The sequence below is a fragment of the Ursus maritimus genome, unplaced genomic scaffold (assembly GCF_017311325.1).
Source record: "Ursus maritimus isolate PB19 unplaced genomic scaffold, ASM1731132v1 scaffold_10, whole genome shotgun sequence".
NCBI lineage: Eukaryota > Metazoa > Chordata > Mammalia > Carnivora > Ursidae > Ursus > Ursus maritimus.
This window is the reverse complement of record NW_024423344.1, coordinates 76,566,228-76,637,773: the sequence shown is the minus strand read 5'-3', so window position 1 is coordinate 76,637,773 and position 71,546 is coordinate 76,566,228. Positions and strand designations below refer to the sequence as shown.

The following is a 71,546-nucleotide window of genomic DNA, read 5'->3' as shown; positions in this document are numbered from 1 at the left end:
ATTCATCATGGGGTCTGCTTCGGCCACGGGGAGCCCAGCGGCGAGCTGTCATCTTCCTCGAGATGCTTCCCCGGCCAATGTTACGAGAACTAGTTAACTGACGGCCTCCACCCACTGAGCGCCCCGCGTACCTGCCCCTACACCAGCTCCCAAGGAAGGAGTCTCTGGTGGTTTCTTCCTTAAATCAGCCCGAGGGCGAGAGGCGGACTTGGAATTCATTTCATGCGTGTTTATCACATTATGTCACACAAAAATTCTGGCAAAACACGAAAATAACATGTTTGTGATCTCCGTCATCTGAATGCGATGGGCCCGGGTAAAGCCACTCAAAGCAACTTATGCTTAGACAAGCAGGACGGCGTCTGCTCATGAAGCGTGAGCCCCCTTCCTGCTTACGACGTGCAGCCTGATTCCGGCCCTCCAGGGGAGGACGGTGAACGAAGACCGTTGTGTCCTGCCCGTTCAGGGCTGGCTCTGGAAGGGAGGTCGAGGTAGCCATCTCGGGAAGTGTGGCCCTTGGATGTGAGGGGCTGGTGCTGTCACCAGTGTCCCACGGCCTCGGCGCCTGGCCCTTCTGCAGGGCAGCTCCTGTCCCAGAGGGCAGCCGCTGTCTCCCCGACGGAGACACGCCGGCCGGTTCAGGGTGTGACCCGAGGGATGTGGGTGTTACCTGGTCTTCCTCCGCTCTGTGCTCACCGCCCTTGTCCCCTCGGTATTTGGGTGTGAGAAGCAACAATTGCCTCTCACGAGCTGAATCTGCTGCTTCCTCTAATGACCTTTCTTTCCTTGGCACCGACGAGCTGGCAGAACAAAGCAGGGCCACCGACAATTCTGTTTCTCTTCCCCCCTTGTGTCCTGTTCCTACGGAGGAGACAGGAAATGCACTGCCGGAAGCGGAGGCAAATAATTTCTTATAAGATTGGCTTATATTTTAAGTACAAGGGAGAACCCCCCTTTTCAACGGTGGAGACTTTGGAATTCATATTTGCCTTTGTCTGCATGTGTTTTGAGATAAGAAGTTTAATAGAGTTAGTTCTCTTACTTTGGGGTATAACGTACAGCATTTTCCTCCTATGCAATATGCAAATAAAATATTAATTACAAGCCCAAACTCAGGATGTTTGGGGGAACAATGTAAGAAACTGATTTAATGTAGCTCCCAAATTTCCCATTGGAATGTTCTAGGGAGCCTCATCGATGCCCTAACTCAGCAGCACAGATGCTGCCTGATTGAGGACGCCTTGTCACTATGAACTCAGTAACGAGCAAAACGGGGTATCTCAAGTGAGAGACACGTTCCCACTGAAAGCGCCTGGAGCGATCACCTGTGTCGGCAGCACGGTCGGCGGGAACCTCCCTGGTTCATGTCTGAGCTGCTCCCCTGAGAAACCGGACCTAACCACATTGATGCTCCCAGTCCGCATCAGGAACGCCAATTCTGTTCCTCCCGGGGTATGGTAAAGACCGCACCTCTACATCATAAAGCCATCAGCGCCTTTTGAATCATTGGGCTGGTTCGGAACACATTTATGAATGACTGAAGCCATGATTTGGGCATCACTGCACATGTTATTCATGGAGACTGGTCCCTTCGCTGGAACTCAGCCCAGCTTCCTGGGTGTCTCTGGCTGTAGGCTACACTGAGATATGGGTTTCTGATTGCTGCAGCTGATAATTATGCGAATCACGAACATCGAGTGACCACAGAGCACCTATCTAAAAAAGATTTACTGGCATATAAGAATAAAATTAATGGCACCCTTGACACGAGCAGAAGGCGTTACAGTTGGGGTCAGCACCCGGGATCCACAGGCAGCCGGGGAGACTCTGCCAAGTGGGGTTTGTGATCTGAGCCTGAGTGGAAAGGGTGCACTTTGGGGGACACGCCGGCTCAGAGGATGGGCACCCCTGGGAAAGCATCTCACACCAGCTGCGATGCCGGAGTCAGGTGTGGGCGTGATGAAAGCAGCAGTGCGGGCATTACGTGCGAGGTAACTCCCGGTGGGGATGAGCTCGCTCAGCCTCCCTGATGCTCCAGGCCGAGCTTCCCTCTTGGCGTGCCTGGTAAAGCTGAGGGACAGAGCTAGGCCCGCACACTGGGCATCCCAGTGTGCAGAGCGGGCCCTGGAGGGGCCGGACACTCAGGGGAGGAGGCTCGTGGCCGTTGGGTATGCCCGGTTTCTCTTTGGTGCACATTGCTGTGGGGAATGGAGAACTTTTTTTTCTCTGTGGCCTTTTATCAGGCTTGCATTGGCCATTGTAGGACAAAATACCTTCCACCGAAGGGCCACGAAGAAGCTTGGAATTCTCACTGAATGGAAGACATGGTAAAGCCTCAAAGACGGCTAATTGTTGTCAGGGAACTGAACGTAGATTAAAAAACAGAACGTACAGTATATTAGTTTATTTGTGCAGTATTTTTACATACAACTATTTCCCTTAAAATTGGTCTCAGAAATAGAAATTAGAGAAATAAAACCAGAAAGATCACAAGCCCCCCCCCCTTTTTTTAGAGCACGAGCCTTTAGGAGGCCGTCAGGTGTTCCGAGTCTCCCGTCTGGCTGCCTTGAGGAAGCACCATTGAGTGTATCTGTTCACACATGGGGGAGAGAGTTCTGGAAGGTGCAGGAGCGTGGCGGTGAGCTGCCCCAGTGGTGTCACTGAGAGACGCTCCTGGAGGCTCAGGGCTACACTCGTCCATCAGGAGCTCTTCACTGTTATCGAGGGGCCACCCTGGGTACCCCGTTCATAGGCTGCTAGGTTTGCTTCTTAGCCTTTCTGAGTCTGCAGGTGCCTGCTCCGTGCTCCTCTCACTCCACAGAGCCCTCCAGACTCCCCCTGCGTGCTTCTGGAGGGTTCTTCTCCCTCTTCCCACTGGAGCTCCCTCCTCACCTCGGTCTGTGCTGACCTGTGATGGCCCCAACCCTACCTCGTGGCATCTTCTGGCTTTAGAGCCTGTGGTTAGTTGCTTTATTCTCTTATTTCCACATCCAGACTCTCGAGGGAGGGATTCGGACTGGCCCAGCCGGTCTGTGCCAGGCAGCTGCTCCGACGGCTCGTCAGCCACGGACTCCGTCCCGCGGCTTCCACACGTCCCCGTGGGCGTGCTGTCAGCGGGAAAGGAGACAACCACAGGGCAGGCATGCTCGCTGGCATGTCCAGCTGGACAGGGGCCTCGAGGCAGGGCAAGTGGGCAGAGGAAAGAGGGAGCGGGGCTTCTGTGGGTTAGGGTTAGGGTGAGGTGAGAGGGGGCGAATCTGAGATGTGTTTCACCAGAGGACTCTGGTCATCTGCATGACCACCTGACCTCACCAAGGTCGAGATTTCACTGCTTGAGCTCGGTTTCAAACATGAGAAAACGGGGGCCCGGCAGCGAGCGAGGCTGTGCCTGACAGAGCAGCCCGCGGAGGGGCCGTGGCCACAGGCTGTGTGTCTGGAGGGACCGTGGCCCCGGGCTCTGTCCCCCTGGAGGGGCCGGGCTTGCTGCCTCCGGCTCCACAGACGAAACTGCAAGGATCACAGAGCCCAGTCCTGGCTTGGAAATGAACACTTCTGCGCGGCTCCGTAACGTCCCAGGACTGCACCCATACCCCCACCTGCCAAACCACTCAAACCCGCTCAGAAACCATCTCCTTTCTGTGCTCGTTTGTACCTGCTGAGCCTGGAACCAACAAACAGAAGCTGACAAAAGACTGGAAACGAAGTATTTTAGTAGTAGCCTCATTTGTTAGATTATCGTTAAATTATTTCCTCGTCTGCAAAATATTCTGGAATGACTTCGAGTCTTATTGGGCAAAGCCCTTGCGGTTTTCCCTTTAGGGTGGGAGGGTGAGAGGCATTTTGGCATCTCCCGCATTTACCGTGAGTTCGTCCGGGCGCAGCGAGAAGTGTGGTGGACACCGAACGGGAAGTCTGTGGGCTGGCTTCCCCGCGGCCCCGCGGATGGTGTGATACACTGACACCCTTCCCGGGTGAGGGCACTGCTCGCCCTGCTGTGGGACCCAGGGTGTGCCTGTGGTGGAGGTTTGGGACCCAGCGGCGTCTCGTCTCTGCTGTTGCCAGAGCGCATCTCCAACGCCAGATTTGGAGACGGGCATTGTACGAGCAGCTGCTATTTCTGGAGCTGGTTGATTTCAGCACTATGTTGTAACAGCAGGACATCTGAACGTGGACTCAGGACTCCTGAGGTCACCCCAAGCAGGGAAAGGATGGGGCTCAGATGGGCAGAAACAAGAGACTTCTGGTTCCTTGGAGAAATAGTCTATCAGTTATCACGTCTATCACTGCTATTATTTACTTACGCGTTCACAAATACTGTTATCAGCTGAGTGTCGGAAATCTGGCCGTATTTGTGGGTTTTATGGAAGGAAGTACTGAACTTTTTTAAAAAAATATTTTACTTATTTATTTGAGAGTGAGAGCAAGAGAGAATGAGAGAGAGCACAAGCAGAGGAAGGGGCAGAGGGAGAGGGAGAAGCAGACTCCCCATGAGCAGGGAGCCCAATCCCAGGACCCTGGGATCATGACCCAAGCCGAAGGCAGACTCTTCACCGACTGAGCCACCCAGGCGCCCCAAGGAAATATTTTTCTTTTTAAGATTTTATTTATTTATTTGACAGACAGAGAGACAGCCAGTGAGAGAGGGAACACAAGCAGGGGAAGTAGGAGAGGAAGAAGCAGGCTCCCAGCAGAGGAGCCTGATGTGGGGCTCGATCCCAGAACGCCGGGATCTTGCCCTGAGCCGAAGGCAGATGCTTAATGACTGAGCTACCCAGGCGCCCCAGGAAATATTAAAGTTAAATGCCAGTCATGGGGGTGGGGGCTGACAGCTAATTGGGGGTCTGGTGGCGCGGTGGGGCTGGCAGCCGGCACACCTCCTTGTGGGTTTGCTTCTCTGTGTCCGCAGTTCCCTCTGAGCTCAAGGAGGTCTGCTTTGACCCTGCGCAGGAGAATTAGCCACTCCCACCCCAATGACAATGACGTTTGGGCCCAAGGACACGCGAGACCCACTGCCTCCAACCGGCTCACCCAGAAGCTGGTGATTGGCTCCATTTCCCAGAGTTTCCAACAGCGGCGAGGCTCAGTTGCCTACAGCCCTGAAGGACACAGCAACACACCTTTACTGGCTCCTTCCCCTGCCCCCAAACGCCCCCTCTCCCTCTGCCCCACCAGAGCCGGAGCTCAATACCCCATCTGCTTCTAGGGAAACTCAGACTGAAAGTGGTCAAGGAAAGAACCTACGTCAGCCCATCGAGTGTCCACGGAACAACGGGAGCAGGACGGAGGGCACTGCGGGCTGCTGGCAGGGCACTGGGAACACCAGCCTGAGGCCGGAGGCCCCGCCTGGGCACAGTCAGGCTTTCCCAGAGCGAGAGGGGAACCGGCTCCTCCTGGACGAGGATAAGCTGGTGCTCCATCTGGCCTCTCCCCTGCTGGTGTGCCCAGGCCAGGACACAAGCATGGGCGTGGGGGACAAGGAAGGACTGTCTTCTCTTGGACTTTCTGGGTGAAGCATTCTCTGACCCCTGCTTCTCTCTGTAAGCGTCCCCAGAGCCCTGCTCACCGTAGGTCAGTTTCCTAGGGCTCCACAGTTTGTCATCTCCCGCTGCGGAGGCTGGAAGTCCGGGGTCAAGGTGGGGTGGTTCCTGCTGAGGTCTACGAGGAACAGGACGACTTCAGGCCTCTCTCCCTCGCTGCTTTCCCCATGTCTTCACACTGCCTTCTTCTCTGTGTGTCTCTGTTTCTAAAAATCCCTGTCCTAGGAACACAGTCACGTTGGATGACTTAATAACCTCTTGACTTCATTTCCTCTGTGAAGACTCTATCTCCCCTTAAGGTCACATTCTGGGTCCTGGGGGTTAGGGCTTCAGCATGTGAGCTCGAAGGGAGCACAGTGCAACCCCAAACTCTCCACTTGGAGCACTTCCCGCTGTCACTGCTCTTTGCTTCTCTCCCTCAGTGGACGGTGAGCTCCTTGAGCTGTCAGAGCCTGGGGTTTGTTCTTTGTGCCTTCAGCACAGCACTGGGAATCTTTTTTTTTTTTTAAGATTTTATTTATTTATTTGACAGAGAGAGACAGCCAGCGAGAGAGGGAACAGAAGCAGGGGGAGCGGGAGAGGAAGAAGCAGGCTCCCAGCAGAGGAGTCTGATGTGGGGCTCGATCCCAGAACGCCAGGATCACACCCTGAGCTGAAGGCAGATGCTTAACGACTGAGCCACCCAGGTGCCCCAGCACTGGGAATCTTTTAAACACTCAGAAAACATGTCGAAGTGAAGGAATCAATAAAAAGTAGCTGTTAAATGGATACTGTTGAATAAATGAACTGTTAGCAAATTTATACTAAGGTGCACATGACTGATGTCAGACCCTTTCTGAAAGCAGGTTTTTGTTTGAGTGAGGAGTTGTGTTCAGAAGAGAACAAGGACAAAGGTGGGAGGCAGGCAGCAAAGGTGGAATACCAGGAGAGAAAGGGGTGTCCCAGGACATTAAATACCGATTTTCAGATTTTCCTGGGGCTGGCCCTTTAAATCTTAACCTTGTAACAAAAACAATAAAATGACGTCTTCGCCTGGAACTGTACGTATAAGTGATTTAGGAACCGGGGTAGACACTCCTGATCGAGGCAAGTTGGAAGTATCGTTTCCTTCTTCCTGACTCCTGTAAGATGTTCTCTAAACGCTAGGCTATTAATGGCCCAGCACAGATTTCCTGGTGATGCTACTGTCCCCGTGACCTTTTCAGCTGGCATGTCACAGCTCCATCCCTTTCACTAGACGAGGTCCACGCAGGGCTGCTGCACTCGTGCATGAGTGAGCCTGCACAGGAAAAGAGGGAAGACAACCTGAAGGGTGACCCTTGACGTCAGAGCCCAGTACACACATGCTAACGACATACAAGTACACACAGCGTGTACACGTCTTCTGCATCTGTCCGAGCCTCCTCCTGCTTTGATGTGGTTCTTGGGGACGGTCCTCCTGGAGATCATTAACCCACAAGAGCTGATCTCACGGCTTCTCCTTCTCTCCCCTTCTATTATCTAATTACCTTCATGAGCTGGGAAAATGCATCAGTGCATTTCCTAGACTCGCAGAAATAAGAGTCATGCTTTCCACGAAGGGAGTATTATTTGGTGAATAGACTTACGCTGACACACGCACGCACACATACACACACACCCAAGCTCTATTTTGAAAGACGTTATAGAAACTAGAATGCCAACGGAAGATACATTCCTAGTGGTTGTCACTTCCCAGTTGAGCACATGGAAAGGAAGGCCATCTTTATGCCATCCTTGAGGGTTGTCCTTTGAAATGTGTTACCCTATGTCTCGGGTAGGGCAAAGCAGTCACAGGCAGGTACTGGGTATGTCTGACAGAAGCCGAACCAGCAGATAGTGAGGCCGTATGAAATTTAAAACTACCACTCCATGTATGTTGCTGGATCTCAGGGGAGTGGTCCACAAATATTTCCTAAGCATTTCTAGGGTCCCTGTGGGGAGAATCCATGCTGCAATCTGAGAGGAGAAGGAGGCTTGTGGCCGTGTGTTCCGCGGCTGGTACACTGCAAACACCTGGTAAGTGTCTGAGGATGAAAGGCAAACCCATAGCCTGCCTCATCTGCAGCCCAAGCTCCTGGGGGCTGGGCAGAACCACCCTGCCATACTAGTGGGACTAACAAAGCATCCCCTTTCGATGAAGTCATGGGAAGCTGAGTGTGTAGAAGGAATAGCCTGGGTTCAACCAGCTGTCATCGCCCCCCAGGCCCCCAACTTCTTTCTGGCTTCAGCAAATGAGCAAGTATTCCCTGAGCCCCTCCTGTACATGGTGGGACCCCTTAGCATGCACTGGCCATGGAAACCCATGCTGGCCACCACCAGTTAATGTTGCCCAGTAAACCAGCATCTTGTTTCACGAGTGTACAGAGAAATCTCATCCCTGAGGTTTTCTCTTTCTGGACCGCAGCTGAGAGCAGGACCGTGAAAGCATGACAAAGTCCTCCAAGGGAGAAGGTGGGCTTTCTTCCATCACTCCATGCTCCGCGGTCCTTGCTGCTCAACACAGACCGCAAGGCGCAATGTGGAGAAGCACTTGACTCCATCCAGAAATCCGATATTGTAAACAGTCTTATCAACATCGAATCACATTTAAAGATTAAGGGGAAAGTTTTGTTATGAGTCAACTCTCACATTTGTGGGTGTATCTGTAAATACGGTGCTTCCCCTTGCACGTTAATCTTTCTCACTCCCAGACTTCCCTGAAAGCTGACCAACTTGTGAGTACGGAAGAGAGGACACTCAAAGCCACAGTGCCTTTGAAATATAGCTGCCATCCGAGCGCGGGCTGGTCTGCAGGCAGAGCTGGCCAGGCATGCAAAGGAGACGTGCTGGGTTCGGTTCACACAGCGCAGAGCCAAACCCAAGAATCTAGCTCCAGAGCCTACGCTTTTAATCACTGCTTCATGCTGCCTTGCTTTTAGGAGACTCCCATGATTTCCTAAAAACTTCCGTAATTTGCTGGGCGAATGCAAGAGTGACTCTAAGGATTAGGTATGGGAGGTGCTCCAGGCAAATTAGTTACCTTCCAAATGGGGAGGAAAACCTACATCCAAAAGTGCATTAAGGAGTGCAAACAAATTGTGCTTAGAATCTCAGTGTAGGAAGCGATGGACCAGTCTGGTTATCGTCTGAGCTGTAGGCTGGCTGAGCTCTGTTCTGCCAGAGATAGCAGAGTGCATGGGAGATGAGGTGAAGGGCCGGTAATTCCCAGGGACCAGACGAAGGATTTCAGCTGCAGCAGGACAGAAAATGCCTAAGGTTTCAAAAACCGGAGCCAGGGAGGAAGATAAGGTGGAAGGCAGCCAGACAAAAATCAAAGAAGTGCAAAGCGGCCCTTGCAGCCCTTCGGCGAAGCCGGCTACGGATCTGCAGTGCGGCGCTGGGGAGGGGAGCTGGAGCGGCGTGCCCACGGGCGTGTGCTCTGGAGCTGGTTTTCCCAGCAGCTACGCGCATCTCCTTGGAGAAGAGCATCCGGGCAGTCACGAAACACCCCCTGCCGAGCCCACCTGTGGTTATCTGTGGTGGCCTCAGAGGGGACCGGGATCCCTTCTAGCTCAGAGGACAAGCCCCTTCCTCTGTCGTCTGCACTGTCTCAAACCTGGCTTTCACTCTCTCCTCCACCCACATCGGGCTGTACCTGGCTCTCAAACACATGCTTAATTTCTATTAGTCATTCTCTAGCAGGTGAGATATTTTCGGCAGGAATCGATCTTTATAAGAGGACTCAGTTTTAACCAGTTTGAGTCTAAGCAATTCTGAGTACCTCAAGCTTGGTCCTGAAGGGTAAGCTGGAGTGGGCTGAGAATCTGGGTCAACCCCAACCCAGTGCCCTGGAATGTGTGGGTGTCCCAGGGGACTGAAGGTGCAGCGAGCAGCCCGCACGTGCTCACCTCATGTTGGGGTGTGCTTGCTGCTCCCTGGTGGGCAGACGGAACTGGAGGTGGGGCTCAGCTGGGCAGGCCTGGGGGTGCCCAGGATGGAGCAGTGGCATATGCCAACCTTCTGGATAGTTCTGGCGGGACTGGAGAACATTGTCTGGGTTAGTTCAGCTGGGTGAGCCTAACGTGTTTCAACAACGGGAACCCACCTGGGGATCAGAAGCTGAGGTGCGGTGCCGAATGGGGTCAGATGCCTCGAAAGAGAGAAACTGAGGGCCCATAGTTTGGGTTAGCAGTGACCAGGAGGTGGTCTGTGAGAACTTCCTATTTCCTCCCCCAGGATTGGTTTTTATAAACGCCTAGCACACATTTCTGCGGGCATCCCAGAGTCCTTAACCTCCTTTGTGCCATGGATGCCCTTGACCTTGTGGTGATGAGTATAGATGCCCTTGCGAATCCTGCTTTTAAGTGCGTTATATAGGATACATAGGACTGTAAGTAACTCCTTTATATTAAAGGATAGTTCTATCCTCAGACACCATGGATCAGGTTAAAATCCCAGAAGGGTCACAGTGAGAGAAAGAGGCAGGTGTTCCTCACAGCTACCGGGAGCAGATGGTTATCTGTGCATCACAGATGGGAGAAGTGGGTCGCTTGTGAACACCTAGAACCCCAGCTGCGAGGGGTTTCAGCCAGGCCTCCAAGATGGATTTTCTGCCTCCAAAGAGCTCGTTTGTTCCTCCTTCTACCTCATGTCTCGTGTGAGGGGTGAGCTGGGGCTGGCGAGGGACCCCGGGTCAGGGCGTTCTGACGATCTGCTGACCCAGCGTTGGATGAAAGCTAGCATGACAGGGACCTGGCTGCCGGTGCGTCTGCGCCACTGCTGCTGGAGACGAGCCTCGGCACCCTGACGTTCGCGGCAGGTGCTTTGTTGGGGGGCTGCCCTGTGTACTGTGGGGTTGTAGGTAGCCTCCTGCTTTCTTCCCACTCGCTGCTGGGAGCACCTGGCTCAATCGCGATGACCAAGAGTGCCTCTAGGATGCTCGAACCTCTGCATCACCAGTGCCCGGAGGAGATGCTTCCCTCTGGCTTGGCCAGGTTGGGACTAGAATTCCAGGGCCTTCCAGGTGAACCTGGCCAGCCCCCCAGGGACAACACAACTTCCCGTCTCCAGAACAAGGTACAAGGGAAGCTTGGGGCCATAGGGCATGTGCCTGCTCCCCTGGACCCCCGAATGCAGTGTGACTTCATGCTAACTGTGCCAGGTTAATGTCGAGCTTGTGGTTCACGACAATTCCCAGGGGCAGACCCCTGTGTGCTTAGAGCTCACTTCTCTTCTGTCGGTCAGAACTTTCCACTCTGGTGTGCCAAACTGTGGGTGTGCTAAAAAAAGGCATGGTGGCATTTTTGTTTTGTTTTGTTTTGTTTTAAGTCATCAGGACCCAGGGTCTGCTACTCTCTGGCCCATCAGATGTGTTCGGTCCGTGTCTGTTGAACACTCGGTCAATGAGCTTATTGTCTTCTCTGGGCAACTTCATTCTGGGGCTTGGCCCACCCCTCTACCTTTAACTTTTCTTTGGAAACAATCTTTGTATTTTGGAAGAATTTCACATTTTCAGAAAAGTTGCAAAGACGGGACCGAGAGTCGCCCCACAACCCTAACCCTGTCCCCCACTGTGAAGCTCTTCATTGCCCTGGTGTGCTGGTCTACCGCGAGACTGGCTGTGGTACGTTAGCATTCACTAAGCTCTCAGCTTTACTTGGCTACCACCAGTTTTCCCATCAGCGCTCCATTTTCGTTCCAGGATCTTATCCAGGGTACCCCACTGCATGTCGTTGTCACGTCTGTCACCCAGTCTCCTCCGCTCAGGCACGGTTTCCCACTTTCCTTGTTTTTCATGACCTTGATGGTTAGGGGGAGTCCTAGCCAGGCGTCCTGTGGAATTCCCCCAATCTGTGATTGCGTGGTGCTTTTTGTCATGATTACACTGATGTTGAGGAGTTCAAATGCCCTTTAGAAGACATGCGATTCATTTGCCTTTTCTGCGTTTGTGTTATTTGCTAATAAAGGTTGAGACTTTTTCCTCTATGTTCTCTAAGTTGTTAACCAGGTGGAGACATTTGCCTCACCAGTCCCCTGCTTCCCAGGCTGGAAAGCATCTGAAGTCTTGACCACTCCCACACCTGCTCTCTGGGCTGGGCTGGACCCAGGGCGAGGACTGCTGACTAGCGCACCTGCCGGTGGCCTTGACGGGTGCTGGCCTTCTCCCCAGCACGGCTGCCTCTCACCTGACAGCTTCCAGGTGTGGGTGTTGCAGTGAATAAGGCAGAAGATGTGCTGCCTCTCATGATCTGGCCTTGGAAGTGTCAGAGCATTCCTCCCACGTGCTCTGTGGGATACGACTCACAGGCTGCTGGCTTCGGAGAAGAGTCCTCAGATTATGCCTGCTGAGGGGGCGTGGCACACACTGCGGAAGGACACGGGACAGGAGATACTGGGGGGCATTCTGGGAATCTGGTACAATCCACCACAAGTAGTCTTCCTGTTACACAGGGTTAGGACTGGTCCTGCGAAGCGACCCTGCTGGGGCCATTGTGAGAGCCTGTCTGCTGGGGTGCTCCCTTTCCTTCCTCCCGCCCTCCCACCCTTCCTCCCTTTCCCCCTTTCCCCCTTCCTTCCTTTCTTCCTCCTTCCCTCCCTCTGTCCCTCACTCCCTTTCCTCTGCCCTTCCTTCCTTCCCTCCCTTCCTTCCTTCCTCCCCCTCCTTCCTCCTTACTTCTTCCATCCTTCCTTCTTCCCTCCCTCTTTTTCTTTCTTTCTTTCTTTCTTTCTTTCTTTCTTTCTTTCTTTCTTTCTTTCTTTCTTTCTTTCTTTCTTCTGTTGGAGAACTCCTTTCTTGTGTTTTTCACTCTTTTTTGACTCAATGTTTCCACAGGAAAAAATTGATTTAAAAATTCATCCTATGGCATACAAGACTACCAATTCAGTTTCTGTTTCATAGGACTCTAAATAAATCATGCCAGGCCCTGCTGAGATTTATAAGAAAGTTTTTGAAAATGAGAGAGAGCAAAGCAAAAGCAAAGTCCTCGAAGGCATGTAACAATGCTGGGTCCGTGCTCAAAGAAAAGCACTGTAAACAGCTTTTTGTTTCAAAGAAAATTGCACGAATGTTCATGTAAAAATCAGAACAGAATGTTTTCATCTCAGGGAGAGAAGATATGGGGCCTATTATCCATTAGAATAGAAACTGCAGACAAGCCTTTTCTGTCTTGCAATTATGGGAGTAGGCTTCACCAGCAGTAATTCAAATTCTTCCCAGACCTCGAAGATCCCCATCTCTCTCTCCTCACCAACTCAATACTGCAGGAAATTCTAGGTATAATTCTCACCACAAATGAAGCAGGTTTAGGGCTTTCCCAAGGTTACTCAGGACAGGGTTTCACCTTCTGACTCTTACTGTCTCAGTTCAGAAGGAACAAAAACCGCTCCTCATATTCACCTGCAGATTTTCCCTGGAGGCTGCTAGACCCTCCTTCCAGAAAGTTTAGCTCTTTTTGGGAAAATTGGCTGCTGTGATGGTCCCCAAATGCCGTCCCCTGACCCCACCCCACGCCTACTCCTGCAAAAGTGCCCTGGAGGCTGCTAGGAGTTCCTTCGAGGCCGGTCTCCTCAGCCTGTCCCTCTGAGTCACCGCATCAACCTTAGAACCCGGGAAACGACGCGACCCCAAGGAGGCATGCTCACGTGCTGCTACGTCAATGCCGACACTTCCAGTCCCTCCTCCATCACATCCCGTGTAAAATGTGGGTGTGTAATCCTAATGTTTATGTAAAAACACATGCAGTTCTTTCTTTGGGACTGCCTCTCTATCTTCTTGAATTAAATGCTAAGTTTATTTCAACTTTTTAAATTCTTAATACTGAGAATGTTTAAGGATGACATGCTCTCCTGAGGGCAGCTTTTACTATGACTCCTTAATTTTCCTATGTGGTGGTCTCAGTGTTTTATTTTATTTATTTTTTAAGATTTATTTATTTATTTGACAGAGAGAGTGAGTGGGCGCGTGGGGGGAGGGGCAGAGAGAGAGAGAGAGAGAGAGAGAATCTCAAGCAGACTCTGTGCTGAGCGCGGGGCCTGATGCAGGGCTCGATCTCACAACCCTGAGATCACAACCTGAGCCCAAACCAAGAGTCAGATGTTTAACCCACTGAGCTACCCAGGTGCTCAGATTTATTTATTTATTTATTTATTTATTTATTTATTTATTTAAAAGATTTTGTTTATTTATTTGACAGAGAGAGAGAGAGAGAACAAGCAGAGGGAGAAGCAGGCTCTCCGCTGAGCAGGGAGCCTGACTCGGGACTTGATCCCAGGACCCCGGGATCATGACCTGGGCTGAAGGCAGCCAGTTAACTGAGCCACCCAGGTACCCCTCAATGTTTTATTCTTAAAATAATCTGCAACTGTAGCTTTTATTTCCTTTCGGCCTAAGTGCTACTTATTAGATTTTTATTTCTGACTCCTGTGTTTCAAGAAAGCAAGAAAATCACGAAAAGGAAACACAAAGCGTGGGAAAGCCATCACTCACTTCCGCATTGCTCAGAACAAAACATTGTTCCTGTTACATAATATCTTCCCAGAATCTTAAATAACTGTCCATGTGAGAGACATATACCTTCTTCGTAAGAGAAAGAAAAAGAAAGAGCTCCGTCAGGAAGAGCTACGTTCTCTCCCGATGGCTGCCCACGGGCCCGGTCCTGCCGCCCAGCCCCCAGGGCTCCCCAGCAGGAGTTAGGATGTATTATTCCATTCATGGATATATTTTTGTATTTCTTTATAAGAGTCCATCCCACTCTGCGTGGTGTATTCATTCCCCTATTGAGGCCTGTTTGAGCTGCTTCCTCGTTTTCCCTGTTGTTTCATTGCTAAGGCGAACCTCGCACACTCTGTCCTGTTGTGGGGGGGTGGTGTTTTCAGGAGCCCCGTGCACAGAAGCCAAGGAGCTCGACTGCTGGGTCCGCGCATTTCTGACTTGGGGCTGCCCACTGCTCTTCCAAGTCCCGCTAGCAATTCACCCTCAGAGGTTGGAGTTTTAAATGTAATCTTTGATGAACAGTATCTAGCTTGCAAATGTGCAGAGCATATGCATATGGTTACATTATATTCATCTTGCATTTCTAACAGATCTTAGCAGTTCCTGGTCTGATATTTTTGACGCATTAGGCTCATAGCCCTTTCCCTTCCCATCTGGATTATCCCTTTATCCATATTCACTAACCTCAGCCCCATTTCATATTTGTCTTATACATCCTCAAATCGTGTTGCTACGACACTGCTTTGCTTTTTTTAATTTGTATTTGCTTAATTTTTTGCATGATGTGCTTCTCCTACCCTCGGTATTGCACAGAATGTTATAAACTATTGTCTTCCAAGGTGTCTCTTGGCAAGAGAGAAATTCAAGGGTGATTTGATATTTGTTCCTTTCGAGGTGACGTGTGCGCGGCTTGCACTGCTGGTGGCAGTTTTCTTGCTGACTGCAGTAAGAATTCGACGTTTCCTGATGTTTTCTTCCTTTAATTTTTCTTTGACTGTGTATTTCAGTCAGTGTTTCCAAGTCATTTTCTTCAGTTGTGTTTCCCTCTCTGCTCGGCATACGCTAGTATTGTTGTTTTTCTTCACGATATTGCCTTTTTCTCCTGCATTCTGGAGTTTTTCAAGCTTGTTCCACGTTCCCGATTTATTTTCTACAGTATCAGTCCCACTAGCTGCTCTTCTCTGGGCCAATTTGCTTATTTTATTGCCTTTTTTGAATTTTTGAATTTTAATTTTCTCATCTGCTTCTCTTGTCTTGTAAGCCTTACTGATTTTTCCTTTGCTTCCTGGAGACCTTTGTCACATCCCATGCAGGTCATTAAACCATGTAGGAAGCGCTATTTGAGGTGCTGTATTAAGTCAGCGTTCAGAGGTTTTTCCCACCTCTGACACTTTGGGGGGCACCTGCATATCTTGTGCCTGTTGGGTTATTCCCATGTTGTCTGTGTAGATGCACATATCTGTCCTGGAGAGACCCATTAGGTGCCAAATGGTAGCATAGACTGAATGCCAGCCCCTCGGGGTCCGGGTTCCCCAAATGTTGAGAGACAGCTTCTGCATCGACTGTAGCTATGCCTGGAGCTCTCTGTTAGTGTTGGCTCAGTTTCTGCTAGGGTGGTCCGTAGAGAGGATTCTCAGTGCCTCAGTGAGCCCCTGGATACTCTGAACCCACAGGGTGCACACAGGTCCCCCTGGGCTTGGCTACCACGTGTCTCTCCTGCTTCCACGAATGTATTACTCATTGCAACTATACCGTCCAGAATTTTCTGTGTCATTCAGAGCTCACATTCCTTCCCAAATTAGGGTGTGTCTTCATTTTCCTTAATTTTACACAGACATGGGAAGATATGAAAAGTGATGGTGGTGTCATGTTGGTTTAGGGGGAGAGCTGTCCCTGCAGAGCAACCCCTGATTCTGCAAGAGGAATGACAGCCACGTTTTCTGTTCCCTGAGCAGGGAGGAGGGAGAAACATCTCCTTATTCCTGTCTGTCTGGAAGCTTGCCAGTTTGGGACAGGAAAGAGAACACGTGTAAGACGCTCATTTCAGTGTCTCCGGTGAACACGCTGTGGATACGGCGTTCTTCTGAGATACGTGTAATACATGTCATTATGCTCTGCCATCTTTAGCGTTGTCTTGGAAAGCTGTTTCAGAGTTTACTGGCTTAATAATGTGCGTCCTAGTAGATTATCTGGCAATCCCATCTCTCTGTTATAAGTGCTTTCCACCACACTTAGTGTTGTTGAATATGTTATCAAATGGCAGCAGTTCGAGGGAACAGTTACGTGAAGTCATCATGAAACACCTCTTCGTATAAGGAGTGCCCGGAAGTCAGAGAGGGGCTCAGTTGTGATTGGTGCTCAATAACGTGGGTGCGCTGAGGGACTGTGTTTGCGGGAGGAAGTGGGGGGGAGGAGGGAAAAAGGGAAGAGGAGGGGAAGGAGGAAGTGGGCCTGCAAAATAATTAGATTCCAAAATCTGCAAGATAATTAGAAACATGCATGAAATCAGTAGCAGAGCACTCCCTAACTGTAGATCAATGTAAGTGAAAGTCCGATTTTAAAAAGAAAATGCCACATTAAAATAAGTCAAGTATGTTTGGTTTTATGTACATATATGCTAATATTTTATGGTTAAGAACCATCGCCAGAATACAAATTTCTATCTGGACAGTTTTATTGATATTTTGTCATAAATTTAGAAGCATAGGGCATATATGCTTTTTATAAACGTCACAGCTTATAAAGTCACTGGAAAGCTGGCGGAAATCCACAGCTTTTCTGTATTTCCGTAATAATTCCCATGCTGTTTTTTTGTGTATCCCCTTCTTCTGCCAAAGCCTCCACAAAAACAATTCATTTATTTTGCATTAACTTCAGTCTTGCTCTGCAGTTACTTCACCCACAACCTTAAAAGTATGCAGCTCTGCTCACCAAGTATGTTTGCATGTTTCTGCTTTTTATGGCGTATCGCCTTGCTTCTACAGCTTTCAATTCCAGACTTAAGGGACACCAGAAAGGGTGCATTGAACTAGCCTTCGCCTGTGTACTTCATGGATGTTCTCTGGATATTAAATTTTGGAGAGACATCCTGCCCATACAGAAATTTTCTCTGATAGGTCATTGAAAAGTCTTCCTGATATTGAAATGTCCTTATAATTTTCCCTCCCGGAAAGTCATTTCCCCAGGTAAGTCATGACTTTGTGCCAATGAATCAGATGTACATTCTGGTGGGACCCTGTGTGGGATTCAGGAGCTCCATTTGATTTTTATGAAAGCGGCTTAATTTGGCCATTAGCCTGCCGTGCCCTGAAATTGTCATCAACCTGGAATCTTACTAAGGATGATGTCTCCGTAGGAGATCCTGTGACTTTTCACAAGAAACACGCTAAAATAACAGGGTTTTCTGCCTGCCAAAAAAATAATTACCTTTAAAGTTACAACGTGAACATTTTTGTCAGAAACGGTACTCACAGAGGAGCGCGAGCTGATAGCTTTTTACGTCAACCTGAGGATCTATGAGTAAGTCATGGCCCCAAGAGTGTTTGCAAGACATAGATCTCAATACCTTCCTAATTAACATCATTAGACAGAGATTAATTAGTTTACCATGGATTCACAGGGCACCTGGAACATGATTGTTCATTATAAAGGGGGAAAAAAATTCCACTACGGTTAGATGAAATGCTAATTCTGGAGTTTGTATAAGACCTGACAAAGCTTGAACAAGCTAATAATATTTTAACAAAGATTTTAATAACATGTTGATGAATAAGACCAACAGGAAAGCATTTTCAATTCCGGTATGACAGGCTCTTGTTCCTGGTACTGTAAATACGGGAGTCGTGGAGAGTCACTCACACTGTGGTGTGCTGGAATTATTTACTGTCTGAGATCACTAAAACTCATTCTGGATCACAGGTTAATGACCCAACGTTTTTTTTTCTAGAAGGAATGAGGTGTGTGTGCGTGTGTGCTAAGTATGTCAGTTGCTAATTCAGTTTCTCTGTTCATTAGGTCGGAGTCTATTTTCAGCAAATGATATCAATAACGTTGATAGAAAGGGCACACGGCCTTGCCCGTGACACCCGCATGTGAGCAGGCTGCCTGGGGCTTTCTGCGCCAAGCAGAGGAGTTCGGCTTCAGCAATGAGAAATGCATAATGACTTAAAACAACACAAGGGAGCCCACATATTAAGCACCAATAACCTAGAGAGACTCCGAGAAAGGAGGCTGTGGAAGAAGGCTTGTAGGATCACCAAGTTCAGAAAATCCAGCTGTATCATGGAAGGCCACCAAAGTCAGTCAGATACAGTCTAATTTTATGTTCTGTTCAAGGCTAACGACAGATAGTACCTCTCTGTGGAGACAGGGAAATATAACAAAGGGCAATTGTCAATGCTGGACTTTCCAAATAAAGCCTTTCCCATTCTTGAGAAATTTTAAGGAACATGGAAACTTTTAGAATGGCGTAATGGCTCACGAACCATGACATTCTTCCAAACCTTCCTTCTTCCCTAATTATTTGCAAGGCAAAATGTAGCTCCCAGGATAGGGAAATCTGAAATTGTAACACACTGAAACTGACATTCACCTTGAGCTCTGATGTGTCACAAGTTTTACTGGCATTATTTATTTCATCATTGAAACCTCCTGGCAACATACGAGTGACATTATTGTCTCTATGAAATGTGCTACCCCTTGAAAAAAGTACCAGGTCCAAACAGTTTCATTGGTAAATGCCTTCCAAACTTCAAGGATAGTGCCAGCGCTATTTAAACCATTACCAGGTTTTTATTTATTTATTTTTTATTTTTTATTTTTTTTAAAGATTTTATTTATTTATTCGACAGGACAGAGACAGCCAGTGAGAGAGGGAACACAAGCAGGGGGAGTGGGAGAGGAAGAAGCAGGCTCATAGCGGAGGAGCCTGATGTGGGGCTCGATCCCATAACGCTGGGATCACGCCCTGAGCCGAAGGCAGACACTTAACCGCTGTGCCACCCAGGCGCCCCGCATTACCAGGTTTTTAAAAGAGTTTTTTGGGGGGGTACTTGGGTGGCTCCATGGGTTGAGCATCTGCCTTTGGCTCAGGTCATGATCTCAGGGTTTTGGGACTGAGCACCGTGTTGGGCTCCTTGCTCAGTGGAGAGTCTGCTTCTCCCTCTTCCTCTGCCCCTTTCCCCCACTGGTGTGCTCTCTCTCTCTCCAATAAAATAAAATAAGATAAAATCTTTTTAAAAAAGTTTTTTTTTTATAAAGCCAACAATACTACAATATCAGCATGGGATGAAGATATCACCCTGGTACACACATGCACACACACACAACCTCAGACTAACCTAAATTCATAAATTTAGGTTGATTCATAAATATCAGCATGAAAACCCTACTTAAAATAATAGCAAACAGAATGAAGAAGGATGGAAAATACAATGCTCTGTGACCAAGTGTGATATGTCAGGAAATCAAAGAAAGTTCTCCGTTAAAATATAAATTATATCTATATCCAGGTGGGGAATAAGGAGGAGAGGGTGGGCGCGGGACACTTCCAATGCTCTAGCATTTAATTACTCAGCAATAACTCCCAAAGACGGAGCTCACATTTTGGGTTTAGCTCTTTAAATCTTTTGTTTAAAGAAACATATTTTTGTGTATTTTATATCGTATAAATATACAATACAATGAATGTTTCCATCTCAATAGTAAGAAGATAGTCAACCCCCCCCATACCAAATTTGCAGAAACACTTTACGAAAGGTGTATAGGTGACCGATAAGCACATGGAAAGAGGCTCAACATCACTGGCTACCCGGGAGATGCAAATTAAAACCACAAGAAGGGGCACCTGGGTGGCACAGTCGGTTAGGTGTCTGACCCTTGGTTTGGGCTCAGGTCCTGATCTCAGGCTCAGCACAGAGTATGCTTAAGACTCTCTTTCCCCATCCTTCCCCACGCTTTTAAGTACATAAGCAAATCTTAAAACAAAAAAACAACAAAAACCCCCACAAGGGGTACCGATGCACACGTCTCAGCACCTCTAAAACACAAGGGGTACCGATGCGCACGTCTCAGCACCTCTAAAATCCTAGTCTTCAGGCCTTTTGTGACCTATCCCTCCATTTACCACAGATAACCACTGATACGATGCCTGTCATCAACGATTAGCTTACATTTAATGAAATTTTATCAAATATACACTCTTTAACTCTTCGAGTCTGGTTTCTTTTGCTCACGAAGTGATTTTGAGGTCCACCCATGGTGTCACACTATCAGTAGTTTACTCCTCCTATTGGTACGGAGTGTCCCACTCTGTGGGTACATCTATGTTTGTCCTGCTGGTAGGTGTCTGGGTTGTTTCCAGTTCAGATCAAATACAAATGGAGTTGCTGTGAGCATTTGTGTGCAAGTATTTATGAGGGCATCTGTTTTTATTTCTGTTGGATAAATATCTGGGAACGGAATAGCTGGGTTGCATGATAGGTGTGCTTAAAACTTTTAAAGAAACTGTTAACACAGTTTTCCAAGGTGTGGGATTGAACTGAAGCCAACTGAAATGTTTTCACCAAACAAAATTCAACCCATCCTGAACTCAGCTAACAAGGCTTCCATCTCCAACACTAGTGAGGTTGTCTTTCCGAGGACACCAAAGACCTCTATGCTGCCAGCTTTCAAGTGTGGTCCTCAGGGGGCCTGGGGGGCTCAGTCAGTTAAGCATCCACTCCGACTCTTGGTTTCAGCTCACGTCATGATCTCAGGGTCGTGAGAGCAAGCCCTGCGTCAGGCTCCACACTCAGCAAGTAGTCTGCTTAAGATTCTTTTCCCCTCTGTCTCCTCCCCCTCAGCTCCTCTCCCCCCAGTTCAAATAAATAAATAAATAGATAGATAGATAGATGATAGATAGATAGATAGATAGATAGATAGATAGATAGATAGATAAAATCTTAAAAGGAAAAAGGTGGTCCTCACGCTTCATCTGACTCGACCCTTCAGGCGGTTCTGATGCAGCTGGGTCACACACTTTGCTTGGAGTGCTTTCTCTGCTTCCTCCCAAGACAACAAACTCTCTTGGGCTTTCTCTTGCTGTCCTGTTTATTCCACCTCCTCTTCTAAAGGTCCAAATGCAGAGTGCCGTAGGATTCAGTGCTTGGGGCTCTGGCCTCCCCATCTATGCACATGGTAAGTTTCTCACACATGCCTGTGGTTTTAAATGCAGTAGGTTCTCCAATCTGTCTGCCTCTCCTCCATCTCACTACCTATCTACCACCCCTCACTTCCCCTGTCCTCTTTCCTTCCTTCCTCTTCATTTTTTATCTTTGCTGCTGGTCTCCAGCCTTGACCTCTTAATTTCAGCTCCAGAGTCATATATCCAGGAACTTATTCCACTTTCATCCAGAGGTTATATCTAGGACTAGGCGGGTTTTCAAGGAAGAACTGTTGATTTCTCCCCCAACACTAGGCCCCCAAACCTATTCCAGTCTAGATCTTCCCCAATCTTAAAAACATCACAACTCCATTCACCAAGTTGCTGAAGTCAAAAAACTACAAGTTGGTATTGATTTCTCTTTCTCTCACACATCCTAAAGCTAAGTCACCAGCCAGCCTTTGGCTTTAATTTCAGAATACAGCAGGAGGAGGGACACTTCTCACAATCTCAACTCCGATCCCCTAGCTCCTGACATTGCCCACATCCAGAAGGGTCTCCCAAGCCTTCTTGTGCACTCCTGCTTCCCAGCTGTCCGTCCTCCACGTGATGGTGGTCAAACTGATGTCTCTACGATATAATCGGGTCACCCCACTCCCCTCTCAGCTGCCTGCTGTGGTTTGCACTGAGCACAGATTCTGGAAATCTCCACCGCCACGGAACGAGGTCCTGCATGACCTGCCTGCCTCTTCGACCTCATCTGGTCCTGGATGTGCCCTGAGCCTTGGTTTGTTCCCTGCTGGCTCTCCTCTTCCCCCTCAAGTAAACCATGCTTGTCTGGCTACTGGGATTTGCACGGGGCCTTCTCCTCTCCTGGAATGCTCCTTATTCAATCTTCTCATGAACGATTTTTGTTTTTCCTTAGACATCTGACCTCTTCAATAAAAACTTCCCTAGGTTGCCGCTCGGCTGTCCTTGAAGTCGTTCTGTCACATGAAGCGACACAACGCTTACCTGATTCTATATCGTCCATCTCTCGCTGGGACGCAGACCTGCCTGGCCACGGACCTCATCTGTGGTTTCAATCACATGGTCTAGGCTCTTGCCTACAAGTCACCTGAAAATCCTTGCACTTGATGCCACGCATGCTTGTTTCTCACTCGTGACCAGCCCACCGTGGTCCGGATGGCTTTTCAGCACCACGGTCCCGTATGCATGGATGCCGTGGCCAGGCTGGGAGATGGCCTCTCCCTTTCCATGGCACCCTCTGGAACACTCAGGCAGGACACTGGAAGAAACCAAACGGATAATTAGGCAGGGGATCTCAAATACTTGACTTAGAACTGACCCAAGATACTTCTTTTATACCTTAGTTCTGAAACATGCACTAGGGCCATGCCCACCTCCAGGGCATGTGGGTCTAGAGAAGGGGTGGAAGGGGGCAGACTCAGACCGGTCTGCTCCTCCTGCCTTACCGTTCATGCGGCCCCCAGCACGGGACCCTGGTGATGGGCGCTTGGCTGAGAGTAGAGCCTCAGCAGATGTTTGTTCAGGAGGATTAACTCTATTCAGAGCTTGTTTTTTTTTTGGCCATGGAGCCATGATCCTATGAAAACAAAATGCCCTGTGGCTATGCCTTTGGTCTGCCCCCCTCCCCACTTCCCGCTCCCTTTGTCAGACACGCAACTCTCTCCTACTTCACTTGCCCTCCGATTAGAAATGCGGTGTTCGGTGACTCATTACCACGGTAGTGTGAATTAGTTTAATATATCATCCTGCCAAGAAGAATTGATGTTACACACCGCGCTCCCAGTCTGGGAAGAGTATTTTTTGTAAGGGAGAGCGTCCCGGTGCTTTCAAACTACAGAGAGAGGCACCTGCCTGCTTCTAAAAGGACTGTTTTCTCCAACGCTTTTCATCTTGTTAGTTTTAATTGCTAATCATGGTACATACTGATACCGTGCAAATTATCTAAGAACCGCACAAGGGACTAAAGCTTAAAAAACCGCAAACCCAACAACCTTGCTTTTGAACGTTCCTTAATTTCTGTTGTCATCAGGCAGCCCTTGCCTGCGTGTGGAATGATGGACTCAGCATGTGGGGGCCCGAGAGACCGTCTGCTCTTCTCACAGCCCCCAGGGCAGGAGCAGATGTGCCGAAGGGGCAGCCCAGAGCCGCACAGCTCATTCGGAGGGCTCTGCATGAGAACCGCAAGCCCCACGTCTAGCCAAGAGCCAGAGTGTACAAAAAACAAGCCAACAAGAAACCATATAATTCTATGTGTGCCCATGAGTTGGTTCTGTAAAATTCTTGAAGACGGAATTAAAATCTTCTTAACTCAAATACGTCCATGTGAAAGCAGTGTCTTCTCATCAGGAAGAACGTAGCATTTAATTCATTATAATTGAGTGTGAATTTATAAAAAACAAAACAAAACAAACCTTTGAGTTCTCTGTGAAATTTCATCCTCTAGTTTTGGGGAGTTGACACAGAAACTCTGTCTCTGAGAGGGGCTAAGTGGGATGTGAAGTAAGCTTTCCGAGCAGTTTTGTGTATCTTTACGTCACACCCTCAGAGCTGATGTCATTTTTACCGTGTAGGAGCATTAAGTTCTGCCCGCTCTCAAGCAGGAATCATGGAACCTATGCTTCTGGAATGATTAACGGGGGAACTGAAAGACGAGAGGGAAAATCTGGTTACGTTTTCAGCGGCATTACATTCTTGATAGCGTTATCTGCTTAAGCGACACACGCCAGACAGAAGCAGTCGTGGGCACAGACTAAGGGCACATACCTGCCACCTGTAAACGCCAATCCCGCTGCCTCTCACCAGCTGTGAAGCCTTGACAAGCCGCCCTCTGGCTGCTTCCCCATCTGCAAAATAGGGTTGCTAGATAATGATACCTGACCTAGGGTTGTTGGGGGGCGATGTTGGAGCGCTGCTGGCCACTGATTAGTGCTCGGGAAGCCCGAGTTTTCTGTGCTCCCTGCCAGTCGCTCTGTGCCGCTCGCCACTCGTGAAGCCTTACCAGCAGGACATACCGTGTTCTGTGGCGGGAATGGAATGGCCATCCTCCCCATAGAAAGCATTGGGGACCCACGGAGATGCCCATGGAGGTGTCTCAGGCTTGAATTTCATGCACACAATTAGCTGGCTAATATTAACAGAGCACAGAGGTCGTGGGGGTCACCCCCCACCCAAGGCACGCATGAGGGTCTGTGTTCTTCCTCCAGAAACTCCGTCTTCGCATTCTGAGGCTCCACGAGCGCCCGGCCCATCCACAGGCTCATTCAGGAGAGAGGCTGTGCAGTCACCGCTCCGGTCCCCCGCGGTTTATCTGATGCCGGGGCCCTGTCCTTGGTGCATGGTGCTGCGGCTCACAGCCAGTGCCGAGAACGCCATCAGCGACACATTGGCCGCAGACATCAGTGTCTACGCGGATGAACACAGAGGCCTTCCCTCCACCAACAGAGCCCAAGTCCACGGAAGCGTTCCTTCCAAACCAAGGGGGTGAGCACGGCCCTGCATCGAAGTAAAACAAGATCAGACAGTTACTGGCTCCCGGTTTCCCCCAGGTGAAGACCCTTGGCCTCCTGGTCCTGGCATGATGGCCGGACCCATCCCGTTGGCAGGGCATTGTCCTTGATTCTGCCGACCTGGCCTCCAACCTGATGTATTCTCTGTTCTGCTGCTTGGAACACCCCATCTGAGGCATCCCCGGTTCCCGCCCCCACAGAACCCAGTGGGACTACACCTGTTGTGTGGAGCCATCGCCGTACCCTTGAGGCCCTCGGTGGGACCCACGCCCAGGCTCGACGCTCTCCCAGGCCCGGCCACTCTACTTTTTTTTTTTTTTAAGATTTTATTTATTTATTTGAGAGAGAGAGACAGCCAGCGAGAGAGGGAACACAAGCAGGGGGAGTGGGAGAGGAAGAAGCATGCTCCTAGCAGAGGAGCCTGATGTGGGGCTCCATCCCAGACCACCAGGATCACGCCCTGAGCTGAAGGCAGACGCTTAACGACTGCGCCACCCAGGCGCCCCCGCTTTCTAACTGTTTTTACCCTCTCCAGTAAGCTGGGAGCTAATGGAGAGAAGCAACCACATGCCCATCATTGTATCGCCAGGGTCAAACCTGACGCACTATGAATTCTCAGTCGACATTGTTACAAGAGCCTTGAATTGCTGAGACAGGAGGGAAGCAACCCTCACTCCGACATCCCTTCACTGGCCTGCCACGAAGAGGCCGCTGCTGAGCTGACGGGTGGCCTTTGCAGTTGAACCGGCCAACCGCCCGGAAAACTGTAGGAATTCTATTGATTCTATACATGAGGGTGTTTTGTGTCTGCAAAATATAATTATGTAAACTAAACAAGTGCTTCTTCTTACAATTATAAATATTAATATTTATATTTGACCTCCAGGGAAAGCCCCGCTCCAGTGGGGGCCGGTGGCGCGGGAAGGCTGGCCTCCAGGGAAGGGCCTCCTCTGGGGGGCTCCGGCCCGGAGTGTGAAAGAAGCCCCGTGGGTTCCAACCCGCATACGTTCAGGAGCCGCTGGCTTAGTTCTTGCTGCCTTTATTGCCATTATGATTGCTTTCCATGTAATATATAGTAACATACATCAGTTTGTCGTAAAACGTGTTTAATATAAGTGATATGATTTAATTGTGTCCGGAGACCGCAGACGTGTTTAATGCACATTTTGCTTGGGAAGATAGATTTATTAAGGCAATTATATTATTTGTAGGAGTCTGGATTCGTGTATCAGATTACTTCCACCCTCTCTGAGGGAAAAGAATCTAGGCTGCGTGAACACTAAGTGAAGGGAAGGGGGCAGAGCTGGGGCGCAGGGCGGCCGGTGGCCCATGTCCTCGGGCAACGCTGGACTCATCTCACGAGCTCAGGGGGCCGCAGGGGGGAGACAGCAGATCTGGGGGAGAACCTGGGTTTCCAAACAATGTTGCTGTGGAATCGGCAGCCTTCTGCTCAAACGGCTTGCTGAGATGCGTGTGGTTTATACCCAAGAGGTGAGTTCGAATCCACACAGCTCATCCCAGCTGAGCCCCTGACCAGGCTGAACTTTTATGTCTCGTGTTTGTAATGGTTTCCTTTTCTTTCCTATCATCCGCTTCATATGGATTTTATGTTATGTCTTTTATTAACAGGAAGTTTTCCACGTTTTCTAGGTCATCTTGCTGGTTATTTTAGTAAAACTATCTTCATTAGAAAAGAATCCATACAAGTATTTGTTTTTCTTTAAAAGGGTAGAATATTAATATTTATAATTGTAAGAAGAAGCGCTTGTTTGGTTTCCCAATTACATTTTCCAGACACAAACGCCCTCGTGGATAGTATCACTAGAACCCCTACAGCCCCCCAGGGGTGTTTGGTACGTTTGGTGCACACTTCGGCAACCTAAATTCCGCGACAGGCAAAGAAGCAGTCACTACTTTGGAAATCGAATAATAATAACTGTAAAATACTGAGAAACTGAGAAGCATTCAACAATCACTTGATAAAATGTTGGTCTTGGAAAACAGGTATGTAAAAAAGAGGTGTAGTGGGGCCGTGAGGTGCACGGCCAAACTCCGGGTAACACTGGGCGGAAATGTCACATTTCAGTGTGTTTCGTCTAAGGAGACACAGAGCTCGGGCAGGGCGGGTCCGGAAGGGGAGCGTCCCCACACCATGAAGCACGGCCGGGGGGAGGGACGGCGAGTCATGTTGTGCACGCGAAGATGTCCCCACTTCCTGGTTTCTGAGACCCTGATAAGTAGGAGGATGTGTAGGCTGGAATCCTTTTTTAAAAAATTAAATATCTGTTTGGAACAGCACGAACTAGCAAGGCTGTTGGGAGGACACTGTCTATAAGTAGCGCCTGTGTCCTGGCTGCCCACCACATCCGATCTGTGACATTGGAAGCCTCTTCGGGACAGAGCCCTGGCCTTGGCTGCCTTCTTATTAGCATGCAGGGCTGCAGGGGTATCTGGGGTAGCCCAGGGGCGCCCCCATAGCACTAACACGACAGAGGAAGGCCTCCCCTCCCTTTCTGGCTATATCCACATTTGCTGCTCTGAAAGTCTTCCCAGTGCAGACACAAACCTCAGCCAAGCTTCTCCTTCTGCCCCCACCATGACCTCCGTGGGTCTTCGAGACAACGCAGAACGTGGTATCCACCTCGTCTGCTCACTCCACATCCTCTGAGGTCAGGAACTAGGGCTTGTTTATCTCGGCGTGGCTGGATCTGACCTCGGCACCCGTGCACAATGAGTGGGCAATCTGTTTCTTGAGCGCAGGGCCTTAAATCCTTTTAAGGCCTTACTTCTCAACCTGCGGTCCAGGGACTAGGGCATCGGTCTCACCTGAAATGGTTAGCAACGCGGAATCCTCAGCCCACGCAGACCAGGGCATCACTCTGCACATGAGCAGACCCCAGGGATGTGTGTTCACACTGACATTGGAGACGTGCTGTCCTCGAGCCCCGCAGAATGGACTGGACTCTACTAGGTGGACCTCCGTTCGGGACGGTCTTTGCTCCCTGAGCGCATTGTGGATAAGGACTCCCCGGGAGGCGTGGGGAGAAACGGTGAATTCATGGCTCTCTTATTCACGCGTCTGATGCCGTCCTACCATTAGCTGAGAGATGCAGAGTCCCGATGTGAGAGCAGCTATTTCTGTAATGCCACCCAACGTTTCCATTTCAAAAAAAGAACACTCCAGCTCGAATACCACTTGCTTGTCTGTCCCATTTTCGGCTGAATCCTGCATTAAATGCTCAAGCTCAGCGTCATGAAATACAGGCCATTCCTTCCTCTGAAGAAGGAGCGACCAAACATTGCCGCTCTGTCTCAGCTACGAATGTCGCTTGAAACGGAGCCATTTTTCTGATCTGTGACCTACAGATCTGCTTTTCTCTTTGTCTACACCCTATATCACACCACACTGCCTTTGGGTTGTCTTACACGCACACAGACACACACGCAAGCACATTGTCCCGCACGTGTGTTAAAATAACAACGAAGGATATACTACTTTCAACTGTATGTGACATTGCTTTGGAATTATTCAATTACTTTGCTACCACTGTTTTTAAAACCAGCACTGCATTTAAAGCTCAACCCTAGGGAGCCTGAGCTGTGGGTTTGTGTCTGTTTTCCTCGGAGTGTCTCATGTTCTGTGAACGGGTAGGTCCCTCTGACGTGCTGGCGGGGGATTCTGCAGACACCCTGACCGTGCCGAAACGCGACACCCAGGAACGTGGGGGCTGACGTGTCCTCGAACTCAGCCCTTCCTTCAGAGAGGAGTCGTCATCACTGGGGGTTGACATACTGTTGCCCCCCGCCCCCCGTCCATGGGTTTGCTTTCCACAGTCTCAGTTGCCCGAGATCAGCCGAAGGCCCCGGAGTAGATGATCCCCTGACATGAGGTCAGAAGGTCAGTAGCAGCCTAATGCTGGATGCCATTCGGAGCCCTGATTTTGGAGGTCAGTGCAGGCGAAAAGCAGATACCTGGTGTAGTTAAGAATGGGACCAGAAAGAACAGGTCTTACAACACTGAAAACACTGAAGCAGTGATCCTTTGCATTTGATTTAAACATACCTGAAACCGGATTCTTAGCGGGCATCACAGCTGCTTCCTGACACGGGAGGAGGACGCCAGGCCTGTGTTCCACTTGCCTCGGGGCCCCGGGACACCTGCGACTCTTTCTTGGGGAGAATAATTGGGAGAGACAAGCACTAACCTAATTTCACTCAAAATCTCACTCATTTTTTTCACCTCTGACCCTCTGGCCTCTGGGGGGGCTGCAGTGATCCACCCCCTTTTGGGGGCCTGTCTTTGGCCTCCTCACCTGTCTCCCTCGTCTGGCATCCCGGGCTGGGTCTCCCCCGCAGTGGCTCTGGGTGAAGGCACTCCTCCCCAGGACCGAAGCTCTGCAGCCCCGAGGGGAGCTGGAGGGACATCTGGGCTGAGCCGTGTGAGGGCAGTGCTTGCTTCCCAGTGCCCCCAAACACTGGCCACCGAGGGAACGGGGCTGTGAGCGTGGAGTCAGGTAAATAGATACACAGCCACTTGAAAGCCTTTTAGGAAAGGGCCATAAATCTCAGACCTTGCTGTGTTTCCTGGGACCCGTGTTTGCAATCACTTCAATGCCCCACTCCAGGTGGAGGGGGCTTTCCCACCATTTGCACAGCGGGGACCAATGGTAACTTCTACCTGCCCCTCCCACGGCACCCCTACGGCCGTTCGGGGAAGTCACAGCCTGCGTGAGGCCCCACAGCTGAGCCGCGTCCGTGACCCCGGTCTCGCACATGCCTGCCACCGTGTGGGGACGGGTGGGCGCCGTCCGTTGGCTCCTCGCTTGGACAAGCCCGTTTCCCGTGTGTATGCAGTCGCTCTCCACCTCGCACGGTAGCCGCCGCGCACTGACATGGGTCAGCAGACCCCACACCTGACCGTCTGTGTGTGGCTTCTTCTTCCCAGGAGCATTTCGGACGCCGTCCGCTCTCCTTCAGCTGGAAGGGACCCGCGGTCTGAGGCTCGAGTGGGAAGGGCCCTTTAGGTTCATCTCACTGACGCTTCCCTTCACTGGCCACTTGGCTTCTAATTGTCACAGCCAAACCACAGCTCAGACCTTCTCATTCTTTATCCAAAAGTGACCGAATATGACATAAATACCAGATTCCAAATACGTCACACCACCGTACCAGAGTGAAATGGGAGTGAAATGTACCAGAAGGGAGCACATCTGGGTTATTGATTTTACACTATAATGTAGTTTCTGTGTGATTTTCGAGCAAATCTCTCCGTGCTTCTAACACCCAGTTGCCTCACCGGGCAGATTATTCTGATTACCCCCTACCTGTTTGTCAGGCCGGAGCGGGACCCACTGGTGTGTCTAGGTCACTTCTGAGCCAGACGGATGATTCATGGAAGACGGTGTTCTCTGCGCTTGCAGATGGGCTCCCGGCCAACGGTGTGGGCCTGTGCCACACGAGGATCACCCCTGTATGCCGCCAACCTCTCCTGAGTGCCCCGTGCTGCCTTTGCTTTCTTTTAAAGGTGTTTGGCCCTAGGTAAAGATTTCCCCTTCTAATTAATTTGATCTTAAGCCCCTAACAGCTTCCTTTTGTAATTCCCGGGCTCTTGCGAGTAATGTCTGCTGTAGGAAATCATCAGCTTGCTACATCTGTTTTATTCCCAGTCTGAAACCTTCCCGTTTCTCTCCAGCCATACCCTAGAGCTCTCTCCAGATTTTTCCAAGATGCATCTTTAAGCTTTTCCAATCCATAACTTTCCCCATTTGTGCTGAAGTCCCAGAACTGTTTCTTTTCATTTTCTTTTAGAGAAGAAATTATGCTACATTCGTGCCGTACATATGCTTTTTTGACTGTCTGAATTTTAAAAATATTCTTGAATTATCTTCTGTAGGAATTTTACCTTTAACTTGGACAAAAAGAGCGTTTAACCTTTATAGCAATAAATTTTTGCAGACTAGGAAATGTCATAAATGTTGGTTGTTTTAATAATAGAAATACACTACCAAAGAAAGAAAAGAGAATTTCAAATTCTAATTATTTTAAGAAAGGATGACAAACAGCTTATTAAGTGTTTAAAGTACCGTTATGTGCATACTAAAGCCAGCGAATAGCCAGACTCGCATACACTGTATTCTCCAAAGGTGGCCAGACTGATATGCAGCCGGACCCACCTGTCCTCACTGCGCCGTACTGGCGCCCTTCCCTTGAGACTTGGCTGCTCCTTCCTCCTGCTTGGAACTGCTTCTAGCAGTAGAAAGTGGTAGAAGTGATACTGTGTTTCTTCTCTGCTCTGAGATGTCCATGTGTGGGTATTCTGGAAAACTGTTCTGTGTCAACTACCCTGCATCTCAGAGGAGTCCCCAGGTGGTCCCGGCTCCTGGTCTTGGGGTGTTCTGGGTAAGCTCCATGTGTCAGGGAGCAAGGCTACACCACACCCCATGCGTTCTGTCTGAATTCCTGACCACACCACAGAAAGCGTGGCAGGTAAATGATCATCGTTGTATCAAATCCCTAAATTTAGAGTGATGTAGTGATTTGTAGGTAACAATAGGTAACTAAAGCAGGCTTTAAATGTTCCTTTCTGTAGTATGTAAATTGCAAGTGACTGTAATTTGTACATAATTAAATGTGAAATACATACAAATCCCAAGTAGATAAATTACATTGCCTTCATGGTGGTCACAGAGATTAGGAAAAATATATGCTATGCTTATTTATACACCGGTTTTGTTATGTCATTGTAATTCCAGTTCTAAAATATGTATATATCTAAACACAGTTATGAAATCTTAAAAATTTAAACATAATTTTGGGGAGCATTTGTCTTATTGACGCTTTTGTTTATAAATTAACTTTGTTCTTTATTTTGCATTTGCATGGTAAATGGCTACGTGCGTAATTAACTAAAAATTCATACCTGACACTGATAAAAAGTACACCCTAAGGATAAATAAATATTCATGCTGTGGGAGTCTTGTGCAGTTTCTTGAAGATTTATATGCCCGTGCTTAATTAGAGTTTAGTGTGATTTTCACTTCACCTGGACTTGATATAAAATACACTCGTATTTATCTTATGTATAATATCTATGTAAAATACATTCAATGGATGATATTTATATACTTAAATCACGTGTAAAATAAAAGTGTATGTGTACATATATGTGTGTATATGTGTATATATGTATACGTCATGTGAAATATGGAGGTTAACCAGGTTATAGCTAACCAGTGATCCAATCTAATGTCATAGAGTATCATACAGACTGATGTCGTATTTATCATAAAATTCAACTCATAGAGAATTCTAATATATATGTCAGTTGAAGCCACAAATTATGGTCAAACATTGATTTCTGACATGGCTAATTCAAATTAACTTTGCAAAAATGTTGACCACAATGTAGAGTTATTTATTGGTGAGTCTGGGTCTCAGACACGTTCTGAGATTCCACGGAACTGAGGACACATACACTTCTTGTAGATGCTTTTCTTTTTTCTTTTTTTTAGTGAACTCTAACTCTCAAAATTAAATTTTACTCAGCTTTATGAGCAAAGTATTTCTATTTCTTCTAAAATAAGTACTTTGATGACAGGTTAAGCCTCCAGTCAGAATGAATTCCCAGACTCAAGTACGACGGAGCTACTGGTTTGCCGGGCTCAGCCCGCTTGCGCCCGTGCCTGCCCATGTCACACGCTCCCCGCCTTCACACCCGGCTCCACTCCTACACCATAGGCCCACACTCGGATGTGTGCACTTTTAAAACTGGCTTTGTCCCAGATGCTCTTATAATCTTGTTTTGGGCTAGTTCAGTGTCTTGATCTTTATCCCGGAAGAAAATAGTCAAGTAGCCCGCTTCTGCTGGGGGCGCTGGTTTCCTGCCCTTCTCCACCTGCAGATGGCGTCGCAGTCGAGCCTGGGGCCTGGGAGAGGACACGCAGTGGGGGACCCTGCAAAGGAGCCCAGAGGCCTGTCCCGCTAACACACTCTGGCCCAGAGGTCCCAGCGTGGCAGCCGCTCTGTGCACATGTCCCCACAAACAAGACCGCTCCGGGCCCAGGCTGGTGGGCCACACTCAGAGCAGAGGTGGGCTTCCCCGAGCTCAGCGGTCGGTCACCCTGGACCTGGAGAAGGATGTTGCTAGGTCGTTATCCAGAAGGTGGGATCTCCTCCCCTGAATCTCACAAGAACTCCTTTTGCACGTGTAAAATAAAAAGTGATAGCGTGAATAACAACTGCACTCTTAGCCAGAGAAAGATCTGTTCACGCTGTGCCGCTGCTTAAACACTCGGGGTGCAGAGAGGCCCGGAGGCTCACAGAGCCCAGCCTGGCCCAAGTCCCGGCCTCCTGCAGGCCACTCCTGCTCTGCACGGTGATGTCCCCGCGGCAGGCGTCCCCGTGCCCCTCCCCTCGGGGAACGTGGGGCGGGGTAGCAGCCACAGTGGGTGTGCGCCCGTGAAAGCTGACAAGCTCCACAATGACAAATCATGAGCGCTTTGGTTGGAAACCCAACTGTCCATTTTCACTGGGCGAATCCTGGCACAGGTCCCAAAGTGAAGACCCGAATGAAGGCAACTTCCTATCTCCATGCCTTTTTTCCTTCCTTCCTCTCCCCCTACCTCCCTCCTTCTTTCCCTCCTTCCTTTCCTCCTTCCTTCCTCCCTTCCTCCCTTCCCCTTCCCTCCCTCCTTGCTTCCCTCCTTCCTACCCTCCTTTCTGTCTCCTTCTGTCTTTCTCTGTCTTTCTGCTTTGCTTCCTTTTCTCTTTTTTATTATTTTTTTAGTCAAAGTGCTCAATGTCTCTGTTAAATCATTCCCAGAATGTTACGGTGCAGCACGTCGCTCATGAACCCCGCTCTGGTCTCTAACTAGGCCAGACTGCCCTGCGCCACCGGCGTTAGGTTTCTGCTCAGCGGGGCCTTCGCAGGAGCGGAAAGGCCGCCCACAGATAATAGTCTTCATTTACTGCTGCAAAGACCAACTGGTCTCTCTCTTTCTTGACATCTGTCAAAACCTTGCCAGAAACCAAGGACAATCAGGCCTGTTGTGGTTTTGTTTTATCCATGAATCAGTATCAGAAAGTACTGGTGTGGTTGACTCTTAAGCTTCTAGATTTTTGAGATGTTTTTCATACCAGTTAAAAAGATTATTTTATCAGTGACCTTTGTAGACTAACTCTGTAGTAAACAGGAAAATATTCAGCCACTATGAATTATGTAATACTTTGAAATTGTCTAGACAGTGTTAGGAGGGTAACAGATGGAGCAAATTCTTGGAAATGAAAAGCAATGTAGCAATAGGATTCTAGCCCGAGATGATGTCCATCTCTCCCTCTGCCCCTCTCATCCCCATTTGTTCCTTCGCCCTTTGGTCCCAAGACACAGGAGGATTTATTTAGAGTCTGCCAGGGTCTACCCTTTCCACCGATTGAGTAACGGGGTGCAATGTCAGCTATGTGCTCATCTGTCCTCTTCCCTTCCAGTCCTCTTGCTGCCTGGTAAGGTCGTAACCGGGAAGGGTCTCAAGTACAGGTGGGATCCGTAGCTGCCACGTGAGGGCCATGGGCCTCATCCACATGGCGGGGAGAGAAAGAGGGTACATGCAGCGACCCCTTTGGATCCCACTGCTGTTTAAACACAGACACCGTCTTCCCCATTGCAGTGCTTTATTCCTCTTGTTATGGAACAGGGTATGTGTCCGTCAGCTTGTCTTTGAGTAAATGCACGTGGCGGGAGGAAAATTAAAAGCTAAGAAAAAGACTCGGTAATCAATCGTCACAGAGAAATCAGATGAAGGCATACATGTGAGACTGCTACCGGCAGAACTTCCTTCCTTATAAAAACAAAATAAATTAAAACTGTATGCTGAGGTCTGTGGAATTGACAAGAAAATGTACAAAGTGTCCTCCTTCATTTTGGAGCTGGGGGCCCCAGGTGTGAAGAAGGTGGTTAAGCCGTGCATGATAGGACCCCCTCCCCCCAGGACCTAAGTGACAAAAGGATGTAAAAGGTCAAGTGCCTTTGAGCCCAGGTAATTAGAGGTCCACTTGCAGGTGAGGTGCAAGGTGAGGGGGCCCCTGACAGAAGCAAACTCTAAACAGAGGAAGAACGGCCCAACTTTGAAACTAGGAAAGAAATCAGAAGGTCGGTGGTGACGTTCCACAGGAAGGGGTGAGTATGGCAGAGCAGAGAGGGTGAGGGAGGCTGGGACGGGGCCCAGGTGGAGCCCAGGTGCGGGGTACGGACCGGTGCCCCATGAGCGTCACACAAGCTGTCATGTGAGGACGCCCTCCGGATCCTGCTGCGCGCACTGTGAGCAGGGCTTCCTGTCCGGTCCTCCCCCTCTTCTGTGGAGGCCGGAGGGCAGTGCTGCATGGGGCTCTCCCCAAGCACCCCAGGACACAGGCGTTTGTGTGCAAATCGTGTATGTGGAAATGCAACAGCAATGCGGGGCGGCCCACGAAGGGTGAATTCTCCAGGGACGTGAAGCTCATTTCTGCACGCAGCCAGCTCCTGTCCAGGCTTCAGGGGCACAGGGGGCCGGAGAGGGGCGGGGTAACCAGGCGCCCGAGCTGACCTCCAGGCCCCTGAGCTGACCTCCAGGCCCCTGTGCTGTCAGGGGCTCTCCGGGGTCCGTGAAAGCTTCGGAAGTGGAAGTTGCCTGCAGGTGGTACTGTGGTCAGGCCCTGAAGGCGAGAGTTTGGGCACGAGCAGGCAGGGAATGCCCCCCAACACTGTATCCGGCTGCGGGAGCCCAGCAGTGTCTGCCCAATGAGTAACCATGCAATTGCTCTCAGCAGTACTTTTCTCCTAATGGAAGCAAAACAAAGCAGCAAAATCACCATGTCTATAGAGCTTCCTTTTTGGAACTTTTTCCTGAGGATCCTGAGGTTTGCCACCTGCTGACACCACAGATTGTCCAAGCCCCAGGGTCAGGGGCTGCAGGTTGCCCCTCGCTGGGTGGTGCCACCATGTCCAAGACAGGGCAGGAGCGGAGGGAGGGGAGCAGGGGCTGCCCTGCTCCCCAAAAGGCTATGGGAGAGATGGATGTGAAGGTACCAGAGAAGTAGGCTAGGAAATGATCGGGGCCAGGACTGGAAAACTGGGGCTTTGAGTAACTGTTTCTTGGAAGCCTTTGTAAGAAACGTAATGACTTGTTACCTCCAGGTAAAGCTCCTTCTCTACTAGGAAGAAACTCACGTTTTCTGGAAACATGTGATTGATGCTGACGTGCCAGGGAAGTGGAGAACATTGCAGAGACCTACTCAGGTCCTCCTAGCACCCGTTCTAATAGCACGTGGGCGGTTCGATTAGTGGCGTCAATGAGAACGGACCGAGAACCCCCAGGGTCACATGACTTTCCAGCTTCTCGCCTGTCCTTGACTGGAAATTAGCCTCTGGGGCTGTAGCCCCAGAAACATTAGTAGGGTCTTCATGCAACTATTTGAGAGAACAAACACCACCAGTTTTTCCCAGAAGTCTTTAAAGAAATAACCTCGCCTCCCAGCAGTGCGGCCCCAAACCAGGCAGCACCGTGCCGCCCGGCAAGTTTCTTCTCTCTGTGCTGTGACTGAGGAGCCACATTGCATTTGGAGAGGACCGCCCACTCTCCAGCCAAGTGGCTGCATTTCCACTCACCTCTGAGGACGGCGTGCATGCCGTGGGACTCCTCCAGAAGCAGAGGACCAGAAGACGATGGAGGGTTTGCAGGGTTGGCTGCGGCTGGTTACCACTTAGAGCCACCCTTCAGGGATATGTTCGTGTTCAACGGGTGGGATGCTCATTTATGTACACAGTGGCATGTACGATTAGGGTTACACTTACACACACAGCTACAATCTACAGTGCTGGCCTCAGGATAAAAATTAAGAGAAAATGGGTGCGTAGATCTATGATACCGTCTGTTTTGGCAGTTTTGAGTATAACTGCAAAAAATAAATCTGCAAGGTGTTTTATCATTTCAAATGGATGTCACAGGGGTGCCTGGGTGGTTTGGTCAGTTAAGCATTGGACTCTCAATTTCGGCTCAGGTCGTGATCTCAGGGTTGTGGGATTGAGCCCTGCGTCGTGCTCCATGCTCAGCGGGGAGTCTGCTTGAGATTCTCTCTCTCCCTATGCCCCCCACCCCTCTCGTGCTCTCTCTCAAATAAATACATCTTTTAAAATGGTAAAATGAAACAGTGTCACATACAGTATTGTGGCCTTCGTACTTCATACCCTGACCGGCGATCACCTGGCAGGCTGAGCGTGCCCCCCACTGCGCTCCCCCACATCGAGGGCCTGGACACAGAGAGAACGTGGATCTGTACCTGCTCCCTGATGCCTGAGACTGAGGTTGCGCGTGTCACCACGGGCTGGTGATCCACATTCTCTGCCCTTTTGCAAGAAGAACTTTTGAATCCGAGCTGCAAGATGAAAAAGAAGAGCAGTCTCTCCTGACGCCCTCTGGACCGAGACTCATGCCGCCTCATGGCTGTGCCACTTACAGAGCGCTCACCGGGCGCTGAGAGGTGGGCCCCATGACCAGGCTGGCTCTCCGGAGGGGCTCGGGGTCCACTGGCGGAGACACCAGACTGTGTACGGGCTTCTCCCTCAAGTCTCCTCCTCCACATGGTTAAACCCTCCCTAACCCACGGGTCTCAGGTTGAAGCATCGTTTCTTCTTGGAAGCCCCTCCTGGCTCGCCAGGGTGGGGGTTGTGTTCTTCTACTCTTGGCTGTCATGACGTCACATGTCATATGTGCTTGCCCTGCATGTGTCCAAATTCCTGTCCTGCCACCTTCAGAGACGGGGCAGCTGTCCTGTTCTGGACCTGGCGCAGGTACCCACACAGGTAGCCTTGACGCAGAAAGCCCACGCACGTTTTATCCCGGAGTGAATGAAATCAGTGAGCACTAAGCCAGTGACAAGCTAGTGATGGTGTGTGTGTGCGCGCACTGGAGATGCCCGTGCCCGAAGCTTCAGAGTTTTGAGGATAAATAAGAGTTTTTCCCACGAAGAGCAGAGAACAGCTCCACAGGCAGAAAACCAATATATGCAGAGGCACTGAGCAGTCCCACACTGCCCCTGGGAGTCACCAACAGGCCTCCCCTGTGCGCGGTGGGCCCTTGAGCTGCAGAGGAAGGTGGGTGCGGATGGCAGGCGGGAGGCGGAGGGAGGGCGCATTGCAGAGCTACCTGGCGGGGCGCTGCGTGGACAGTCCTACTTCCGCGGCGGTCACTGATGAGTTGAGAGACTTCAGGCAGGTGACGGGATCTAGAGGTTCTGAAATCGGGGCCTGGGGAGTCGCTCCCTTCAGAATCTCCTGGAGGAATTTTCTAAAACAGACCTGCCCAGGTCCCCTGTGCGGTTGGGCAGGTGGCTCCCTCCCAGTCAGCGCCCACAGGCACTGCTGTAGTAATTTGTACCAGTATTTGGTTTCGCCATCGTAACACCCCCGGGAGGTGGTTCTGTGGGATCTGGGGTCCAGTCGGGGAGACGGGGCCCAGAGGTTACGTGACTTCTACCAGGTCATGGGGATGCTGACCGGGCCGGCACCTGCCATGGGGCGCCTCACGGCCATCCCAACCGGCAGCTGGGTTTAGGGGAGATGACGAGCCGTGGCTCTTCCTCCAGGGCACAAGCAGCCTCACGTATTGAGAGAGGCACACACTGAACCAGCCCCGTCCTCCCCGGATTTCATGGCAGACAGTTGCTATTACTGTATCCTTGTCATTAACAGTCGTCGTCACAAAATTACCGACAGTTCTGTACCGGGATGGAATGAATCTCTCCACTTTTCACCACGTGAAACCCGGTGCCTCAGCCCACCCCTTCCTTTCACGCTTTGGCCAGATCCTTCTAGATTCTGAGGGTCTCTTGTCTGCTTCCAGCTTGGCACAGTCTTTCTGAGTTTGTAATTTATTTTCCAAGAGCAAAGAAGGGGCTTTGGGGAGCAGCGAGAGAAGGCGCCCCCTCCCATGTGAAGCCTCCCCCCGGGCCGCGGCTGCTCCTTTGGGCGCGGGCGCATGGGGCCAGCCCGGCCTTTGTCTGGGCTCCGGCCGCCATCGCCGGGCAGCAGGCAGGAGCCCCTTCCTCTCCTGTCTGCGTCCTGTGTGTGCTCCCCCAGAAAGACGACAAAGTGACCCCCGAGGCGCGGCAGCTCTTCTTCACCTGGTGGTCTCTATGTGCAGACAGGTTATTTGTGGCTCATGCTTGAGTATTTTTCAAGTGGCTGTTCCATGTTGTTTCTGGAAACGTGGCCTTTTCCCTTCCTGTCTGCAAGAGGCTGCAAGGTCTGCCTCCGGGAGGGCATGGAAGGAGAAGTGTGAAAGGAACGGTGTTTTCCTCCATGTCTTGGGAGCGGAGGCCTCCCTTGAGCGGGGGTGGGCCCCACGTCCTGCCCGGAGCCTGCCTGGCACGTGGGGAGGCCGGGTGAGCAGCGACCTCTCCGAGCTCCTGTGAGCAAGCCTGGGCTGGGATTTTCTTAGACAATATGAGCATAACTGGATTTTTTTCCTCATGTGTCTTAAACAGGCCCTCGAGTCCGATCCAACTGGTTGACAGAAGTCGGCATAAAGCCAGAACGCTGCTTATGTGGAAATGACCCGTGGTTTCTTAGGATTCTTAATCCTTTGCTCCAGTGTTACTGTTTTTAGTATTTTTAAAAAGATTTTATTTATTTATTAGAGAGAGAGGGAACGAGCAGTGGGGGGGACAGAGGGACAGGTAGAGAGAGAGAAGTAGACTCACCGCTGAGCAGGGAGCCAATGGCGTGGGGCTCGATCCCAGGACCCTGGGATCATGACCTGAGCCGAAGGCAGACGCTTCACCGACTGAGCCATCCAGGCGCCCTTGTTTTTAGTATTTTGAGGCAATATGAGGTAAGTTCGAAATCAGATGACCTAAGGTCACATCCTTTCTTGGATGAGCCATATGATCTCGGGGAGTCTCTGTACGGTCATTATGGTGTGAACGGTGGTACGCGTTGAGCTCTCGCTGTGCACCCAGCGCCGTGCTGAGCACGCACAGGAACTGTCACGTTCAAGTCTCAGAGGCACGATGGGAGGCACGCGAGCCACTCACCTTATCTCTTTAACATAGTTCAGTGCAGGGGTGATTAAGTTACCTTACTAAACCCAAAGAACGTGCTGGGGACCCCAGCAAGTGCCTGAGGCGAAAGCACTTTGCTCCCTCCCAAGCGCCTGCAGACGTGACATGCTCTGGTTCCTGTGCGAGCACATTGCTGACTCACCGTTCATGGTACAAGCGTGCACAGACATGCTGCCAAGAGCTGGGCCGCGTTTACGCGGCTCAGCCGAGCCCCCGCTCCCTCCTGGGGGTCTGCGCAGCCCCTGTGAGCATGAGCAAAGCGGCCAGCACGGGGCAGGAAGGGAGTTTGATCACCCGCAGCCCTGCATCAGAACGACCCGCAGCCACGAATCAGAAATCCCACTGCCCGTGGCCCTGCCGCAGCATTAATCCTAATAATGTTTTCTAAATTTTTAATAAAAGGCTGGCATTTCTCTGTATAACTAAGTCTGAAGCAGCAGTTGAGTCAAATTATAATTTCTACTAGTGACACCATTTCCTCCACTGAGTAATTTTTGATTAAGGACCAATAATTCTGCTTAAAAATTATGTTGGACCATTTTCAATGTTTTAGTCATACATCTAGAGCTAAATTATTATGGCTGCATTTTTTTTATTGTCCCGGGTTATGTGTTAAACACAAAATATATATGTATTCTGAACTGAGCTGTAAAAATTTGCCAGTATGTGTTGGAATAAAATTGTATTTTCCAAGAATAAGCTTTGATCAAAATGCAGGATTTTATTAAAGGACTGCGAATACTTTATAGCTCTTCTTATGTGTGTGCCTACGTGTGTTTGTGTATAGACATAAATAATGTTACTGGCTGAATTATGTTCCCCCCCAATTCATATGTTGAAACCCTGACCTCCAGAACCTCAGAATGTGACTTTATTTGGAAATATGGTCTCACAGATGTAGTCAAGGCAAGATGAGATCATCAGGGTGGGCTCTAATTCAGTAGGACTGTGTCCTTAGGAAAAGGGGAAACTTGGACACAGAAGCATGTGCACTGAGAATGCCCAGTGAAGGTGAAGGCAGCGACCAGGGGGACATGTCTACAAGCCAAGAAATACCCAAGATCACCAGCCAGCTGCCAGGAACTGGAGGAGAGGGACAGGCAACCAACCTGCCCACACCTGGTTCTAGGACTTCTGCCTCCAGAGTGTTAGAGGACGAATTGCTATTGTCTTAGCCACCCAGGCTGTGCTACTTTGTTTCAGTAGCTGTAGGAAACGACTGTAGATTTATGGATGGATGGAGGGATGGATAGGTGGATGAGGGGATGGATGGAGGGATGGAAGGATGGAGTGATGGACGGATGGAGGGTTGGGTGGATGAAAGGATGGAGGGATGGGTGGATGGATGGATAGGTGGATGGATGGAGGAATGGATGGATGGATGATAGATGATAGCTGGGTGATCGATTCCACAATACACTTTATATCCACAACCCTTTCCTTATATGTTTTAACATACATTTTTTTCTTGAAGTAAATGTACATTCAGACAAGTGCATGTATCACAAATGCACAGACTGACTTTTCCAAAGTGCACACACCGGCCCTCCCCCAACGTCCAGACTGAGAAACAGAACGTGACCAGCCCCTCAGGAAAGAGGCCATTCTCATGCCCCTTTAGTCGCTAATCCTCCACCTTCCCAAGGGCTACCAGTAATCTGATTTCTATCAACATTAGATTAATTGACTTATTTGGAAATGTATAAATATGGAATCGTGTAATGTGTACTGGTTTGTGCCTGACATTTTCTCCTCGATATGATGCTGTGCAATGCATCCATAGCTACATTTCTTTCACTTTCATTGTGAGATAGTATCCCATTGTGCGAATACATCACAATGTATCATTTTACTGTTGAAGGACATAATGGTTGTTTGCAGTTTGAGTTACAAACAATATTGCTAGAAATATTTTCACTGAAGTCTTTGGTGGGCATTTCTACGCATTTTGGGTGAATGTATATAGGGAGTGGAATTGTGGAGTATGCAATGTTGAGGTTTGGAAAATACTACCCATTGTATGAGAACGCCAAGTGCTGTGCGTGCCCCCCAACACTGAACCTGCCCTTGTATCTGTTCTCTTGTTTCCCCCCTTGCTCGCTAGCTTCCTTCTGGCCTCCGTGCCTCTGTCTCTTTTCCTTTCCTTCTTCCTTTTCCAGCTTTTATAACTGTAACCACTCCAGTGAGCAGGTACTGTTATCTTACTTCATTTTCCTTTCATCCCTCTGACAAGTTGAGCGTCTTCTCACGTGCTTCCTGGCTACTGTGCACACTCTTCCATGAAGGACCGTTTCAAGTCCTGGATTTTTTTTTAAGTTTTTTTAAAAAATCGTTTTTCCTTATAGATATACAAGAGTTCTTCATGAATTCTGACAAGTCTCTTCTTAACTATGTGTATTTTACTTTACGATGAGCAGAAGTTCTTAATTTTAATGAAGGACAGTTTATCTTTTCCCTTCCATTTCTGGGTAGCACACCCTGCATTCTGTTTAAGAAATACTTGCCTACTCCAAGGTCATAAAGTTGCCTTACATTTTACGTTTTGATCTACAACCCATCTAGACTTGACTTTGGAGTATGGTGTGAGGGGGACACAGAATGTCTTTGTGAAACAAGGGCATGCCCCTGGTTCTCAGCGTTTACTGACAAGACCACCCTTTCCGCCTGTAACACCAACCCAGTCTGATAGTCGACAAATGGGCGTGAGTGGTCTCTTTGCTCATATATGTCTGGGTTTATTTCTGTTCCATAGATCTGTATGTCTATTTTTGTGCCAGTACCGTATTGTTTTGGCTATTATAGCTTTGTAGCATATCTTGAAATCTGGGATTGTGATACCTCCAGCTTTTTTCTTTCTTTCTGTTTTTTTTTAAGATTTTATTTATTTATTTTAGACAGAGAGAGTGAGAGTGGGGTTAGGAGCAGAGGGAGAGAGAATCTCAAGCAGACTCCCCACTCAGCATGTAGCCAGATGCAGGGCTCAAACTCACGACCCTGAGATCATGAACTGAGCCAAAATCAAGAGTTGGACACTTAGCCCACTGAGCCAATCTTTCTTAAGATTGCTTTGGCTACTTAAGGTAGTTCTGGTTCCATACAAATTTTTGGATTATTTGTTCCATTTCCATGAAATATGATATTGGTATTTTGATAAGGATCGTATTGAATCTGTAGATTGCTTTGAGTAATATGGACATTGTAACAGTATTAATTCTTCCAATCCATGAGTATGGTATATCTTTCCATTTATTTGTGTCATCTTCAATTTCTTTCACCAATGTTTTATAGTTGACAGAGTACAGGTCTTTCGTCTCCTCGGTTAAATTTATTCCTAGGTATTTTATTCTTTTTGATGCAATTATAAAGGGATTGTTTTCTTAACTGCTCTTTCTACTACTTTGTATTAGTGTATAGAAACTCAACAGATTTTGGTATATTAATTTTGTATCCTGCACAAGTTCTCCAATTTTGTAATTCTTTTTTGAGATTGTCTTGGGTATTCATATTTTTGAAACACCTGATGATATTTTGATTGACAGTGTGTGGAATCTATAGATCAAGCCACAGATGACATTCAGTCCTCAATCCATGAACATAGTGTATTCCTGTATTTACTTAGTTATTCTTCGATTTATTTCTATAAAATTTTTAACTTATTTACTTTTGCTAGATTAGATTAATTCTTAGTTGATGTCTTTTGATGTTATTATATTTCATATCATGTACTATTTGTTTATTGCCAGTATATAGAAATACAACAGATTTTTTTGTATGTTACCTTTGTTACCAGTGGATGTGCTAAATTGGTATAATAACTTCAGCAGTTTGTCTGTGGACCCTTTGGATTTTCTACATGTGCAATCACGTTGTCTGTGAATAAATGCAGTTTTGTTTTCTTCTTTTCTAATCTTCATATATTTTCTTACTTTCTTTTTCTTAAAACATTGACTAGGAACTCAAGCAGAATTGCTCAGTAGAAATGGTGATAGCAGGGACGCTTTCTCATTTCTGGTCTTAGGAAAAATATTTCAGTATTTGACAAAGAAAAATGATGTTCTCTGTTGATTTTGCTGTAGATCACTTCTATCAGATGAGAGAAGTTTCTTTTTTATTCCTAGTGACTTTAAAATCATGTATATATGTTGGATTTTATTAAGTGATTTATTTGTGTCTATTAAGATGATCTGATTTTTTTTAATATAGCGAATTACAATTTTTGAATGCTAAATCAACCTTGCACCACAGGAATAAATCTCAGCTTGGTTTGATGGATTATACATTTCATACATTGACTGATTCAGTCTTCTAATATTTTATTCAGGATTTTTGCACCTATATGAAAGGGATGGCTTATAATTTTCTTTTCTCCTAATGTCTTCATCAGGTCTGATACTGTGATTATGTTGGTTTCATAAAAAGCTGAGAAGTCTTCCCAATATTTCTATGATCTGGATAGTATATGTAAAATTGGTGTTTTTTTCTTCCTTAAAAGTTTGAACATTTTTACCAGTGAAGCCACATGGCCTGGATGTGTGTGTGTGTGTGTGTGTGTGTGTGTGTGTGTGTATGGTGGGGAGGGGCAATGAAGGTTTTTAATGAAGTAATAAATTTATTTGTGAGATATAAGTCTCCTTAAATTTTCTATTCATTTTTGTCTTCATTTTGGTAGGCTGTGATCTTTAAGGAATTTATCATTTTTATATAAATCTTCAAATTTACTGGAGAAAGAGTTCTATATAATATCTCTTACAATCTTTTCAATGCCTGTAAGGTCTCTAGTGATTTTCCTTGTTTTATTCCTAATTTTGGTAACATTAAGATTCTCTTTTTCTTGTTTTCCAATTCTCTCAATTTTTTCAGAAGCTTAGGGGCATTTGGGTGGCTCAGTCAGTTAACTGTCTGATTCTTGGTTTCAGCTAGGGTGTGATCTCAGGATTGTGAGATGGAGCCCAATGTTGGGCTATGTGCTGGGTGTGGAGCCTGCTTAAGATTCTCTCTCTCCCTCTCTCTAAGAAAAGCAAAAAACAAAAAAAAAACTTAACAATTTTATTATTCCTATGGAAAAAGCTACTTTTTGACTTACCTATCATCTTTACTGTATATTTGGTTCTTATTCTTTAATTCCTACTTTTGTTGTTATCTTTTCTTTTCTATTTTTTGTGGGGGTTAATTGGTTTGAATTTCAAACTCCTGGAGAGTTTACAGAAATTATTTAATATTTAGCCTTTCTTCTTGTATAACATATAGGTTTAAGAGTACAAATTTCCTTCTAAGTACTGTCCTCACTTTACCCCACAAGTTCTATTATGTTGTATTTTCATTATAATTTAGCCAAAAATATTTTCCAATTCCCTTTGAGATTGCTTCTTTAACTCATAGGTTTTCTATAAGCATATTGCTTAATTCCCAAATCTGGCAATTCTTATATTTTTTTACTGATTTCTAACTTATTTCCATTATTGCCACAGAAGATAAGCTTTATAATTTCAGTGTTTTTGAAGTTTGTTGAGACACATTTATGGCCCATCATATTTTCAGTTTTGGTAAATGTTCATGTTTGCTCAAAAAAAAATTTTCCCTCATATTTCTCATTTGTTGGCTGGTGACTGCTACTTATTTTGGGGTGCAATTAAAGAACACCTGTGTTCCTTGATTCACTCCATTGGCTTCCTGGAGAAAAAGAAAAGAAGTTTGGAGCCCTGAAAGCAGATCTAGCTATCAGCACGAAGTCATGATGTCTGTCAAGCAAAGTGGCCGCCCCATATGAGAATGATAGATTTGCTGGTCATTGGAGATCTCTCACATCACTGAGGAGTATGCAGTTTGAGACATACTTGCTCTTCTTAGTGGAAGAGTGCAGAAAGATTATAGGGTATTATAAATGTGTGTTTTCTCTCTTGTGTTCCGAAGACCTTCCATTTATCCTTTCTCTTTTTCCCTTGTGCCTTCACGTTCTTTGTTCAGACTCTCATTCATTGTTCTCAGAAAGGACCACAGAGCTCAATGCCAACAGACTCCTACTTGTCTTATTGCCTCTGATCTCTCACCTCTGTAGTTAAGATGCTTCTTTAAATTCAGGTAGGGCCATATCACCCCCAACCTTAAACTCCTTCAAGTGGCTTTGTTCAATCATATTCCGTTCAAACAGTTATTGATACAGTTCAAACATATTATCGTGGCATTTGATGCCCTTGACCTGGCCCTATCTGACCTATGTCCTACTTCATCTCCTCATGCACTGTGTGGCCCAGCTCTGCCTGGCCACCAAATGCTCAACACAGCTCATGCAGTCTTATGATCTTATGTTATTATACCAGCATGGAATCCTTGTCCCCTCTCACCAAAGCCTGTTTATTCTTTAGGCTTCAGCTCAATATTAGCCTCCTTTCTGAAAATTTTTTTAAATCCCTCCACATTCCCATATTTTGTCCCTTCTCTGAGATCCTATCTCATTTTGTTTCTACTGCTCTGGTGTCTTTTCTGTACACAGTGTCTTGTATCTTTCTCTACTTAACTCCCTGGAGAGACAGTTTCTGAAATACAGGGCCCTTGCATAAAGCATGTTTGGTATCCCCACCAGTATTTCATGTGGATCTTTGCAGACTCACTCGGTAAATGAATGTGGAGTTGAACCCCCTAGTGTCTCATAGTAACTTATAAAGTATATGCATGTCTTAGAACCAGTTTTTCACGTGAAATGAGTCATCTGAAGGTCAGCCTATATCAGTGCGATATTTTGTAAGTAAGTCTAAAGCAGGAAGCATTAAGGATGCAGCAGCTCAGAGTTGGGGATAAACAAGATTAAGTAGAAAGGGAGGTATGGATTGCTTTCTAACTCTGAAGATTAGAATTTCCACTTTCTGTGTATTAAAAATAAATCTACCATCTGAAATCAAAGGATGTGGTCAAGAGGTGCTCCTTCTCCCCTCTCCTTGAGAAGCTTTACTTCTTGACAGCCAGGGTCCGAGATTGCCTCTAGAGTCCTGAGTTCAACTATATCAGCTGCGGCTTGAGTTGCTTGAAATGGGAGTTATGGAATTAGCGAAAAATATTATTGGCAAGAAGGACTGTAGGAGGTTCTCCTGATTATAAGTCATGTCCTTAACTCTTTCTGGAGGGAAATGGAGAAAACTATTCTACTGCATGGTATAATTCAGGGGGATTCTCATCGGCCCGGGACCCAGGCTAGAGACCTTGACTCTGGCTTTGATTCTACCTGTTTCTCATTCCCTTCTTTCTCTGTCAACAACTATTGTTATTTCTTCCCCTGAAAGAGACCTCAAATTGGATATTTCCTTTCTGTTCTGTTCCTTGTAACTCCCCACACCTGCACTGGTTCCTGCTGGTTCTCTTGCCATCCATGTCTCTCCTCCCGAAGCCACTCTGCATACCTACAGAGTTATCTTCCTTAATTAGGGTTTAATCAGGTCACTCTGTTCTGAAGAGCACACAATGGATCCATATCACCTGTGCAAGTATTTTCCATATCCTCTGCCTGACTGTCAAGTCCACCTGTAACCTGGGCCCACGTACTTATCCAATTCTTGTCTCTTTGATGTGAAATCCAGTTTAGAGCTCACATGACATAATGGTTGAAAACTCCATCACTTACAGTCTGGGACACCTACATGCCCTTTATCTGCTTGTTTCCTCATAGGTAGAGTGGATGTAATCATATCACCCTACAAAGGCACAGCGAACATTAGATGATTCGATCTATGTGCAAAGTGCCCAGTGGGCTACAAATATGAATATCCAGTAGATTCACTTCCTTAAAAAAAATATTTATTTGTTTATTTATTTGAGAGAGACAGAGAAAGAGAGAGAGAAATCTAGGGGGAGGGTCAGAGGGAGAGAGAGACTCCCAAGCAGACTCCTGCTGAGCGTGGAGCCTGATGTGGGGCCCGATACCAGGACCCTGAGATCACGACCTGAGCTGCAATCAAAAGTCAGATGCTGACTGAGCCATCCAGGTGCCCCTACTTACTTTTATCCACCTTGAATTTGTTCCTGTCTCTCTTTTCTGTACAAATTTCTCCTTATGTAAACTCTAGCCTTTTGAGACTGATTACCACCTACATCACTTGAAGGCTTAGCTCTTCTCTTCTCTCCAGTCTTCCATTTTGGTGTTAGCCTCAGTTCTTCAGAGACAAACATGCTGCCAGGGCTCATTGTATGTGTCAACCAGACGTGGGTGCCCAGATTAAACATGGTTTCTGGGTGTGACCCTGAGAGTGTTTCCAGATGAGATTAGCATTTGAATGATGGATTCAGTAAAGCCAATAGTGCTCCTCAGTGTGGAGGGACCTCATTCCATCCACCGAGGTTTGAACAAAACAAGATGGGGGGAAGGATTTGCTCCTTTTCCTTCCTGCCTGCCTCCTTGAGATGAAACACTGGTCCCTCCTGCCCACAGATTGGGATTTACACCACCTGCTCCCCTGGCTCTCAAGCCTTTGGACTTGGGCCAAATTATACACCATTATACACTGGAGACTGTCCTGGGTCTCCAGCTTGCAGATGGCAGACCTTGGGACTTCTCAACCTCTATAATCGCATGAACCAGTTCCTTATAATGAATCTATCTACTATCTATCTATCTATCTATCTATCTATCATCTATCTATCTATCATCTATCTCTATCTATCTATCTATCTATCTATCTATCTATCTATCTATCTATCTATCATCCATCTATCTATCATCTATCCATCTATCATCTATTTATCCATCTATCCATCCATCATCCATCTATCATCTATCCATCTATCTATCATCCATCTATTATCTATCTATCTATCTATCTATCTATCTATCTATCTATCTATCTACCTACCTACCATCTTGCTGGTTTTGTTTCTCTGGAAAACCCCAACTGTTACATCTTTCAAGTAGGTTATGTTGATCTCAATTAAAATTTTGTTTCCATTTGTTCACTTATCAATCTATTTTCTTAACAAATATTTTCCAAGACCATGTGCCTGACTTTACAACCTTCTGTTCAATAAATACATCCTTGGTTTACCTGTAATCTGCATCTTTCTAATATGATAGGAGGTTACTTTGTAAAAGCTATTTTTGCCATCTTTATTCTAACAAATATTCATAGGTGTTAGATATGCAAAGATAAGACAAAGTCTTGCCCGCAAAGAGCCCGCAGTCCAGCAGGAGTTATAAAGGTACAAATATAAACTTAGCATTTTAGTGTCACGTCATCAGAGCTCACATTTCATTATTTCCTAGAAATGTTTGCATTTGCATTTTTCTTTTTTGGTAAAATATCTTGCATATATATATATACACACACACACATACATATCCATTCATCTATAAATATATTATATATGTATATATATTATGTGGGGGGAATATATATATTATTTTACATATATATATTTCCCCCATACATTCCTGCCTGTAAAAAATGCTGACTGATTATTCCTGCATTGTTTTCACTGTGCAAGAAGGAGTTCCCTTTCAAAGTTCTGGAAACCATACAGACTAGAAGCTCTCTTTGAGATTTACAACGAGATTCAGCAAGTCAAAGCACTAAACTAGGCTTCAGGAAGGAAAAATGATTGTGTTTAATTTGACACTTATATGACTTTAGACATTTTTTCCCTGGGAAATGCAGGGCTAGAGTAATTATGACTAAAATTTTATCTCCTAATGGGGGGATATCATGTGATTTTGTAGCATTGAATGTACCCACAATAGACTGAAAAGATCAGTCTTTAAAAGAACACCCATGCTACAGTGTCAATTAAACTGTGTAAACACGCATGTGCATATATGAAAGTTAATTATCTGATTAAGCTTTTTATCTAAATTCCTAATATTCTGTTTATTCATTACCTAGCTGATAAAAGTTAAAACCACAATGGCACGTTAAGATACGCTCTTAGAATATCCAAGTTTACCTTTATTGTTGTCTGTCTTTTCCTGAAAATGTTAGGAGCCTGTCTGATTTGGCTGCAATTAAATTTGATTGGCTAATAATTCACCCCAAATTATCCATCATTCCCTTATTATAGCCCTAGTTTTATTTCACTTTGAGTTCTCCTAGTAAGTAAAGGGCCCATCCTTGGGTTTTTAGCCAATTAAAATAATCTATAGGCTTTTACCATGAATTAGTACCTTAATACAGCCTTTGCGTTGTGTGGAAGTTTGGAAAGATCAATTTCTTAGGAAATCACATATCTTTTGTAAGTAGGCAGAATAGTAGACCCAAAATGTCTCTGTCTCCGGAACACAGGAATAACTTACATCACATGGCGAGGGGAGTCAAGGTTGCAGAGGGAATTAAGGCTGCAAATCAGCTGCCCTTTGGATGGGGAGAGTGTCCTGCGTTATCCAGGTGGGCCCCGTGTAACCGAGTGTCTCTATCAGCCAAAGGGGGACTCGAAATTCAGAGTCTCGGTGATGCCGCCCGAGGCAGGCTCAGCATAGTGCGGTGCCACCAGCCAGGGAATGCAGCCCTGCCAACTTCTTGGTTTTAACCCATTTTGGACCTCTGGCCTGCAGAACAGTGAGTTAAAAAGTGGCTATTTGCCACCGTGTTTGCGATGGTTTGTTACAACAGCAAGAAGAAAGAGAGATGCCCTTGTGTGGTCTGCAGGACGCTAGTTGGAGGTCAGTATTGTTTCCCTGCTCAGACAGAGCGCTTCCAAAGCTCTGCGCTTATTAGAGTGAGGGAAATACCCCATACCGGAGGCCAGGAAGTGCACTGAGGCAGAACCCGGCCCTACAACCAGGCCCTGCACCTGAGCTGCTCAGGCCAGTCTGTGCGTCCTCTTCCCAGGGTTCAGCTGGGTTCTCACCTCTACCTGGGAGGCCGGAACCACCTGGCGGAAACTCAGGGGATTCCCCCAAAGGCCACCCGTTCCTGCTCCTGCTCAGCACCCCCTCCCAGGTGCAAAGATGTCACGGACTTATTTTTTGAGCTTCTGCCTTTACAAGGTGATTGCCGAGGCCCATGTTGTCCTTCCTGGCCTGCAAGTAGCCCAGGGCCATCCCTCCCAGTGCTGGGGGAAGGAGGCGAACTGCTTGGGGATTTCACTCTCCCTCGAGCCCCCTGACAAGAACACCTGACCAGGTGTCTCGCCAGCAGGCCTGTGGACTTCAGCATCATGGTGGCATGTGGCCAAGCCGTGTGCCCAAACTTCCAGCCCGCCCAGCCACTGGGGACCACCTTAGACAATTGGCTTTTCCTTGACCACAACCCTGACTCCAGCCCTCAGACTTTCTTTGGGATCCAGATGTCTTCTTCTCAGCAGCTCCCCCCGCCCAACGCCCTGACAAAGGAAGTGCGCACCTCACAAGTGAGCTTTTTCACTGCCCTAAATACATCACCTCCCAGATGATCTCTATGACCCCGCGTCTCCCTCGATCCCTGCAGACCCATCACGGGTGCGCCCGAACTTTTCTTGCCCCTGCCCCTCCTGTGCCAGTCACAGCTCCGAGACTTTGCTGGGCTTCTTGATTTTTCTTTTCAAAGAGGGTGTTTTTTCTGTACATTCTTTCCTTTTTATAAAACTATTTTTATTGGAGTAAAATGTCTACAATATAACATTTGCAATTTAAACCATTTGGCGGCAGTAAGAGCGTTCACACTGTTGTGCAGTGACGTGCGTGTGTACAAAACCCCAGGTCCCGTTCGGTGCACATCACAGTTTGAGAAGTATGGCGCTGGGTGAGTTTAGTCCATGACTTGCAGCAATCTCTTTCTTGAAGCAGTCTTGCCCCCGGGCATTTCCAAGCACTGTCCTCTTAGGACGCACACCCCACAACTCTGGGCGCTGTTTCCCACCTCTTTACCTTGTGTCCTCCTGGGCTCTGTTCTCGGCTTCCCTCCTTCCACTCTTCACCTCTTCTTCCAACATCGTGGCTTCCAGCCTCGTGCCCCCTCTCCTCCTGGAGCCAGACGGGGTGCTGCTGTGTGGAGTCACTCTCTGTTACCCCGAACTGCGTTCTTGCCTCTAGTCTGTCCATGGCTACCTGTTGTTTTTCAAAAATATATCTAATCTTGTAATTCCCTTAATTAAAAACATGCAGTGTCTCCCCAGGTCCTGTCCACCAAGGTCCAAATTCCTAAGAAAGACATTCGTGGCCCTTCACAACCTATGTGAAGCCCATAATTTTTCCTAGCCTTGTCTTCCGTGTCTGTGTTCTGGATCAGCGATTCTCAGGGTTCGCTGTACATTAGAATCACCTGTGGAAACTTAAAACACCAGAGCATCTGTGCCCCAGGCCTGTGATAAGTCAGAAACTCTGGGAGTGTGGCCCAGCATTGGTGGTAAGAAATCGGAACAGGAACAGACAGAGCTCCTGAATTTCAAGGACATGCCACCTCCCACAGCCTTCCGGCAGGTGACATCTTAAATCCCCCCGACAGCAAAGAGCCATCTCTGTTTTGTGGGAAAAACAAGAGAGAGAGAGAGAAAGAGAACATTCTTTCCTTTGCAAAGGCAGCCCTTCTTGTAATATCCATAATGGATTTCACTCCATTCCACTCAGTGACGATGAAATCAAATGTGGAAGTCCAGTAAAATACGATCTTCCAGGAAGGAAGACACGCCAGGGGATGCATTAACTTAATTGGCCTGTATTAATAGAATAAAGGAGAGTAACATAGTGGTCTTCATGATGTCTCATAAAACATAGCTGTTGTCTAGATTTAAGAGAAAATCTTCAAGTGTGTGCGTGCGTGTGTGCCTGCATGCGTGAGCGTGCCAGGCCGCGAGTGTGTGTGAGTGTGCGTATGTGCGTGTGTGAGCGTGTGTGCGTGTGTGAGCGTGTGTGTGAGCGTGTGTGTGTGTGTGAGCGTGTGGGTGTCAGCCTTGCATTCTCTTTGGTAAACTTACTTTGTCTCTGGAGCCTGACTTCCCTGATTTTTTTAACTTGGAACTTTCCAGATCCTTACTGTGAATAAGATTTAACTGATATTCTGAATGGTGAGGGCCGTTAACAAAAATCCCAAAGAAGTAAAAGTAAAAACAAACGAAAAGTTAAGTTTTGCCTCATAATTAAGGTCATCTTTAATTTTGCAAGATGCGATATTGACTTTTCCATCATATTTTTATATAACTTTATGGTCTGACTCTTTCAAATGGTAAAATAGGTTATGTTTAGTATTATTACTTTGCTAGATTACCATCTATCTACCCCAATAAACCAGCAGCTGGCTGAAAAAATGCTTCTTAGCTTTTTATTCCAAAGGGGTGTGTGTGTGTGTATGTGTGTGTGTCCATATATATGTACATACAAGTGTATTGTGTGTATAAGGTGTGTGTATACAAGCACACATATTCCAAAATGTTTCAAGACCATTCTTTGGAAGATGGTGGTGGCAGCGTAGCTGGTGAAGCCTCTGAACGCCACCCACTCCCCAGTGGAAACTGCCAGTACGGCTAGTACTGCGTAACAGAAATTATATAAACAGCGTTGGTCACGAACTAGGTGATGAGATAGGCCCATGACCCTCAAAGTGCCAGAAAGGGAGGGACCGATGACAGCCCCAGACCTGAGTGGGATCAGTCTGTTTGGGAGGAAGAAGCCGGCCAGCCGATGGATATGAGAACAGAAGAGCCGACAGCAGCCTGGGGTCCTCACTGGAAGCACAGGGGCTGGTCTGGGAGCAGCCCTGCGCACAGGGGAGGCTCTGCAAACGCCCCCCCGTGGGCCCGTGTAAGGTGCCCACTCAGACTGACCAGCCTCGGTCCCTTCCAGGACAATGTCCCACATACAGGAGGATCTGCTGGGGCTAGAGTCCGGAAGGAGCAGGACAGAGACATCTGGAGAGAAGGGGAGGTGAAGGCCCCGGGGAGCCAGCCCTGCCCTGAGGGCTCAGGACGACAACAGAGGGCGCTCTAGAGCCGGCAAGCTGGAAAGGCTCTTGGAACCGGACTCCCTCCCCAAATTCAGAAAAACTCATCTCAGGTAAAAATAAGCAATGGGAAAGGATCACAGTCTCATTCAGTACAGAGTTATTTTCAGGAAAAGGAGAACAAGGAACAGAATAATGTTCCCGCAATAACGAGACTACACCTGAAAGATGTGTCCACAGACGGACGGGAAACAGGGCGCACTTACTTCAAAGAGAACTGGAAGAGACTGAGTGATAGAGGACATTGAAGAGCAGCGCAAGTCAAAAGGCGGGAAGTTCAGGAGTGCGGTGACGGTGTTCAGGGAGGCGTTGTAATTCGGAGAAACATTATTTTAGAAATGAGATCCGAATGAGAAGAAACACAAGGACTTCACAGAAGGTGAAAGGGAGGCAAAGTTTGCATGAAAGGGAAGGGATCCAAGAAAAGGTGGGAAAATGCAGACCACAGGCAAAGGAGTTTCCACATAAGTGTCACGGAAATTCCCAAAGAAGCAGGAAAGGAAAGGCTAAAAACCATAGCTCCGTCCGTCTTTCCTGGACTAAAATAGAAGGCTCAGCCGCACGCAGAGCTGGGCACTGCCCTCCCAAGCCCGGGGCACCGGCAGGACCAGGACAGGTGGCGGGAAGAGACCATGGGACTGCCTGTGTGTCCGGTCTTGTGTGTGAGGACAACGTTGGAATTCGACCACAGCGACGTGGGGAAAAACCCGATGAAGAGAATCAAAATTGCAACACTATACTTTGTTTTGAAATGTGGAAGCATAAGGTTACTGTGGTTTCTATACTTAGGAATTCATCCAGACCCTCCCTCCAGAAAAGAAATCGCTGTAATAAGTGGGTATTGCCCATTTAGCGCATTCTCTTTCCAAAAGCCTGGTCCAAAGACCGGGCAGGAGAGGAGAGCGAGCAGCGTGGTAAGATGAGAGACTCCCACGGCGTAAATTAAGAAGCCCCCAGGGCAGCCCCGGCTGAGTGGTAAGACCATTCTCCCCCCTTAATTAAAAGAAAACAAAACTGTGTGGGCTGAAGTGTTTACTTCTTACTATTGACATTTATTTTCTGTTTGGAAATGTCCTCGGATTCAGGGAATCGGTAATGCTCACACCTACCCTCCTTTCTTGTAACGGCTATTGTGATTTTCCAGTAACAAATAATACCGTTTCCTGGTCACAGCCTCACTCCCCAGGCACTCCCTCATCCTTTGAAAATAAGAAACCAGTAGAACCATGGGACCCAATAAGATGCAGAATTGCAAATTTTCTTCAGGTGTGAAAAATAAAGTGTGAGGGTGTTTTTGGAAAGTTTCTTCGAGGAGCAGAATCTCTAAAAACATCGGAACGCTCTGGCCCCCAAGCTGGTCACTCAGTGAGCTCTCTCTGTGTAGCATTAAACAATACACGTGCTGGTAAGGACAGTTTGAGAGCTCTCTTAAAGGCAATCGGAAATGATAGAAAATTAAGTTTTCCACCTCTTAGATCAGAAAATAGACATGGTCTAACTATATGTGTGTTTAGGTATAAAATTCCTCCAAGAAAAGGACTTAACAAAGGAAATAACTTTTTTTTTCAGATTTTATTTATTTATTTGACAGAGAGAGAGACACCCAGCTAGAGAGGGAACACAAGCAAGGGGAGTGGGAGAGGAAGAAGCGGGCTCCCAGCAGAGCAGGGAGCTCGATGCGGGGCTCGATCCCAGGACCCTGGGATCACGCTCTGGGCAGAAGGCAGAACGCTTAACGACTGAGCCACCCAGCTGCCCCAGGAAATAACTTTTTTATACTTAAAATAAGATTGGAGAGAAATAAGCAAGTTATTTACTTTATTACCTAAGTGAGCAAACTGTGAAGTCCAATAGGCGCTTTCCACCAAGGGCATTATAAGTAAGAGGATTCCCGGAGAGGGTATGACACCTAAACCAAATGAGGAAATGTTTGGTAAAGAGGGTGTGTAAAATTTCCCTACGACTTGTGATTCTACAGAACATAAATGGTTTCTTAAGAAGTAATATATCACACTGAAGCCATATACTAATATTGGTTTTTAAATACTAAATTTAACTTTTGAGCTTTGTTGGTAGATGCTGGGGTATAAGCAATATCCTAATGACTTGTGTTGCTTTTATGGAAATTGAAGAACAATAGGAAATCAGGAACAATTTTTCATGAATACCCATAGAGAGGAACAGTCCAATGCCTCCTCATTAATATCTTCTTTCCGATCTCACCATTGTCCATCTAGGTGGGGCTTCAGCCCCCAGGACAGCTCTGCTTGCTTCTCATAGACCGTGTCCGCAAAGCCAGGCCCCTTCTGCACCAATGATACCTGCTACATGGCAGCCGGATGCCTCTCTCGTCAGGAGCCTCGAAAATCTACCTCTGACTCAGGTCTGTAACCATCAGGGTGAATCAGGACATTCTAGTCTTTTTTTTTTGAAAGCCATTTGTGACAACACGGATGGACCTTGAGGGTCTTGTGCTGAGTGAGATGTCGGGCAGGGAAAGATAAGCACTGTACGGTCTTGCATGTGGACTCGAAAAGAGCCGAACTCATAAAGACAGAGACTAGGATGCTGGTTCCCGGGGCTAGAGGTGGGGGAGATGGGAAGATGGTCGTCGAAGGGCCAACCATGCAACTAGCAGAAGAGTTAGTCTTGGAGTTGCAGTGCACAGCACAGAGATGACAGTCCACAGTGCTGGCGATAAACTTCAGAGTTGCTTAGAGACTAGGTCTTCATTGTTCTCGCCACGGAAAAGAAATGTGGCAGAGGCGCTCGCTAAGACTGCGGCGGTAATGACCGTATACGTAAATGGATCAAATCAGTGCTCATACACCTGAAATTGACACAGTGTCATCTGTCAATTATATGCCAATAAACATAAATATATAAAGGCAGTGAGTGACTTTTGTCCTGGAAGTTACATCCAGGCTCATGCATCTGTTACCTCCCAAGATAAATGATGACATTTCAGTAAAAATTGGCCGTTTTTACTGAAGCATGTGGAGCCGCGTCTTTGCATCTGGGGGTACCGTGTATCGAAATCAGGTCCTGCTTGGAAGCTCTCTGCTAGCAGAAGAATAATCTATACCTCGTTACCATGGAAATGCTACCGGCGCGTGTGTGACGAACTCTCAGCACACCCACCAGCTCACGTGCACTGCATGTCCATGGGTATCTACTAGGAGACTCTTGATTCAATCACAAAGTAAACCCGTAACTTAAACTGGGTGAGTCCTACACCCTCCCGGACCCACCAAAAAACAGGGTTGAACAAGAGGGCAAGAACAGGTGCTAAGAAGTGTGTTCTCAGCTGGCAGGCTGGAGGAGCAATTAGATCATAAAGAATTCTTGGTATTTCAGGAAACACTTGTGCAGTTTTGAAATTTTTTTGGTTTTCTTTTGCTGCCTAAGTTTGCCATCCCTTAGACTGCTTTGCCCTCTCACTAAACATTCAGAACAACAGGGAAAAAAAAGTTGCAGACCTGGCCTATAATTTTTTAAGAGACTTGTCATAAGTTAGACCCACTGTAATAATGGGCTTTATCATGAGGCTCTGTGGGGCATGAAAAGAGAGCAGATTGTGAGCTGACCAACCTGCATTGAAATTGCAACTCCGTCCTTTATTAGCTGTGCAACTCTAAGTGGGTTAGTTGACTTCTCTGAGCTGCAATCTCATTCTCTGAAAAGGCACGGATGACTACAGCCCCCTGCTGATTTGTAGAAGAGAATCAAAGGAGACTGAGAGCACCCAGGAAGCCTTCAGGAGGTCTCAGTTTCCTTACTCCCATGCATCTTTTACTCAGTCTTGCTACCTATTACCATGGATAATTGAACGTGGGATGTGGTTTTATTTATTTTAATACTTCCGTGGTCCTGCATAACTTTCTGGTCAAATATCAACTGACTCAAAATCTTTTTGCTCAGGAGTGTGTAGGGTGGCCCCTGGTGTGGGGGGCTGGACCACAGGACCCTGGGCTTGCTTCACCCCACCAGGTGAGCTGGACCAGCCAGCTCAGAGCAAGCCGGGTGGAGGGAGCTGCTCTCCTTCCTGCTGCTCCCTCCCTCGCCCCCAGGTTCCTGAGCCCCGCCACCTGCTGGCCTCGGTCTCCCCACAGCAGGGAGTTTCTCTCTTACTGTCTTGGGTTTCACGCCTGTCAGCTGGGGTGGGCCCTCAAGCGCCCGCTGGTTTCTCCTGTGGCAACGACACATAACTCATGTCCTTCCCAAATATGGGAAAAGCTGAATTCCTTCCAGAGCAGTGGGCCGGCTCCCTCGGGCTGTTATTTGCACACGTTCTGCGACCAGTTTGGTTTCTTATGAACTAGCTGAGTAACACTCACTAGCTGAATTTCATTCAAGTGGCTTTTACAAAAGGACCTGGCTTTTTTTTTTTTTTTTTACAACAGAGCAAAGTATTGGATATTTTAAGATAAAAACCCACCATGAGCGAGAAAGCGGCCGAGTGCTGGCTGGGTAGTTGTGGGAGCCTGGTGTCATTCGGTCAGCATCCGGACGGCTTCCCTTCTCTAGCACTCAGCCTGGACACCGGGTGTCCAGAGTTCTTTAAGGACTATGGTTACGTCTGCCTGACGTGAGGCCTCGCACTATTGGGAAGATGGGGGGGGGTGACTAGAACAAGTCCAGTGATTCATACCCTGGGGCATTTCTGCAAGATGAAATGCAGCAATGAGAGGTTTCAAACCGTCCCTGTAAGACAGCAGTTGGGACCCAGCTCACCAGGCTATTTTTAATAAATGAGGTCACAGAGTATTTATATGCACCCTTGGGGCAGGCCCTGATGGAAACAGGAACCAGCAAACTTGCACTGTAGTGACCCCTCCACTCACGAACTTCCAGTTTCTTTACATTTAGAACATTGTGTTATTTGGGGACAAGGCGGTAAAGAAGGGAAGCAAAAGAAAGAAATTTAATGGACGAAGAAAGGATTGTCTCTTCGCCTTCCTCCAAAAGTGTATTCTCCCCATTTAAGAAGAGAAGACGGATAAGCAAGCCGTGGTGCATCCAGACAACGGAACATCATTCAGTGGTAAAAAGGCATGAGGTACCCACGCACGAGCAGACACAGAGGGACCTTCCGTGCACGGCACTCGGTGAAAGAAGCCACACACTGTGAGTCCAACCACGGGACGTTCAGGAAAAGGCGACACGGTGCACACAGTAAAAAGATGGGGGGGGGGCAGAGGTTAGAGGGGAGCCGGGGATGAGCCGTGGAGCACGGTGTTTAGGGCTTGGAGGATTCTTATGAGAACATAGTGGCAGACACGTGCCGTATTACACATCTGTCAAAACTTACAGGAGGCACAACACTCAGAGGGAACTTTAATGCACAGGTGGACTTCAGTTAATGGCCAAGTATCAGTATTGGCTCATCCGTGGCCCTAAATCATCCAGGATGTTAACAGTAGGGAGAAGAGCTGAGAATGTGGGGTGGTTGGGGGATATAAGGAACTCTCCATTTTCCAGACAATTTTTCTACATCCCTGAAACATGGTCTGTTAATCTTTTTAAAGTGAAGATGGCGATTGGCAACTTGGAATTTCTAGGGCTGTCCTCTGCGCTCTAAAGGGAATCCTTGGGGCCCTTGTGCTTCTGTCCCTGTGCACCCCGCCATTTCCCTGCCCCTGCTCGCCACAGCCTCTTCCAGGGAACCCAGCAGCACTTCTGTTCCTCTGTGCTCCCTTGCCTGGCCCATGCCCATCAGGCCGGGGCTCGAGCCCCCTCTGGAAGCTTTGACCCCCTACTCCACTAGGCTTTCTAGCGAGAAGTGCTGTCCTTCTGAGTGACTTTAGTAAAACAACAATGCTTCCTGCTACAGGGGAGCACGGGCTGCTTCTCTTTTCCAAGATGACTTGACTAGAGAGAAGCACAGGTGTTTCGTACTGATGTGTGTCCACATCGTAGGGGACCCTGGGCCCTGGCGGGAGGTGTGTGGATGGCATCCCCGTGGCCAGCGCTCTGGGGGGCAGAGCCTGGCTGACGCTGATGGCCCCAGGCCAAGGGCATTTCCTGGCCATCTGCTAAGTGCCAAGCCCCATGCCAGGAGGGGATGGACACACGAGGAGTAAGACCTACCCCTGAGAGACTGGGTGGAAAGGATGGACCCAGTGATGAGTGAGGGGCATGCAGACCAAGGGCATCTGCCTGGAGGGGTATGCGGGGTCAGCCCCCAGGGAGGGCGGAGAGGAAAGCAGTGCTTGGCACTGGCCCCTCAGAGGCTTTCCCTGCAGCCCTCAAGGCACCAGGCAGTGTCTCCTGTTCTAGCTGCTCCCCCAGATCAGATCAGACGCCCCCGCAGCATGTCAGGGGACAGTTCACAGCAGAGAGGACCCTGCTTCACCCTCCGGTGGCCGCCCTCTGGGATCCTTCACGGATCATGCTTCAAGGGACCTTCTCCGAAGCCCTTCAGGGTGGTTACGTGATGTGCAGACTCAGCCTGGGCGTCACGACGGCGTCGAGCCCTCCTAATTGCTCTCGTCACGTGGTACCAAAGCTGGAAGCGGGGCGCCTGGGTGGCGCGGTCGTTAAGCGTCTGCCTTCGGCTCAGGGCGTGATCCCAGCGTTCTGGGATCCAGCCCCACATCGGGCTCCTCTGCTGGGAGCCTGCTTCTTCCTCTCCCACTCCCCCTGCTTGTGTTCCCTCTCTTGCTGGCTGTCTCTCTCTCGCTGTCAAATAAATAAAATCTTAAAAAAAAAAAAAAAAGCTGGAAGGATGCTCTGAAAGCCTCCGTGTTCTCTAGAGCTTAGAGGAAGGAGGCCGTCGGAGGTTAAGTCCCCACACCACAGACACATTTCCCAGAAGCCGGGCAAGAGGAAGAGGGAAGTGCGGTGGAGCTCTCACCTCATCTGGGCACGTCAGCCGTGAGCCATGGGATCCTTCTCACGTCGAGGGCACAGATCCTCTATTGCAGACAAGCACGTAAGTTACCACGTACATACATGAGCCCAGCCGTTCCCTGGGTGCTGCCCACGCTCTCTCACTGCTGATTTACCTGGTTCCCTGGGCACAGAGCACAGAGCACAGGCAGGGGGCGTTTTCTGGCCTGTGACGTTTCCCAGGAGAGTGACTCTGGGTAGGTCGCCAGCACTGCCCCCTCAGCAGTGAGATACAGGGTAGGGGTGCTGACCAGAATCCCCGGGGCAGGGCCCAATCATCCAGCAATTCTGGGAGCAGCGTCCAGGGAAGCGGCCTTTACCTTGAGTTACCTCTTGTGCATTATCTGTTGCCTTCTGTGTGTTTTACTGGTTTCCAGTTTTCTTAACTGCAGGTCTGTGCATGGCAGCCCTGGATACACAGCGAAAGGCTTTGCTGTGTGGCAGTCGCAGGAGCAAAGCGGAGAATAAATACTGGTCACCGACATTACGGGGCACGGTACGTCGTCTTCCCGCAAAAGTGTCTACAGAGCGCAGATCCGAACAGTTTTCCCAAGGCAAAAAAACCACAACGGAAATTCCCTGTAGTATTAAAATATAGATTTTATGATTCTAAACTTTAAAACTAGATTTGTAATTATGAAAAAGGGAAGTTCTACCTTGCTGTGTTTGTATGTGTATGTGTGTGTACGTGTGTGTGCATGTGTGTATGTGTACATGTGTGTACATGTGTGTGTACACGTGTATATGTGGTGTATGTGTACGCGTGTATACATGTGCATGTGTGTATGTGCGTGTGTGTGTATGTGGGCATATGCGTATGCGTGTACACGTGTATATGTGTGGACATGCGTGCATGTGTACGTGCATACACGTACGTACACACATGTATGTGAACATACATGTGTGTACACATGCGTGCATGTTTGTGTACATGTGTGTGCATGTGTACCTGTGTAGTGTGCACACATATGTATACGTGTACATGTGTGTACGCGCGTGTGTGTAAGTGTGCACGCGCGTGTGTGCTTGTGTGTGTGTGCACACGTCAGTCTTGCTATCACTAACGTGGTATTTTGGCAGTAAGGTCCATGGGTTCTTGATTTCGTCTGTGCTGGTTCTGGCACGTGCAGAAAGAAATCGCACGGCTGGGGGAGACAGGACCGAGGCGGCCGCGCTGCGCAGAGCACCCAGGTCGGCCGCTCGTCTCGGGCTACAGTGTGGAGCGGCGCCCAGAGCGAGCAGGGACTCTGCTCTGAGTAGAGAGTGAGGTGAAGGGAAGCGCCTCCAGCTGTTTCCAGCGGCTCCTCAGCGCACGCCAGAGAGGTTCGCAGCAGAGGTGCAAACAGGTGGGTGTGCAGCCACGTGTGTTCCTCACGTGCTCGCTGACCCCTGTTCTTCAGCCTCCATGAGGCCTTCCCAAACAGGGGCTGTCAACATTTTCGAGAAGAAAATTGGGTAAGGGGATGGCTAAGCCACAGGGAACGTGGCTCGGCTGTGGCTCGGTGATCCTGGGGACCAGGCCCGGGGTCTGCTCTGTCTTCCATCCTCTGGAACTCAGAGGAGGGCCCCCAGCGCAGCACGCGGCATTGCTTGGTGCCCGCTGCGGTTGTCCCCAAGCCGGCGACTTGCCTGCTTGCCCGGCCGCGCGGCTCATTCTGCGGGTGAGCTGGGGTACGACCTGTGCGGAAACACCTCTCTGCCTAAGACGCCCTGTTTGCCATTTCCTCCGCGAGCCCAAAAACCTGCATGCAGGATGGAGACATCACCAGTGTCTCTGACGTGTCGGTCCCCCTGCCCCTGAGCCCTGGGGAGCAGAGGCCGCGTCCTGTGTCCCTGTGTCCCCAGCACCAGCAGCGGCCTGCCGCGTCAAGGCGTGCAAGAAATGCTTTTCTTCAGGAGGCTCGTCTGCGATGAGGAGCCTGAGGACCATTAGCAGGATATCTGCGCCGTCAGCCCACGCCTGGCCCCACGCTTGCTCCGGGACCCTCGGGAGCTCCGGCTCCCAGACCACAGGAAGCGACCCCACACACGAGGGCTCCACTCTTAGACTAATCATTCCTAAACATGCTTCCTGTTTCCTCTTCAATGCCTCTCGTCTTCCCCAATTATAGTTTTTAAGATGCTTCCTGTGTCTTTCTTCCACTGATCCTGGCTGTCTTGATCACAGAACGAGGCTGCCTTGTTAGGTTAATGTCCGTATTAGCCCATACGCGTCTGAGTTACAGAGCAGATGCTCTTTGAAACTAAGGGGTAACGGAGGTTTGGCCTGTCGTACCCTGTGAATTCCACGTTACACCACAGGCCGTTGGCTCTGGTGAAGTGACCCACAGCTCGCTCACTTACTCAGAACAAATGCACGATTTTTTATTTTGCACTCTCATGATTTCAGTAAAATGTCTTTTATTTTAGTGTCTTCCCTGCCCGAAGTGGGTACGTTATGCTCCCGCCACTAAGGAAAGATATCATAGAATAATACCTACTGGCATAGGGAAAAGCTGGCCTTATGCTGTTTATGAAATAGTGTGTGTGTTAGACTCTCTGTTACCTTATGGTCCCAAATGTGAAAAATTAGTAGTTATTTCAGGTTGGTAGGCTCATGAATGATTTTAACTTTCTTCTTTATGTTTCTCTGGATTGGGGAGTTTTTTCTTTGATGAACAGAAATTTCTTGGTATCAAGGAAGAGGAACTGCTGGCATTTTAGAAAACGTAAACTCTCCTTTTCCTTGACCATCCAGAGTGTGGGGTCCCTGGTTCGCAGAAAGACCAGAAGATTCCCACCAGGGGTATGGGGAATCTCTGGTGTCATCGTTGTTGGAAGGCTGTGAACTTGGATTTGGGAAAGACAAGAGCTTGAGAAGTAGTTTGGGGTTTTGGCTCAGGAGGCAAGAGTGTAAGAAATGACTTCGTGATGGCGGCCAACCCAGCAAGGTGACAAGCGAAATTCTGTAACTGGACGAGTCACCGAGGACCCATTCCCATGTCCAACCATGGGCCAAGAGTGCATCTATTCAGAGGAGTCTAGGAGCTCAGCCCTCCAGGAACAGTCACAGATTTCTGGGTCAACCACGGCCTCTCAGCTTCCCCCCTGGGGGTTACCTGCGGCAACCTCTGAGCTCACTGCACAGAACAGCGCCGGGGCTGTCTGGGAAGGGTGACGCCAAATGATGACGCGGCTGGTTGGTACAATAGGGTGACTGAAGGCTGAAGCCAGGTAGACCACCCCATCATACCTGCTGGCTCAAGATGCCTTTAGAAAGGGGGGAAATAGGGGCGCCTGGGTGGTGGCTCAGTCTTTAGGCGTCTGCCTTCGGCCCAGGGCATGATCCCAGGGTCCTGGGATCGAGCCCCGCATCGGGCTCCCTGTTCTGCTGGGAAGCCTGCTTCTTCCTCTCCCACTCCCCCTGCTTGTGTTCCCTCTCTCACTGGCTGTCTCTCTCTGTCAAATAAATAAATAAAATCTTAAAAAAAAAAAAGAAGAAAGGGGGGAAATAACATTTCCGAGAATCACCTGTACAAACTGGGCCTTTGACCTATGGCGTTCTGTTTAAAGTCTGTGAAGTAGAGAGTCTCTTCACTACAGATGCGAACACTGGCAACAGGGAGGTGACCCGCAGAGCTAGAAGGGGGCAGCTGGAATGCACACCTGGGTCCCCAGAGTCCATCTGAATTCCATGCTTCCCCCCATCACGTGCCCCAATGAGACGAGAGGGCTGTACCCCTTGGACAAGCCAACATCTCCGAGCTACAGTTTCTGTCTGTTCAACGAGGCAACTGAGTTAAGTGGATTTTGAGGTCCTCTCGGCCCTTGCGTTTTACGACTCTTTTATTATTTTACCCATACTAGAGTGAGAGCTTAATACAGTTTTTAATGAAATGCTACGTTCTTTCTGGCATTAACTTCACATAGTCCCACGAGCAAAGCACAACAAAGCAAAGACAGGTTACGTGCTTAGATGATGGAGGGTTCCAGAAAGTTCACAACTACATATGCATTCCAGAGGCCTCTGCCTTCTTCTGAGGAACAAGACCAGGGGCTGGTGAAATCACAGCATCACCTGCAGGCGGGGAGGTAAGCCTGGGAGAGTACAGTTAACCATGCCGTTCACCCCCACCTCTACTAGCTTGCGACTTCCGTGCAGTGCATACCACTAGCAATACGCAAATCACTTTTCATTTTGAAATTCTAATTTCCTCAAAGTCTTTGAAACAAGGCTCCCACAAGGTGAATGGAATCACGTGCGTCTTCACTGTGATACTGAGCTGTGATGGAAACGAACGTAGCGACCCCACGAGCCCTGAAAACAAGCGTTTTCGGTAAGCTGTAGGGTGTGGGTCTGTGACATGGGCTGCCAGCCCAGCAAGGTGACAGAGGGGACATTTCAGAACAATCCGCTAAGCAAGTGCCCAGGTAGGCTTTTGTTGTTCAAGTTCTGCATTTCTGTGGACTAGCGTTTCTGCTTGGCATCACGATTCATGTGTGAAAAGAAGAAGTCTGCATGCAAAGATGTCAGAGTCCTTTTAAATCCAATGCTAGAAACGGGAAACTTGGTTCATAACTTTTTAAGAATATATGGTTACAAAGGCATACAAATCACTTTGACTAATTGCTGAGAATTGTCGAGAAATAGAGCTTATTTGGGCTTTCTGGGTCAAGACTATGAGGCAGAGTGGGTAGACTTCATCTGTGTTCAAAGGTGTGCAGAAAGCACCTGGGGGCTGGAGCCTGTGGTGGCCGGAGGGCTTGGCCTGGAGGGGGTCGGCTCCCTGGTAACCTCAGAGGTCATGGGGGAGGGGCTGTCTGAGGGATCCCTTGGTATCCAGCTCTGGTGTCAGACCGATGTGGGTTTTTACTGGTTCTGTTCCTTATTTGGAGGCTGTGACCACGGACATGTTGCATACCCTGGAGGCTGTTCTTCTGCTTCTGTGAGGGTGGATTTTACTAATTGTGCTTCCTCGCGAGGTGGGAGTGAGGACGCCGTTAGGGGACGTAGGTAACACGCTCCCCCACTGCCTGGCACGGGGCGAGCATCCAACAGACGTTAGTGTTGATAAGGACAAAAGGGAACATGGCATGAGTATCCCTGTCCTGGGCAGCAGGGTGAGAGCAGAAAGCCAGAGCCTGGTGCAAGGGGACAGGTGCAGGATGAGGACGGCCATGCTGTTCAGAAGGTGGTGGAGGTGTGTGGCATGGGGGTGGGCTTTGGGGGCACCACGGTGCTCGGCCTCTGCCTCTGTCCCCCTCTCAAGCATAGGTCATTGATGGCTCTTGCCAATCATTCATTCTCACCTCGAGAAGTAGCTCTCACTTTCATTTCCTCATTGTGACTGTTCCTGGTGCTGTGTTTGCAGGAAACCTGAGTTAATAAATGCTTGTCTCCACCTGCTATAGTCCCAAGGTGCTGTCTCTTCCTTGGTCTGTACCAGGGACACATGGAGGCCTGGAAAAGCTTCGTGGACAAGCTGAGGTTGTGGACCAGAAAGGTTGGTTGTGTGATTAGGACAGCCCTACGACTGTGTGGAGGCCCAAAACCCAAGAAGTTGCTTGACCAGGAGCCCACGCAGCACAAGTCCATGGGACAGAGCTCGGAGAACAGTGTGCTCCAAGGATAAGGTAGAGGTCATGGTGAGTCCCACAGCCACCCCTGACCAAATTATGATTTAATCTGCTTTTCCCAAAATTTGGTCATGGCCCTTCCCTGATTGGATGGCTAATCTTTGATGGACATCATGAAACTCCAAAAATTTTGTCATTTGCATATCTGAAATAACACCATAGAATACCAAAGATGCTCTTTATAATTTAGGGGAGGAAAACAATAAATATAATTTTGTAAATCCTTCAGTGGTCTCTGACTGGATCAGAGTGCCAGGCCCATCATCCATAGAAGGGCTTGGAAACGGATGGAAGGAACCTTGGTGAAAGATCTGAAGTCTTGCAGTGCTAATGAAAGGAGGAAAATTTGCAAAATTCTGCTCTTACAGGTGTCGGCTGATCTACAGCCATAAAACAACAACTTCTAAGTTTGAAAAGTTAATCTTTTTAGAGCATCTGACGATGTCTCTCCTTCCCCTATTTCGTGCTGAGGACTAGTGAAAGCACAGATGGACAGTTTGTTTTTCTGACGGGTTGTACCATAATTTCACTTCCAGTGAAAGTTCACGTCCGAGGCAAAGGCTTACCCAGTAAAAATAAAGCTATCGTACGGGGGCTTTCTTAGAATGGTTCCAATACGGATTTTCTCGGCTGTTAGTAGTTTCCATTGATTTATTCTTTGGCCGAGGGTGTTATTTGGAATCTGAAATATCACAGAAGAGTTTTCATAAGACCTATAATCATATGATCTATTATCCAGGGAGTGTGCCAGATTTTAAATCTCATTATAACATCAGGGATATAATTTTTAATAGTATGTGTGCCTGGCATTCCATGAAACATATAGCACCCAGAACAACTTGGATTCGACCGTGCTTTGGTGTTTTGTCCTCAGGAGTACGATGTGCTTTTGATGACAATGGGGGAAAAAGTGTGGATTTTGGAGTAAATTGCCCCAAAAGCCTAGTTAAAAAATATTTTTTAAATGGTTAGGCATATGGCTCATTTCCATTGTGTCAGCAAACAAGGAAACTGAGCTGCAAGAGGGGCAAAGTCATTTCATTTGAAGCCAGTGGTGATGTGCACAGTGCTCGAGAGTCGGGGGCACAGATGACCATGGAGGGCGGGCTCCGTCCTGCAGAGCGAGAGGACGGATTGAAAGAGCGTTCAGTCAACAGCTCGCTTGTTAATTAACTTTACAGAGAGACAGTTGTGTTTCCTCACCCTGATTCACGATGGCATTTCCTCATTCTGCTGCAGGCTGATGTGGGGGATTTTTCAAAAACCCAATCTTGGATACTTCCTGACTATTCATTCAAGCCATTCACGTTTTGCCTCCATTGATTTGAACCATAGCTGCTTGTTTATCGACGGGTCTCCCGCCTCGACAGGAGGGCGAGCTCCGAGTTTCACCCTGGGGCGTGTTGCTTGCAGAGAGATCTGCCAGTGGGAAGAGGAGACCAGACTGTTCCTACAGAACCCGAGAACCCATGGGAGCATCTCCTGGGACAGCCTTCAAAGCCCAGGAAACCTCAGTCTTCTGGTGAGAACCCTACCCTGTGGCCAAGTGGATTCATCTGCTCGTAGACATTGTCCAGTTGGTTGGTTTTCAAACTAGTTATCAGCAGGTGTTCCTCTCAAACAAAATCTTAGGTCTCTAATACTACAAAATAAACAGTGAAGATACAGGAGGGGCAGGTCTAGTGACAGCAGGGGTTGGGTAGGGAGCCCAGACCAGCTCGTTCTAGATGGTTCTAGGTCAACACTGCAACCCCAAAGAGCAAGGAGATTGCTAAAGCACTGTTTTGCTGTCCAGCTCATTGGAAACATGACTGTTCCTACAATCCAATTCCTTTAAAAATCTCATTCAGCGATGTGCTTTTGGGGACACATTGTGTCAACAAAAAACATTCAGTTAAGCCTGGGGTATACTGCTTAGAAGGCTCTGAGATCTACAGTTCAATTTAGAAAATTTTCCATTAAGTGGTCAAATTAGTACACCAGATATTAAAGGATTCACTTTTATTTACCTTAGACAAGTTATTCTCATGAGGGGAAAATTTCATTTATGGACGCTGGATAACAGGTAGTTTGGTACATATGTTGATAACATTACAATTTGCTCTTTTTTTATATTAGGGTGCACATCTTTCCGGGTCGGGGAACCCCAAACAACAATAAGGCCCATTTCCGGGTCTCCTCCCCACCAGCTCCATTGCCGGCTCTCCAGCTCATCCCGGGAAGCTTCAGGGTACTGTGCCCGAGCCAATGCATTGCCTACCAGTGTCTCCGCAAGTATTAGAGACCTCTCTGTATGACTTTTGCAACATCCCGATACTCTATAACTATGTCCAAAAAAAAAAAAAGGTTTAAAAAAAAGAACACGGCAATCTTCTAGTTGGGACCTGCCCCTTCTCCCCACCTTTCTCGGGCACCCCACCTCCACCGCCCAGGTGGGCTGGCAGCAGGCATCAGCTCTGGGGGATGCAGCCTGGGACATGCTGGAGAAGCCAAGGGCTCCTGTGCCTCCCTTGGGCTCCTCCCCGGGGTCACCAGATGCAGGCTTTCCGTGTACATCAGCTGAATGGCCAGGAAATCCATAACTCTATGGCATCTTTCGCCGTTTTGCGTTCAGTACCCGTGTTCAAATCCATATGTGACCCATCTCTTGAGATGGATTTTTTAAAAACAGATTACCTTAGAGTAGCAACTTACAGTATTTCAACTTTTAAAGCACATGGCTTTCTAGGGACTTTTCAGTGCGGCACGCAAATCCCTGTTGCGATAACAGAGCTAATCAGAGAATGCGTCTTGGGTTCACATTGGGGCTGCGGGCGGGAGTTGGAGCTCTTCCTCGTCTGTTTGCTTGGAGGTGTAGGAAATCTAGGTACTTTTTTCCACCAGCACTAAAGCCCTGTGTAAAGTGAATAACTTCATAGGACAATGGGAAAACCCAACCAGAAATTTTCAAGTGTTTTCCTTAATATTACTCCTTTGAAAACTATTTGCTGACAGCGGGCACGTTGATGTGCTCTGTGTCGTTTGCGGGTGCACCCAGGGAGCTCTCCCCTCTGAGATGCGCAACCGGGAGTCTGCAACACGGAGGGAGGGGACAGCGTCGTCCGCAGGGCAAGGAAGACGTGGCGGGTCTGGCCTTTGGCGTAGCCACTGTACATTCTCCCCATGGCCCGATCTGCTATTTAGAAAGGCTCAGTATTAAAACAATTTTTGGAAAACAGGGTTTTAAAATTCTCAACCCCCCACTGCAAATGACGCACGTTTAAAAATTTCTCAGGGATTTGCGTAAACTATTATCAAAGAATGGAAAGTGAAGGGAAATAACTAATTCTGGTCTTTGAAGCCCATTTGAAATTTAATTGGCCGCCAGGCCACCAACTATCTTGGCGCACGACCACTTAATAATGAGAAGCTCAACCTTACATTAGGAACGAGAGCGACGTAATCCATCAAAAGCTACACACCATTTACAGTGCTTTCCGTGGAGGTTTCTTGGGGAAAGTGCAGAACACACAGTTTTACGTAATTTATGGGCTTTTTAGTAGTGCTACAGAGATTGAGTTCTGGCAATAATGAAAGTGTTTGTCGACAAGTATGCTTAAATTTTATTTGACTTGGGCCATAATTGTACCTCGTCTCCTGCCTCAGAAGCTCGGGTTGCAATTAATGAAGTCACGGGAGGAATTTTTTTGAAAAAATTTAGTAATACAGATAAGCATAAACATTTTAAGCCTTGAAACCAGGATAAAACAATAATACCGTCTTATATTCAAGCAAAATCAGTTTGTTAAATTGCGTTGCTATTCTGACGAATCTCTGCTCCCTGGGGACCCGGTTGTTCAAATGTCAATTTAACAATTAATTTTCAGACTTGAAAATTACTCCCACATTAACCCTATATGATATGCTTATAATAAAGAAATATGACCAACACCACTGTTCCAAGTCTTGATCTGAGAATGGACACAACCCTAATCACCAGTGGGCTCTCCACGGTAAGCACACCAAGCTGATCCTTTGCTCTGAGAATCCCAGTGAGATGTGGCAGAATGGGGATTTTTGCAGGCTGCATGCTGGTCTTTCCTCTGATGAATGCCTTATGGCCTTGGCTTTAAGTTTGGCATTCAGTCCCTCTGGGCTTACAGATTCCAGTCTGTGACTCCAGAATGTAATCTGATTTTCAAGGTTTTTGCATAGGAGGAGACTTTTCATAACATCAAAACTACATAGACCACCATAGAAAAATAAGGTTACCTTTGTTCTCTACTGATGTAAAAAAAATGATATATGGCACATATATGTCAATGGGACTTGTAGTAAGTGTATGTATACTGTAGTAATCACAACAGTATCTGAAAATTCTAAAATTCTAGTATACGTGTATGAGAAATGGAATTTACTCAGTTTATAAAATCATAAGAGCTTTGACTTACTGAGTACTTAACGGGTTAAGCATTGTGTTAGTTATGCACTTGACATTATAAAGGTACACTGTTAGTACGGTTATTTTACAGATGAAAGGATGGAGGCCTTGAGAGATTAATTAACTTGCTCAAGGTCACAGAGCTAGAAAGATGTGGACGTACTGAACCCTTGCAAATTACCCCCGACTCCCGGACTCCCACATCCCCAGATCACATGTTGGGTGCAACCTGAAATGACCATTCTAAGCTCCATCATTCCGTTATAATGCTCGACTCTAAGTAAATTCCTCCTCTAATCACCACACCTAATCTAATCACCTCACATGATGAGACCACACCTGTTTCATTTATTCCAAAGCATTTATTTACTTAGTTAAGTGCAGTGATAGATTCTGGATGTAAGCATGATGTAAGTAGCTCATTAACCATGTAGGTGAACCTGTCATTGGCTTATAATGTGTTCCAACCTGATTCCATGTGATGTGCGGGATGCCCCAGATGAAAAATGAAGGGAGCAATGTATTTTTGAAGGAACTGGCTTCAGGTGAATAAGCAAATGATGGCTTGAAGCTTCTTTTCATGGACACTTCTGTATCATTTATCAAATGGTGTAAGTGCTCAAATTTAAGGAGCTTTGCAAGGAAAATGATGGCTGAGTCTTCCCACATGCCCTAACATTCAACAACAAATTTCCTGTGGGGGCGCCTGGGTGACTCAGTTAGTTAAGCATCTGACTCTTGGTTTTGGCTCGGGTTGTGATCTCAGGGTCCTGCGTTAGAGCCCGGCCCCATGTCAGGCTCCGCACTCAGCGGGGAGTCTGCTTCCCCTCTCCCTCGGCCCCTCCCCTCGCTTGTGCTCTTTCTCTCCAAAGTAAATATAATAAAATATTTAAAATCTAAAAAAAAAAAAAAGAAAAAGAAATTTCCTGTGGATTTTA

General features: G+C 48.0%; 2 long non-coding RNA genes across 5 annotated transcripts; both read left to right on the top strand.

Annotated features, from left to right (window-relative positions):
- The first annotated feature begins 39,530 nt into the window (after positions 1 to 39,530).
- On the top strand, positions 39,531 to 62,695 carry LOC103657542. 4 transcript variants are annotated; one of them, XR_566880.2, is made up of 6 exons: positions 39,531 to 39,566; positions 55,919 to 56,064; positions 58,669 to 58,808; positions 60,437 to 60,615; positions 60,965 to 61,068; positions 61,703 to 62,695. It is a non-coding gene; the product is annotated as an uncharacterized LOC103657542 (long non-coding RNA). The 4 variants fall into 4 exon arrangements; XR_005833254.1 differs by lacking the exons at positions 39,531 to 39,566; positions 55,919 to 56,064 and having other exon boundaries at positions 58,098 to 58,808; XR_005833255.1 differs by lacking the exons at positions 39,531 to 39,566; positions 55,919 to 56,064; positions 58,669 to 58,808 and having other exon boundaries at positions 59,635 to 60,615; positions 60,950 to 61,068.
- Positions 62,696 to 65,595: 2,900 nt separating this feature from the next.
- On the top strand, positions 65,596 to 70,075 carry LOC121100278. Its single transcript, XR_005832039.1, has 3 exons — positions 65,596 to 66,197; positions 67,524 to 67,710; positions 68,307 to 70,075. It is a non-coding gene; the product is annotated as an uncharacterized LOC121100278 (long non-coding RNA).
- The last annotated feature ends 1,471 nt before the right edge of the window (positions 70,076 to 71,546 follow it).